Source organism: Salarias fasciatus, chromosome 18, assembly GCF_902148845.1.
Source record: "Salarias fasciatus chromosome 18, fSalaFa1.1, whole genome shotgun sequence".
Lineage (NCBI taxonomy): Eukaryota > Metazoa > Chordata > Actinopteri > Blenniiformes > Blenniidae > Salarias > Salarias fasciatus.
In genome coordinates this window covers 11,390,013-11,461,829 of record NC_043762.1, presented here as the reverse complement: position 1 = coordinate 11,461,829, position 71,817 = coordinate 11,390,013, and the positions used below count along the sequence as shown (strand labels likewise).

General features: G+C 41.8%; 2 protein-coding genes across 6 annotated transcripts; both read left to right on the top strand.

Annotated features, from left to right (window-relative positions):
- Positions 1–10,519: 10,519 nt before the first annotated feature.
- On the top strand, positions 10,520–14,135 carry lactb2 (lactamase, beta 2). Its single transcript, XM_030114946.1, has 7 exons — positions 10,520–10,724; positions 11,612–11,772; positions 11,858–11,978; positions 12,067–12,245; positions 12,433–12,581; positions 12,810–12,897; positions 13,439–14,135. Exons 1-7 carry the CDS (start codon positions 10,603–10,605, stop codon positions 13,480–13,482), a joined length of 864 nt encoding a protein of 287 aa, XP_029970806.1. The 5' UTR covers positions 10,520–10,602; the 3' UTR covers positions 13,483–14,135.
- Positions 14,136–16,783: 2,648 nt separating this feature from the next.
- On the top strand, positions 16,784–71,391 carry LOC115405166 (nuclear receptor coactivator 2-like). Of its 5 annotated transcripts, XM_030114651.1 has the most exons (23): positions 16,794–16,915; positions 29,270–29,332; positions 42,676–42,786; positions 43,985–44,157; positions 49,600–49,703; positions 50,892–51,069; positions 52,359–52,547; positions 53,556–53,657; positions 53,901–54,041; positions 54,362–54,509; positions 55,945–57,166; positions 61,519–61,768; positions 61,867–62,085; positions 62,347–62,532; positions 62,618–62,720; positions 62,795–62,963; positions 63,128–63,448; positions 65,428–65,505; positions 65,627–66,038; positions 67,076–67,325; positions 67,409–67,574; positions 67,668–67,742; positions 67,850–67,914. In XM_030114651.1, exons 3-23 carry the CDS (start codon positions 42,695–42,697, stop codon positions 67,859–67,861), a joined length of 4,590 nt encoding a protein of 1,529 aa, XP_029970511.1. In that variant the 5' UTR covers positions 16,794–16,915; positions 29,270–29,332; positions 42,676–42,694; the 3' UTR covers positions 67,862–67,914. The 5 variants fall into 5 exon arrangements, with proteins under 5 accessions (XP_029970512.1, XP_029970511.1, XP_029970513.1 ...); XM_030114652.1 differs by lacking the exon at positions 29,270–29,332 and having other exon boundaries at positions 16,784–16,915; XM_030114653.1 differs by lacking the exons at positions 16,794–16,915; positions 29,270–29,332 and adding an exon at positions 31,719–32,026 and having other exon boundaries at positions 67,850–71,391.
- The last annotated feature ends 426 nt before the right edge of the window (positions 71,392–71,817 follow it).

Genomic DNA, 71,817 nt, shown 5'->3' with positions numbered 1-71,817 from the left:
TGTTTTCTACCCAGACACAGTGTGTGTGGGCGGCAGGACTGAGGAGAGTAAATCCTGATTCTTTTTTTTTTTTTTTTTTTTTTTAATTGAAGTTGATGTGTTTTCAAAGTAGGTGTTGCTTGGTGGCTGGATGTATGCCGAGACAAGGAGCAGACCTCTCCCATTTTCATCCTCCTCCTTTTTTCTTTATTTGTGTCTCACACTTTTAACCATCAATGCATAATTGACTTTATCTTGGCTGGAGGCTGAAGTCAATCCCAGCTGACGAAGAGTGAGGGCGAGGTATAGTCTGGAGAGGTCAAAGGGCAAGTAGAGACACAACTGTTCACACCAGCAGGGCATTTAGCATCACCTGTTACCTTCAAATGCATGTTTTTTGCTCCAGTTCCCTACTTGTCTCTCTTCAATTCATATATGATTTCTCTTATTTCCACAAATGTTCAAAGAATTGTTGAATCAGTCCCATAAAAGTAGTGAGAAATATCTACATCCCAGCATGAATGGTGGGTTCTCCCTCCGTCTTTCTTCTTTTGTGCCACCTTTTCATATTTCGCTGGCTTCCTTTTCCACTTTCTTGTCCTTCTCCTCTCTCTCGCTCTGCCTCAGAATCCTCCCAGGATTTTTTTTTTTTTTTTCTCCATCACCGCTCAGATTAATCAGCAGCTTCCTGCCAGCGTCTGACAGGTTTCCCCTAGTTGGCCGGCCTCCAAATCAGACACCAGCTCGCTGTCCTGTCTGTCTGGGTCTTTTTCACGTCTGCGTGACGTCCGTCTGCCAAACTCTGCCTGCGTTATTCCAAGCGGCCGTAAGGTGTCACCGCACTTGTTGAGTGCGGTGACACCTTAATGCAGTAATGCGTCATTGGATTTAAATCACATAAAATATCTATTTCAGACTTGATTTTTTTTTAATTATTAAAAACTGTTCTGTGTGTTATGCTTGTCGTGTTCATGAGATGTGAAAAGTTGCTGCACCTTGAGTTGCAGTCCCTGTTACTGTCACAAATAGTTGTGGGCTTTGTACAGTGTGACTGTGGATGGCAGAAATTCTCAATAAATAACATTCATTTTAGGACTGAGCATGTTTCCTTTGTGAATTGTCCATATACAATTGAGAGGTAACCTTGTGCTGTTGTATGTTGAGATTAAATTTAGTATTGCTACTCGGAGAGTTCAGCGTCTTATAAATTCGTACACAGTGTAAGAAGTTTATGTAAACATTTAACCATTTTTTTGTTGGACTTCTACTTGTTGATGCTTTCTCGGATGAATGCATGATCTGTTTCTAGTTAGAAAAAGAAAAAAAAACTGAAATATAGCAGAATATTTGATGTTATGTTTGGCATTTCATTTCACACATGAACATCGTCCCACACCTGCTGAATCGCACTACATTCACCATATCTCAAGGCACCAACTGCAAAAAAAACCCCAACAAAAACTGAAAGATAATATGAAAGCATAATCACATGGCTCAAGATGACACGCTTCTGCTTGTTTTCATACCTCCGCACCCTCTCCTTACCGCTCCGGTCTCATACCACGTCCTTTCTAACTCCTCAGAATTGATATTCCCCTGCTTCTCTCTCCTCCTCACTATCTCCTTCTTCATCTTTCTTTTTCTCTCTCTCTCTCTCTCTCTACTTATTTAATTTGGTATCACATTAAGGCTCTGGAGGAGAAAGTTAATTACACAGCATTTTGAATTATGAATTGCGATACAGTTTAGTAACATATTGCCTCATTTCTCACCGCAGACTGAAGCTGCGATGAGATTTTTCACAGTTACTTTGCAGGTATCAAAGGTGCCATGTTCACTGGGATCTTCTATATTACTTGAATTTTATATTAACTTGATATCATCTTTTGTTAAAGCCCACATGACAGATGAAGAGCTCCATTCCACAATGATATATTAAAGGAATTAAATATGGGGACAAAGCTGCTGTCTGAAATGCACCAAGTGAATACGTTGGGGGAACCCAAAAATGGCAGACGTAGTATAAAATGTCATTAAGAGGAAACACTATTTTTAATTTTATTTTATTAAAAATATGTAGAAAGTTGTATATTTCCACTCTGTTGAAGGAAATATATCTGGCACACTCATGGTGTCCATTAATGCAAATAAGCCTTATTCATCCTGATTTTGTGTTCCACTCCAATACAATTAAAACAAATGGGCTTGTGTTTGTGTTTTGCCACATCACTAAATATGAGTTAAAAAAAAAAGAGCATTTCAGCTGTACATTCATCTCTAAAGAAGCTGTGAAAACTGCAGTGGAGGTGTGTTCCCTCCTGCTCCCTCCGTGTTTTCTAAGTGTTGCTGCTTCACTCCATGTTTATCAGGGTCTCTGCAGAGCTTCATAAAGACTCGGGCTCCATTTAAACAACACATCTGCAGTGAAAACGCATTGGTTTCACATTGTCATTTCAGAAAAATTTTGCGTTCAAACACAAACATTTTGAAATGACGTCCATATACATGGAAACAGCAGAAACGCTGAAAATGATGTAGTTATCATCTCAAGCCACTAGTGGGCACTGTTGGTTGTTTTTGTAATAAAATCATATACAAGCGTGCAGAACATAAGCTTTAAAAATGTCAAGTAGATGGATATTCCTAATAACAAACGACCACCAAGTTAGATTATTATTCAGGGTGACTTTATATAGAACTATAAAACCACCCAGGAGAACATGGGAGTCATGAACCTTGGGAGGAAAGTGCTGTTGTTGTCCGTCTACCTGCGCACCTGCAGAAGAACTCTGTACTATGGTGGTGCTGCACAAGACAAAAAACTGTGAAAAAGCCATTTTTCTAAACCATAACTTTTAAAATTCAGAGTCGAGGCTCATCTTTCAGACTAGTTGTTGGAAAAACTTTACAGAATGATACTGATATTATTTAATCCAATCGTCAGTCAACTCTTGAGCTAAACTATCTTAATATTGTTGCTCCCAGAACTGCTCTGGAAACGTACAAATGTCTATCCTGAGGTGTTTATTTTATAGTTTAACTCTGGAAAGATGAGGAAATAGTAAAATTCATTTAAATGTCTCGCTGAACTGCCTCATGCATACACATACACTTTATTAAATCTCCTTTTGTAAACTAATGTCACATTTGCATACTCTGAAGCTCCCTGGGAAGAGTTTGGAGCTGCATTCACACACCTGATCTGAACCATTTGAAGATGCAAACACTTGTTTGATGGCCGTGATCTTGTGACTCTGCCAACAATGATTGTCCTTACTCAATATTTTTTTTGTATTTGAAGGCCAACACTTCATTGCTATGAGTATACAAACACTGTGAATGTTAAAACACACTCTGGTTTGTGTTGGAACTCAAGTTGTTCTAACTTTTTAAATATCTCTCTTTTTTTCTTTTTTTTTTTTTAATTGCAAATCGAACAATAATCCATACAAGATTTTAAAAAGTAAAAAGGAACAGGTTCTGAAATGTAATGCTGGATACAGGTAAAAAGTATCAGTAACATTTTAGACATGTATTTATATGTGATGCCCTTTTTTCAGAAATATTGTAATACAATGTTTGAATACACCAGTTTAACCCTTTGTGAGACTCTCTAAACACTCTTTCAGGGTGATTCATTTGAGAATTTGAGGATTGATTGAGGTTTAGAGTATAAATAGATTCACTTCTTTGTGCTGAAATCTGTTGAAAATGAACAATCCGGTCCATGATTAATAACACTAAAAACACTTTTCATTTGTTATTTATTTTCTGAGCAAGAAAGCAGTAAAATTCTATTTTATATTTATGAGAAATATAGCCAAGGGAGAGAAGAGACAATGAAGTGGATGGGGCCTAGGACAGAGCCTTGGGGGATACCGGAGGAGAGGGGAGATGGCTGGGATGTAAGAGATTTAAATTGAATGAACTGAGTGTGACCTGAGAGGTCTGACTTGAACCAGTCTAAGGGTTTGTTTAATATTTGGATGGATGCTGATCTGTGGAGGAGGATGGGGTTGGAGTTGATGTGTGGAGCTGCATCCAGATCGAGGAGGAGAGGATGGACAGAAGTCCGATCAGCTGTTACGTTGAGGTTATTGGTGAATGTGATGAGGTGGGGCCTAAAACAGGACTGAAATTGTTCATCGAGGTTATTGTTGGAAAGGTGACACTGAAGTTCAGATGATACTTTTTTTTTTTTTCAAGAATCTTAGAAATGTCAGATCGGAAATGGGATGACGGTTATTGACGCTGTTCGGGTTACAGCTGGGATTTCTTTCGAGCTGGTGTTATAGCAGACGTGAATGAGGATGATAGTTCTTTTCTGAGGTGAGAGGAAGGAGAAGCATGATTTAAACAAACCTATTGGTATTGGGTCAAGCTGGCAAGTAGGTGATTTTGATTTCACTATTTCAACATAATTTAGTACCATTGTGTCATTATACCATCTTATAGAAATATGGAAGTTATAGTCACTTGCCTCATTTCATGATTCAACATGTTTGAAACACTAAATGATTTTCTGAACAAGTTGGACTAAATATAAAAACAACTCTTCAGTGAATTATTATTGTTTAGTGCTTTAAGTCTTGGAATTGTAGCACTAAATCTTATCACATAGAGTTTAAAGCAAGTAATGAGATGCATGTGAAGAATGTTAGATGAAAAATGTAGGGAGGAAAAGCAAGTACTTCCACTAATCTAGTGGTGAGAGGGTTAAATGTTTGCAGTTTTAATTGGGAGTTTTGTCCAGTTTGGTTGCACCAAGCTGCACAAACACACTGTCAATGTACAGAAAACGCACTTTCCATCTGTCTGCTTTCCATCACCGGCACCACGGTGTGGTCCTCTCAGTCCTCGTCCACTTTGTATTATTCTAAATACCACTACTCGTAAATATAAGTGCGGATTTGTGGTGAGATCAGACTCCCACATTCACACTCTATACTGTTCCTGACCCCCCTACTCCCACCCTCTCCCCTCTCTCTCCCAGTCATTTACATTTATATTGAATTAGAAGCCACGGTGAAGAGCGAGTGGAGGCAGCCGAGACTGATTATAATGGGAGATTATGGGCCGACTGCACCACCATTATGTTGTGTAATTACAAAGAGAGAGAGTGAGGGAGAGAGAGGAGGATGGGGCCCTTGGATTCCCAGATGCTAGGATCTATTTCATTTAGGGGAATAATGCCTCTCTGTTTTTTTTTTTCCCTCCACTTATTCCACCTGTAAATATTACACAGAGCTGGGTTTTCCCTTGTTTTACACCTGTTTTTATGGGTCACGATTTATTAGTGACAGGAATCAAACAAGGCGTGAAGGAGGATGCGTGGGTTCCCCCCATCAGGGCCCATCAGGCAGTTCACCGCTGCATCTCGATCGGTTTTATGGCTTCATTCCACTGCATCGATCTTGCGTTATAATGCATGCAGGATCACCGGCCGTGCACTCAGGAAAACATCTAATGGCTTCAGCACAATGTAAAGCCTGTTGAAAAGATCTGCCATTGTGTTTCCTTTTATAAAGCAGTGTCGGTGACAGCCTGTGAGAAGAAATGATTCCTGTGTGAGGGGTTATGTTAATTTGATGAAATGCATTGGTGAGGTAAAAGAAAATTACATGAAGCCTGAATCAATATGTATTTTCTTTGTGTAATAAGTTAATGCCAAATTAAAATAATGTTGTAAAACACGCCAATAAGGGATGTAATTTATGCATGTGGCAATTCTCTTAATGGAAGAAAGTTCTATCTGAACTTTATGGAAGGTTAACTTTGATTTAGTCTTATTTTATATGAAATGTTTCCATGAGATCATATGACATCTAGTTTCTTAGCTGATACCTGATTGGAACATGGTTTTGATTGATAACTCACTGACTGAATTTTCTTAAAAAAAAAAAAAAAAGAAAAACTGTTATACCTAATGTGATGCAACGCTGTCCATAAAGTCGTTTTAACCCTTTATACGCTCAGTAAAAGATTTCAAGCTGAGGCAATTTTTTTTAAAGGGCATTTAAACATTCAATTCTTATTCTCATGACTATGATGTTCCTTTCATTGAGAACTGAAGGTGTGGGGAAAGTTATAAAACTAAAAAAAAAAACTATGAAACTCACATATATAAAAATCACATATTTTATGATTTACAGTTTAAGGAAAATCCAGATTGATTTCTCACTGTATTTCTGCTAGAGGGGGAAAAAAGCATTTTGACACGTCTCATGTAGTATTCGAGTCTGCTTTCTGTGATGTGATGTTTTCTTTCAACACAGGCTACTTAAACCTCCCTCAGATACGGTATGAAGACGTTTGGGCACCCCTGATCATTTTCAAGATTTTCCTTTATAAATCATTGGTTGTTCGGATCAGCAATTTCAGTTAAATACAGCAGACAAACACAGTGATGTTTGAGAAGTGAAATCAAGTTTATTAACAGAAAGTGTGCGATAGTAGACAGGTGCATAAATTTGGGCAACACAACAGAAAAATTTCACCAATATTTAGTAGATCCTCCTTTTGCAGAAATAACAGCCTCTAAATGCTTCCTATAGCTTCCAATGAGGGTCTAGATTCTGGTTGAAGGTATTTTTGGCCGTTCTTCCGCCATGCATATCGCCCCTTGTTATGTCCAAATACCGGTAACTCAATTTTACATTCATCAGTCCCCAGCACCTTATTCCAAAATGAAGCTAGCTTGTCCAAATATTGCTTCAGCATACCGCAGGCGACTCTGTTTGTGGCATGTGCGTAGAAAAGGCTTCCGCCGCATTACTCTCCCATACAGCATCTCCTTGTGAAAAGTGCGTTGAATAGTTGAACGATGCACAGTGACACCATCTGCAGCAAGATCATGTTTGACAAAACGCATGTCAACATGTAAGAAGTGTAAATAAGATATGCGTTCACTTGTTATTCATTAAAGAATTTCTGAATATCACACACAGCCAGAACCTGCTGCAGTGTGTTGCACAATCTCTGGAGTTGTTGTGGACTCCATGCTGTGGATTCGGATGGACTTTCTTACTGAGTCCAATCAGATTTATGTTATAATGCTTTGATGATGATGATGATGATGATGATGATGGTAATTTATTTCAGATGTAAATTCCATGATATTAAAAAAAAAAACAACTTCAATTTGTACATATAGTATATAGGCAAGGCCAGTTGATTTGTATTGCACTATTCAGAAACAAGGCAGCTCACGGTGCTTTACGCAAGAGTGCAATGAAATTATAAAGAACGTTAAATCGAGGTCAATATGAAAAGATAAAAAGGAGAATGAATACAATGAGAGCTTGTATTGTGAGCATATTGAGTGTGTAGGAACTAAAAGCTGCTTCACCCTGATTCTTCTAACTGTGGAACTCTGAGGAAACCTCTTCCTGAGGACTGAGGGGTCTCAGACTGGATATTGATTGAATTTTATTGTGGCATTCTTTGTGCAAATGTAATTTAAAAACTTCGAGGATGCAAGGCCCCCACAAGGATACAAGGACCTCAGTTTGGGAACCACTGATCTATAATTTACAACAACAACAAAGTCTTCAGTTTTCTTTTGAGGAACATTTTTCTGTAATGATTCCATCATTTCTCCCACTTTTGTACTTCTGAGAGACTCTAAAATGTTCTTTTTATGCTCAGTCTGGTTACTAACCTGTTGACATTTGGCCAAACTGACACCTAGTTTTTCTTTTTGGGTCTTATTTGTCCAAACTTCAGATTCAGATTGAGCTCAAATTTTCTTATGAATCAAATAGGAGTTGAAGAGACTCTCTGATTATTGCGTCCTGTAGAATAGAGGTTGTATCATAATACAGCTAAAAATCGTTTTTTTGGTTTTTTTTTTTTTTTTTTTTTTTTTTTGCAAAGCTTCAAAAAAGAAAGATTGATACGACCCACTATTGAGAAGAAGCAGAGGGTTTTGACAAATTTCCACTTGTCATCAAAATGATTGAAAGGAACAAAAGTCTGAAGGTGTCACACTTCAGCGAAGTTTAACCCGCTCAAGTGCATTTCTGTGTTTAATTCTCATCACATCACTTTAAAGTTTAAAGCCAAACTTTTAAAACCACAGGCTGCCATCCATCTTCTGTCCATGTTTTGCAGGGTCCTGGAGATCTGGAGTTTGGCTGGGAAAGCACAGGACTGATCATTTCATAAAACCAGAAAAGTCACACGTTCACTTTATAGCTTAAAGAACCTGTCTTATCATGCAGGGCAAAGTTTCAGAAATCTTCCACAGGGAGAACATTCAAACTCCAAGCCTGGCTGTTCTGGCTGCGCATCAGCAACGCCAACCACTGCTCCACCGTGCCATCACAGGCTGCCGTGCGGTTTTCATTCTCTAATCCGCGTCGGCTGCTACACAGACAGATTGTCAAACAGACCCATCAGACTCTCCGAAATGAATATGCAGACAAAGTAAATGAGCCAATAAACTGATGATCCTCTCAGAGATGGCTCACAGCATGTACTGTATACTAATGAACTTCAGCATCTTTGTAAGCAACGCAAGTCTCAAATACAGATGTTTTTCTGTGGAGATGTTTTAATCAGGCGTATAGGTAATGTTTTACAAACTTTCCTCAAAGTTCTTTTCAAATTGTGTAGTTATATGCATAGTTTAGAGAGGATTCATTAACCCCTCCAAAGCGAGGTCAAAGTTTACAACCAGACACTGTGCAGGAGTCATTCAGCTGATGGTTTTATATGGCCAAATAGCTTTTAATGGTTTTGATATCCCCAGGTTGAGATGTAATTAAAAAAAAAAAAAAGCCATTTAAACTTCCAGGATTGATGAGGGCAATAACAACAGTCATTAAGTCAGATAGCTCTGATATTTGAGGTTAAACTGTAAGGTGTTGGCAAGCATCATTATCATTACTGGGCAGTAAAACACTCACTGTATGAAACATTGATAATCCAGGACCTTCAAATGTGGGGGATTATGGGGTGTGAGGTGGGTCAGGTTAGACAAGGACCCCCTCTAGTGTCTGCTTTGCACTACTGATTGTTAAAAAAAAAAAAAAAAAATCTCACAGTATGATAGCCTGATTTAATTTTACATCTCTGGTATAGTGGTTTGCACTCTCGCCTCACTGTGAGCTCTTCCCTGTTTGAATCTGATTTGACTTGTGTGAGGAGTTTGCATTTTCTGCTTGTGGGTTTTCTCTGTGAACATTAGTTTCAGGATAGTTGGAGATCTTGGTGTAAGGCTATGGTGAAAGTTACAGAGCTTTTCTGCTGACCTCTATATAAGGATTTCCAGCTGGAAAGACATCTACAGTTAGCTGCATCCTATTTCATCGACGGCCATAACTCTCATAGTTTTGTGGTGCTCTGTCACAATTTGGCTCTCTGTTAGAGGACATGACATTTTAGTGGCATTCGCAAAGATGAAGGTTACCCATCACTGCTTTAGCTATGTGTCAAAGTAAATCTCTGCTCTTTATGATGAGGGTAAAATGAGTGGAGCATTTTGATTGAGGGCAAAGCAAGGTAACACCTGTTTCAACATCCATCTGAACAGAGACAGACTGGAAGGGATCATTTTCTATCATTCACTGCTCAGTATTATAATATTGCTGTATAATATATAATTCCATTATAATAAAGGTGCTGCATGAATGCTGACAATCATAGCACCAGAAACATTAGTAACGTTGACTTGCATGTCTCAGTGCAATTGTCTCATACCTCAAAAAAATCATTAATCAACAAAGTAAAAAAAAGTGTAACCTGTCATTCCTACTTTTTTAGAATAACTAAACAGTTTTATTCTGCTTTGACATTTCTAGGTGTTGAAGGGCTGTAAATTCACATAAAAGTCTTTATTCTTTTTTAAGGAACAATTGAACATGTATTTAAATTAACTGTTGCTTTCCACACATGAAATTGTCATGTGGGCAGTTTCATATAATGTCCTTTACATTATTTCAGTAGGAAAAAACAAATCTGACAACATTTAAGACTAGGTTGAACAAAACAGATGTTTTTAAGAACATTTTTTCAACTGCTTTTCATTCATTTCTTCTCAAGTAAATCTTGAAAAAAAGCTCAGATTTTTCATCAGTATTCATTATAATGACTTTTAGTCTACTATTTGCTAGTGATTATTGAAGAGAAGTTTCAGGCTCATGTTGGGGAGCCTCTGAGAAGCTGAATTCATGTATTTGGTTATAGAGATGTATTTTTTTAACCTATTTACATTATAAAAACAATTATAGGGTTGCACACTGGAGCAGTGGTTAACGCTCTCACCTCATAGCAAGAAAGTTTGGGTTATAATACATTTTTAAAGTAAACTTTTAATATAATTTACATGTGTTTATCTTCATTTTTGGAAATGTAAACATGATTACTGTACTTTTACTGAAGTAAAGAAGTAGAAATAGTATTTTGATTTTTAGCATAGTATGTTTTTTTTTTTTTTTACCCAAAAAACACAACAGTGACGTAACAAAACGTTTTCAATTAGAATGCATTACAGTTGTGCATTTATTTTGAAAATCACACCGGAAGTAAACAAGGGATCACGTGGTTTTCCGTGTTTCTTCTTTAAAGAGAGGTTTCCTTGAACCTTTACCCATTTTGAGTGTTTCCAGCCGCCTCGTCGCCATGAGTGTCATCCTCCCCCGGATCGAGCAGCTGTCTGCCCGGGTGGTTCGAGTCCTGGGCTGCAACCCGGGTCCGATGACCCTGCAGGGCACCAACACTTACTTAGTCGGCACCGGGGCAAGGTAAGCCTGGATCCGGCTGTCACTCCCACCGGTGAGAGCCTCCTTCCACTTCACAGCACGACGAATAACTGTTTACAAGCACTGAACTCATGGGGCCCAGGTGTGCTTTTTCTAACGACGTAAAGCCAAGCTCCGTTTAAAAATTCGCAAATTTAAGATTAACCTGCCCGCAGGTTTTAACTTGCTCTTAATATCTGTACAATTAAAGTGTGCGTGTAATTATCATGATTTAGACGCAACATCGGCTTATACAGAATGGAATAATAGCTTCCATATTTCTAGTATTATCATATATTGAATATTTATGGTACCGTAATGGTGTTGATTAAAGTGTTAACAGTGTCAGAGGTTGTTCTCCATCCCTGTGTGGACCCTCTGTTGCTGTTCACGTTCAAGCTGTTAAACTTGTAAAAAGAGAAAGTAAAAGCTTTAATAGTGACAATTAAAAAAAAAAAAGAAAAACTTGACATGAGCTACGACTGAGACTATTTGCTAAACACAATAGCGTAAACAAACTGGCATTTAATGGGTTAAAATCTTGAACTTAAAGATGGAACTGTATTGCTCAAGATTAAAGTTTTTTTTTTAAATTTGTAATAAAATCTATATGCGATACACAAAAATGTGTGATGACGATTTGGAGAGGTGGTCAAATTTGAAGATGCAGTGTTAATTTAAATGTAATTTCACTGTTTGTTTCATCATGCCAGAAATGGAACAAATACAAAAATGTAATGGTGATTTCAGCTGCATTGCTTAATAAAAAAAATTAAATTGATATCAAATTTAGTATCTTGTTATTACGCAGTTTCCACAAAAGTCTGCTGTAAAAGTATATTTGTTAAAGGCACCCTGTTTCTGTTGTGAAATGTGCTTCTCTGTTCCAGACGGGTGCTGATAGACACCGGGGAACCTGCAGTACCCGAGTACATCAGCAACCTGAGACACGCACTGAATCAGTTCAACGCCAGCATCCAGGAGATCATCGTCACGCACTGGCATCACGACCACACCGGCGGGGTGGAGGACATCTGCAGAGACATCACAGGTGGAGGAGGAATGTGTTAGGAACCAAAGGGAACGTTGTGTCGTGATGATAATTCTTATTTTTGCGGTTTCTCTCTTCGTTTCAGGTTCTGAGATCCGAGTCAGCAAGTTGCCTCGCGGCGATCCAGTCAAAGAGGCGACCGGGAACAAGAGCTACACCTACCTGAAAGATGGAGACGTCATCCAGACAGAAGGAGCCACACTCAAGTTAGCTTAAAGCTTTTTGTTAGGCTGTGATGTTTAACCTTCAAGAAATTTAAAGCTAAACCATTCTTTCCTTCCTGGTTTTTCGCAGAGTGCTTTTCACCCCGGGCCACACTGACGACCACATGGCTCTGCTGTTGGAGGAGGAGCAGGCGCTCTTCTCTGGAGATTGCATCTTGGGAGAAGGCACGGCCGTGTTCGAGGATCTCTACGACTACATGAAGTCTCTCAATATTCTGCTGGACTCCCAGGCCGACCTGATCTACCCTGGTGAGTGGTCACAGTTTCACCGTAGATCCTCTTCCTATAGAGCATTTTCCCCATTAGGTGTCCTGTGAGTCAATCATTTTTATGTCGTTTGACTTCGATCCTCTGCAAGTTTGGCCTCTTTCTTGCATCAGTTTTTTGCACAGTGTTTCAGACGATCTGAGAAATCCTCCACGTCCGCTCTGTGCAGGTCATGGACCTGTGGTTCTGGATGCTGGCTCCAAGATCAAGTACTACATCAGCCACCGGGACCAGAGAGAACAACAGATCCTGGCAGCCATAGTGGACGGAGAAGGAAAGGGTTTCACTTCCATGGAGCTGGTCAAAATCGTCTATAAGGTAAAGAAACACAAAAACAGGGCATTTTGTTGCATTTTTAAAAACTGGTGCTAACAAGAATATTTTTTAAATTAAACTTTATCCTCTATGAACACTTTATGAAATAAAACTAAACATGCAAACCTCCATACTTTATACTTTGAGGATGTTTTTGCATGTCTTAAAATGGAACAGAACAGTCTTGATTGTCATTTTGCACAGAACACTGAACATAATTGTTTCTTTCAGGACACTCCTGAACATCTGCACCAAGCTGCTAATGTGAACCTGGTTCATCACTTGAAGAAGTTGCAGAAAGAGGGAAAGATCAGCATTGGTAAGTGGTGTCATAACTGCTGAGGTTTTCTGAGGCGTAGTCAAAAAGTTCTGGGACTACTGCACCTTAGTAAAGATAAAGTTTTGATATTTTGGGCTAAGTATTTTGCTACATTATTAACCACGTATTACATGTTGTTACATTTCTTACATTTTGAGTTTTATGAAATTGTTTTTGGTTACAGTTTGGGCGGTTGTTACATTTCGGGCTCTAGCAGTTCCTTTTTCAGGTGCTGTGCGCTGGTACATCACCGTGACGGAGCCACAGATTGCACCAAATAGATCAAGTACACTTACATAGACAGGATCGCTGTACCGGCAGTTCACTAGTAGACTGTTTGTTGTGGTCAGTGACATGGTAGTCTGACTGTAACTGTCTTAAAGCTGACATACTGAGCACACAGAATCGTGAATTTAACAATGAATGAATGTGATTTGTAATTCAGGCAAAAAGAAGCAGTTTTTGTACATTAAGCTTCAGTCTAGAATGTTACACTTTGTGCCATAAGCTAATGTACTAATGTACATCTTTTTCTCTCCAGTGGACGGATCTTCATCGGCGACCAGATGGAAAAGCAATCTGTGATATTGACTTATTATGGGATTGAATTGACTCAAATTGAGTGTGTGTCCAGCACATTTACATTTCCAGGTCAAACTGGAGCCAAAGCATCAAATCTTTAGTGATTTTTTTTTTGTCTAAGCTGTTGAACATGTACAGTTCACTTTATTCCAGATATTTGAAGGGTGAGATGATCTTAAAGGATGTTAATCTTCCGGTGACTTTTTAAAGGTGGAAGTCACTTGCATGTCTTTATAAGGACACTAAATGGAATAAATGTATAGCAGATGGAAGAAAGAACATCCTCTAACTTGTGCCTTGAAGAGACAGATGCATTTTATTCCCCACCTGACTTTGAGTTAATTTGACAGAAATCCTAAAAATCTCTATAATCATTAAATAAATGAACCTGCAGGAGGATTTTTTTTTGTAACAGCTGTTGTCCTTTTATGCACTAACCAAAGTTTAAAAAAGTGCAAGCTATCAATCTGTCACTAGAGAGCAGTATAAGCTCATTTTACACCAAGGTGACTTGGACCAGTCAAATAGAATTCAGTTCTTCTACAGGAAAGTTATAAAATGAAGAAATGTATGCTGGATGTAAATGTAAATGTTGGAACGGATTATTTGAAAAATTAAATGACCTTTCGTGAGTTTATGTCGTCTCTTTTTTTTTCTTCCAAAACACTTAATACATGAGTGCTGGAGTCCTCACAAACTGCTTCAAATATATTATTACTAATAATAATATATTACTCCAAATAATACAAAACAAAAAAACCTGACAAATAATCAGATCTGTTATGAACTATTTACAAGTGAAGAGTCATCTGCTTTTGTGAGATTTCCTCTCACTGGCTACACCTGCTCAACAGCATGTCAGTCCATTAAACTAATGAGGCTGATCACATGACAGCAACCCGAGGCTTGAAGAAATATTTCAGTTCAAACTCTGCATCGGAATATTTGGTGACTCTGAATGTGGCATGCTTGCTGATTTCAGAAAAGTTTGAGGACGGTCACGCACAATCAAATGTTGAACTTACACAGAATGAGCTGAAATAACAATAATTTAGGCTGAGTTTTGGCTCACAGCAAGACATCAGAAACTCATATACTGTGAATCCACACCACCTCTGAAGCTTCACGTGCATGGCCACACAGGCTGAAACAACTATGAATAAAAGACAGAAATCTGAGATTCAGATCTTTGATCAAAATGTGGTGGAACAGGTGAGAATCATCACAGGAGTATTTACAACAAATCTGCATCAACTGCACATTGTCCAGCGGCAAGAAGAATCCAAAATCCTAGCACCTCACTGAACAGGTCTGAAAAGTGGATTTTAACTTTGGACTGAAAGGATGTGCCTAATGTTGCATTTAAGTGTAATTGTCTTTGGATAATGTTGTTACACTACATCTAAAATGTATTTGATAACCCATGTCCGGTCCTAAAATGTGTTGAAATAAAGAGAAGTTACAACGCTTTACTAAATGCTTTCCTTGTTATGAATTATACCACCTTCATTTGTATAGGTGTTTGAATTATTTTTGTTGACCTTGACTACTAAACCTCTTGTTTTGTCTTGATTAGAAGGCCCCAGAAGACACTCATCAATATGGGATTTGAACAAGTATTTCATCTGAGATTTATGAATAAAAAGCTAATAGATGAGATGGCACTGTTGAGAACTGCTGTCTGATTTTTGATTCTTCTATTTTGGTTGGTATTTACAGTGGTCCAGGCTCTGTCCAGTGAGTAAATGGTGTGAACCTAACATCGAAAACAGTCGTGAGTTTCAACCACCATGTTTGTCTTGATGCTTATTTTAGAGGTTCAATGCACCACCTTTTTGTATAAACTTTCACTGCAAGGCTAAGCAGCTGTAGGCAAGCTGGACTTTAGGAGGACTGTTGATTTATGTCTTTTGGCTTATTTAATTTGATATTTTTTATACTGAATAAAATTTAAAAAATGTATCTATTGTAGCTCTTTAAAACAGAATTATAAAGTAGTTCACATCAAACAATATTTCTTGACTTCTTCATTTCATCTTGCTTTATAACATTGTGAATAAAGCTTTAAAATAAGTTTGAATGTAGTTACTTGATAAAAGCTTATTTATTACACCGGTGTGGCTCATTCCCTCCTTCAGGTCACTGCAGAGTGACCCCGTAGTAGTACAGGTAATTGAACAAGTTAATGGTTAATTTCCTGTAACTCTGTAACTTCTCCAACAGTTAGGTGAGTTTCCTGTCAGTCCTCTTCAAACTCTTCCACCCCTTCCTTCCCGCACGGTATCTGCCACTTCACACTGATTATTACTGCTACTTCATGGTTCATACGTTACAAGAGCAGATCAAATCAAAACAGAGTAAACAGAACATTAGATTAAGAGTGAATGTAGTTGCATCATACAGTATTTTTGCTGTGAGCAAGAACCCCTTACATATATTCCACAAAAATGCATGTTGCCTGCAAATGTGAGAGCATTACAAATAGAAGCAAAGCTTTTCATCTATCTTCCTTCTATAGCTACTGATTTTTTGAAAAAGTGTTGTTGAAGCCGATCACAGAAAAAAGTCACTAAATGACAGTAAATACAGAAACACAGTCACACTCTCATCTTAAAAGTTATAATCAAACACTGAGCTCTGTTTAAGGTATTGTTAAAAACGAAAGGATAACATAAAATTATGTTCTCAAGATCCCTTCTCGGTCAACCAATTATATCTGAGAGTTGTTTTTTTTTTTTTTTTCTTAATGAAGTAATACAAACCATGAATCAGTTGCTTTGAAGAGTTTAACACATTTTTGCCTCCTTTTTGTCCCAAAGGTCACGTTAATTGATCCTCACAGGGAATCAGATCCACATAGCCAGTATTTGAATGGTCTGTAGCAGTCAGTGTTTGAACCCATGGCATCCTTGCTCTGAGTGTGAGTGCTAACCACTGCTCCACAGTACATTTTGACAAATTAACAGATTTTGGAAAGGGAGAAAAAGCACAAAACAGACAGTCTGGAGTGGCTGTGAGGTGGGAGTCCTAACCACTGCACCGTTCCTTGCGTGTGTGGCACAGTTCAGAAAAAGGAAACCGAATTGTGTGAGAGGGGGAAAAAAAAATCCACCAAAGAAACTTTTTTTTTTTTTGTGAAGGGGTTGAGCTTTGGTGTCTTCGTGCGTGCGAGATGAGGAGAAGACAGGCAGTGGCACCCTGCTCTGCATGGTAGTAATAAGAAGGAGGAGGAGGAGGAAGAGGAGGAGGAGGAGGAGGAGGAGGAGGAGGAGGAGGAGGACGTAAAGATAAACAGCCCGGGAGCCTGTGAGCTACATGAACATGGCGGCTCCGGCCCCGGACGCGGCCGCCGCAGCTGCTGCTCCTGCTCCGTCCAACTGACCGAGGACGCGTCCAGGACGGCGGCCAGCCTCCCTGCGGTTTCCCCACCTGTCAGGTAAGTTTCCTCCTCCTTCTCCTCCTCCTCTTCCTCCTCCTCCTCCTCCTCTTTTCCTCCTCCTCACTCCTCTGTCCACCGGTCCCTCCCCCTGAATCCCCCCTCACGCGCAGCTTCAAACTCTTCATGGCGTCGCCTCGATAACCACTGTGACAATTTTATTTCATTTTTAAAAAGGTGTATGTGACAGAAAAGACACGACATGTCTGAGCTATTGACAGTGACATTTTCTCAGCCCCATTGTGTTTGCGGGCTGTTTTATGAAAGTGCTTAATCTCATTTATTGGAATTACCGTGGGAATATTCACACTGACAGCTGTATTTACATGAAAGTCGCGCTTGCGACGCGCACATACACTTCACTTTCCACCTGTTTTGACAGAAATGTGCCGCTGTCAAGCTTTAATATCTGCCTGTCAGCGAGAATCGTCTTTATTTATCGTCCTGACACCTGCTTGAATCTCCCACTTTGGTGTTAAAAGTTAGCTGTCATAAGCTCCTTCCTGGGTTTACGCGAACCGCGTTGGCCGCGTTATTTCGCGTGTTTCTCTTGTCAAAGTTGGATTTTTCGGCCCCGACATTAACGCTTCGGGGAATTTTTTTTTAAGGTGTTTGTGTGATTAATGTAAATATATGATTGTTTTAACGCCGTTTGAAGATAATATTGGGACTTCCTCAACCTGCTGAAACGTCAAGTTAGCTCACTGTCAACAGGCTCTTCCGGTTTGACCTTTCAAATTAAGTTTAGTCACTTTATTTTGTTCTACACTTTGAAACCTGAACCTGATGGAGATTGGTTGTTAGATAACAGAGATGACCCACTTGTGGGCGTTTTCCCTGTGTTGCTAATGTTTTGCTGTCTCAGCTCACACTGAAGATCTCCTTTTTAAAGTCTTTTTTTTTTGTGTGCAGATTTTGCATGTTCTCTCTATGGACTTTGGTTTCCTGTCTCAGTCTGAAAAAAAAATTGCCTGTAAGTGTGAACATGAGAATGTTACTGCTCAGGAAATACCCTATTTTCGCCTGTGGTCCCATGGGGATCAGATCCAGCACATGTAGGGTTCAGCTAAGTTGGATAAACTAACTAAACTCAACATACTTTATTAATTTCTTTCGGGGAAAATACTTCATTTTTCAGCATTTACCCATTCTATTTCTAGGATGCAGCTTGTAGCTACATTAAGGCACCCCAAGAAACTGAAGGAGGGTCAAGGGTCTAGCTCAGAGACACAGTGCTCACTTGTCAGTGGTGGGATTTAAAGATTTAAATCCCCAAAAATTTATTGGTTGAGCACGATGTGTGTGCATGATGAAAATGTCACATCTTTACTGCTGGAAATGAATATAAAGCCCAATTTTAATGATAATACAGTGAAATGTAAAAAAAAAAAACACCTTTAGTTGTTCATGCATGTTTTTAAAAAGTCCTCCTGACATTGAGGCTGGTTTGCTGGTAACAAAAGTTGCTTGCTTTCATGTCAGCATCACCATTGTCTCAACTTTTAATTTTATCATTTGCTTGGTGGTTTGGTGGGCCGGATTGGAGCTTCTGGCAGGCTGGCTTTGGACAATACTCTCAAGACTCATATTTGAAAAAAAAAAAAAAAAAAGCAGCAGAGATTCAAGTCATTTACACCTCGATGAAGGTTTAATCAAACTATATTTGTGAGTCAGGCTTTTCTACCATGAATCAGATTAAAATTCAAAGTACCTAAACCAGTGTTTACATACACCCACTTATTTATTGATTTACTCATGTCACCATCCTTGAATCAGCCGACGTGTTCAGTTTGCAAGATATACAAGAAAAGGTGACTAATTTCTGTTATGAGGTGAATGAAACTGATTTGGTTTTTGGTTTCAAATAGAAGGACTTTTCATGGCCACACAGATGTTTTAATAAGACTCTTTTTCCTTGCATTCCTACAGATTTTTACACTATATTATAGACGTTTACTTAACTTTTTACAACAACACTTAATCTTTGTTTGGAGACTTGCTGCATACAGTTTTTTTTTAATTTCCCTTTAGTAAGTACGTTCAGAATTATATGACAATCAGTCCTTACAACTCATATAAAATTTGACATCGGTTATCTGTGGGCAGTGATGTGCATCATTTACCATTTTAGAGATTGATATTAACTTAAACATTATTTATTCAGCATGTACAATTAGCTGAAAATGGGAATAACAGCAGGTGATGATCAGTGTGTTGCTGGGAAAAGAAAATACGTTACAACCATGTGTTTAGACCACATCTGCAACAAGGTTGGTTGTTCTCAATGAATGCTATCTTAGAACATAGTGTGTCCATAGTGTGTGTGTGTGTGTGTGTGTGTGTGTGTGTGTGTATTGACAGTCTCCTTTGTGAGGGAGCCGCTATATGGTCTTAACATGGATTGAAAGGAGATATATTTGGAAGCCACATCCCATTTATACAATGTTTCTAAACTTTAACAGCATTCAAGTGGCGAGTTTCCCATTTTTTCAACAATTTCAAAGCTTATGTATTGTGAGTGTCCTTACTTGAAGTACCACACACACGTCATCATTCAAGCAGAATACCACTTCCTGTAGCGCGAAGACGATTTGCACGCACGTCTGCAGCGCTGCGTGAGAGGATTGTGATTTAACATGTTCCAGCTTCTGTTTTGTAGAAATACAGTGCAACTATTGCAACAGTCAGTGCAGGTACAATAATCTGACTTTATTTGCTGCTGTGCTGGTATGTTACTACAGGAAACCTCTCAGTTTGCCTACGTGACAGGTGCCGTTAGGCTCCTCTGGTTATCTGTGGCGCCTGGACTCATGATATTCTGGCTCTCTTGAGCTTATTTGCTCTTCCCCGGAACACAAAGTGAACTTTGAAAAGGATTGCAACATGTGCATCAAGTTTCCAACTTCTTTGCTAAACCTCCGCTTTCATGTTATCTTTTACCCAACAGTCGCACTTTTATGATTTTAAGGCTTCTAAATATTGTGCATTATAATAGTCCTGGGACCCAACAGATTTCTTCCATTATCCTCTTTTAACTCTGCAGCAAGGCTTTAAATATTGCTTGTTTTCATTGCCAGAGGTACAGTATAGTGCTGCAGCAAGAGTGCAGGAATGTACCTAAGACTAAGATCTTAACACAAGATTGGCAACTTGCCCAGTGAGGGATCCTTAGTGGCTTGAATTCACTCGACCACGTGAGGGCTCAAATACTGTCCTGACCAATGACGGGAGGAGGAGGAGGAGGCTTGACTGTGCAGTTCTCTCCAGTAGGTTTTCTGCAAGGTCTTATCCCCACAACAAGCAAATCCAGTGTTAGAGAAACACACATGCTCTTTTTTTTTAATCACCCCTATTATTCCTTGCCTCTTACTGTGTTTTGGAAACCATATAAATCAAAATGCTTTTAATTGTATGAAGCACAAGCGAGACCCTGCAGTACCATCTTTCTACATTTCACACCTCCGAGCTTACATGTCTTTTTAAATTGCGGATGTTTCCAGGTGTGTGTTGGTCTGTTCCACATTGTGGGTGCGCCCTCCACGTCTCCTTGCCCATGTTTGTTGTTTATGTCGCCGTCTTTCCGATGCCACCGGCTTATCAGACACACTCTGCCCGTGGCTCTCCGTCACGTAGCAGAGACAGTCGTCTTCCAGGTCTGATCCTCCTGGGACCAAGTGCTCTAATTAACCACGCACACGCACACGCACACACACACGCACACACACACTGAAAGCCTGAAAGCCTCCTCTTGTGTTTGAACGCCATAATCTCTGTAATATGCACTCAACACATTTGCATCGAAGGGATGTTTAAATGAAGGCATCCATACATTTCCATGCATTCTTCACATGTGCAACATAACATACACAGTTATGATGTGCGTTGACACAAAAACTGCTCTTCAATGACCACAGTTTAATAAGCAAACAAAAGCTACTCATCAGAATAAGACATGAGGGTCCACAGACTTCATAGAGCAGAGGTGTTGAACACACGGTCCACAAGTTGAGTTCAGGGGCCGCACACACTTCAGTTTCACCTTGAGTGGGCCGGACTGGTAATATACTGCCACAACAACCATTTAAATATAAACTTTGAAGTTTTTATTTGTTGTGTTTTTCTTTCACGGCAGTATCACTGATATCTCAGTACTGTGTTGTGTCCAATATTCTAAAAAAAAAAAAAAAAAAATGTTTTCTTTGGAATTCTTAAAAAATTACTCAGTGGTTTAGCGGACTGGATTGAGCCCTCTTGTTTGACATCCCTTTTATAAAGAGGGAAGATAGGCTGCTGAAGTCAAATCTCCAGCCCAACATATTCATTAATGCATTTATCAAATCCAGTTTGTGTTTCATCTTCAGATGCATCCCGGTACATCCCTTCTGTTTCCTACTGCTGCTCCTGTCAATTAAAAAAGAAAAAAACAAATTTCTCGTCAAACAAGTGAAACATTGCAAGAGCAAAATCATGTGACATGTTCATCATTTGTCATATGATCTGTGAGTCATGGATCAGAAAGCAGGAACCATAATTTGTTGCCACAATATTCCTAATATGTTTTATTACGGTAGATAATTTCTCTTGAACTATGTCCATGATCAAAACCAGGACGACTGAAAAAAGGTCTTTTTGGATCCCTCATCCATGTTTGGTAAATACATTTTTATTTTTTCCCTTCTTCTTAACATTAACTTTGCAGTTATCTGTAGCTTTTCAAAAATGGCTTCAACACATCTTTGTTATTTCTGCTTTGCAATTTGTTTGCCTACCGGTGCTGAATATACCATCACAATGCATCTCTACAGATCAATTCATTGCTTTCTGTTTGACACATGCCCCAAATCAGTCAACTGAAGTCCCATTTCTGTTTACCTTTGTCTGCAGCAGTAGTTTTCTGTGCAAAGCTTCGACAAAAGGAGCGCATCAGACTGATGTAACGTGAAACACACATCCTGCTTGGTGGTCTGTAATTATTTACAGCTGTAGTAATTTAAAGCTTGTGATGTGTCCACAGCATAGAGATTTCATTTTATCCTTCTTGACAGGCTTGGAAGAATTTCTCAGGAGAAGAATGCTCAACACTTGAAAGAAATTGTGGCAGCAGCACAGATGTCACGCCTGTATACTGGAAAAAAAGTGAAGATTTGTTATGACTTTTCTTGGGCCGGGTTAAAGCCTTTTGTGGACCAGTTTTGGGCCATCGGCCATATGTTTGACATCCCTGCTCTAGGTTATTTGCCTGATGTATGAAAATACTGACATCAACATCTAGTTGTAATGAACTGAAAGAACAGCATCATGATTTTTTCGAAAGATATAAGACAATTATATTCATGCACTTTATTGCTATTGGCCCAAGTCCATACTGAATTCATCTTAGCCTGTTACTTTGATCAGATTGTGGATATTAGGGTTGGCTCAGCTCCAGAAGGTTTTTGGAACTATAATAATCAACAAATCGAGTCCAGTTCATAAAACAGATCCAGAGTGAAACAGTTGCGATGCACTTCAAGACCCCCAGCCCCAACTGGAGGGGGTTCAACATGCAAACCGGGTAAATGGTGCAGGTTCTACTGCACAGCATCTCCTAACATCGTTTTCTGTTGCACCTCACACTGAAGCTTCAAAGTGCTTAAAAAAGCAACCACAAACATAGGCACGGTCAGCTGTGCTGCAGCTTACAGGACCCCCCCTAATGCATGTGCTGCAGAGTCGGATCTCCAGACCTGGGAGCCAAGTGCAGCAGGTTGCATAACAAGTGCTAATTTGGTTAGCTGGAGCTGACGGTGGCTGTAATTCTCCAGCACTATGACAGCAGGGCCGTGTGAGAGGAAGAGGCAGAGAGAGAGAGAGAGAGAGAGAGAGAGAGAGAGAGAGAGAGAGAGAGAGAGAGAGAGAGAGAGAGAGAGAGAGAGAGAGAGAGAGAGAGAGAGAGAGAGAGAGGCTCCACAGGCCACCAGCCGGGTAATGCAAGTTAATAGCATAACAAGCTTGTGCAGAATGAACACGGGCCATGGTCAGGGCTAATTGTGGTGTTCATTGCTGCCTTTTGGTGGCAGCCGGGAGGATAAGCTGCACTGTAGCCAAAAGACAAAAAATAAATAAAAAAAAAAAAAATCAAAGTCATGCTGCCAAGCCAACTGTTATCAGTTGCTCTCATCCTCGTTTCACACTGGAGTGGTTTTTATAATCGTGATCGTTAGTCAGCAGAAAACTTTTTCTCATCCACAGGTGCAGGCGATGACACACCGCGCAGCTTGTTTCAGTGTGTTTTCATTCACTATCACACATGTGGCTGGAGGGTGCATGCAGAGAGGCGTTTGAGGATAAGAGGCAGTTGTGAAAATACAGGCTGTATTTGTTGGCAAGATTAGGAGAAAAACTGAATCGGTCCGAAAAAGATGGAACATGTCCAGATTTATTTTTCTAAAGGAGAACTCTCATTCATATTCTTTGGTAGGAAAAGTCTCCACATTGCTGCTTCATCTATGGATATCAAATGTGTTGTAGAAAGATCCTTTTGAATGAGTGCAGTGTATTTGGTGTATGCCCCTCTATTGAGGCTAAGAATTCAGATTTTTGCCATCTTTTTCTTCTTCTTCTTCTTCTTCTTCTTCTTCTTTTTGTGGTGGTACTGTAAGGCAGCTTCGAGCTCAGTGTGGCTGTGCATGTCTGTGTTACCATAGAGCTGCTTAGTAACTGAAATTAATCACAGTCAGGAAGTAGGCCGTCTCTCAGTGTGTCTCTCATTGACGTTCTGTGGTTCCCTCTTACCCTTCCCACTGTGTGTGTGTGTGTGTGTGTGTGTGTGTGTGTGTGTGTGTTGTTGGGTGGCCTGGCACGTGACTATTGTGCATGCAGAGACAGTTTAGAGAAGGAGAGCCTCACTTCATGTGTTTTCTGTGGCTAAATTTAAAGACATGCACACTTCTCATGCAGTGTGTTTGAGGATGCAACATGTCACTGCTGCTCTCAGAGTACGTCATAGAGGATGTTAGCTGGTATTGCATGTGCAAGCCTCTCCTCTGTTTGGCAGAAAGAGAAAGATTTACGGGGAAAAGACTTGATGGCTGCATTGGCAGGTACAATCAGAATAATGTACTCATGGGGAATATTGCATTCAGTATCTACATTTTATTGTTGGTGACCAAATTAGAACTGCAGCACTAAATTCTGAAATGCACAAGTAAGAATTTATAACAATTTGGTTCCTTAAACTAATATTTGTTCAGATATTGTGAAAATGCTCTTAGAAAAGTGATGCAGTACTATCGAGTGACCCACGATGCACACTGGATGCGGTCCAGCTGTGAAAAGGCTGTGGTCCGGACACCGCAGCTAATCCGTAGTCATTAAAATCAATGCTGTGGTGCACACCGGCTGTGGTCCGGTTGCGGTCCGGCTCCGGTCCGGCTGCGGAGCCCTTGCGGAGCTCCGGTCTCTTTCCGCAAGGATCCTATTTTTCCGCATGCCGGAGCCCTACCGCGTCAATTCAGACAGAAGCAAGTCGGGTGCCGGAAGGAAACGCGATACGTGTTCCAAAATAATTGACTTCAAAATAAAATCTGTGTCGTGTTTTTGCCTTAATACTCAAATTTTTTACTTCTTCTGGTAGAATACAGAACAAACAACGTGATGTAGTCATTATACGCATTAGAAGAATGAACGGTTTTGTACATCGTCACTGCAGGAAAGTGAAATGACACCAAAATGGCACGAAATAGCTCTATCACCGGAGCAGCCCCATGTTGCCAGATTGGGCGGGTTTCTGCCAAATCAAGCGTCTTTTTGAACACGTCGGACGGGTTGATGAAATGATTATGTGTTTATGACGTGTTTTTTATCATACAAATACGTTTTTAAGCACATTTTTAACCGAGATGGCAGTTTGGGCGGCTTTCTATTGAGTAAAGTGGGTTTCATATTGTTTACGGGTGATAACGACAGATCTGGCAACCTTCTCCAGCGGACCGCAGAGACACCACAGGCGGTGTGAATCACAGTGCTGCGGTATACCGGACTGGAGACGGACTGCAGTCGAAACGCAGCCGGACCGCAGCCAGTGTGCATCGGGGGTTACAATGTATGGCAACAAATCTCCCTTTTCTTAAAGGTGCATTAAGGAGTTTGCACGTTTTATGTGAAACAGTGCCCCCTGCAGGCCTTGGGCATAATGCAGCTTAGAGAATCGCTTGTGCATGTGCCTTGCATGCACGGAAGAGGGGAACTCCTTCCTCGCTCTTTTAGTAGCGCTCAAGTAAAATTTAAGTATCTCTTACCTGGTGGAGTCTGCGCTGGAGTTGTGGCAGTGCAAGAAACCAGTCTTTTCTTACCTTCTGAAAGATCCTGCTCAGTTGTTGCTCACTAAGCATCTGGCGGAGTAATGGCGGACAAAACGAAACTTAACTAAATCAGACCAGCCGGAGCGTGCATTACGTCATTCCTTTCAAATTCTCCCCCAAAAAATTCTTGTGCCGCACCGGCACTGCAACTTTCAAGTGACAATTTAGTGCTGTTAGCGGTACTCGCAATGAATATGTCAGGGCACATTGTACACATCATTAAAAATGTGTAACATATTTATGGTGGAAAATAAGTATTTTTAAAGTTGGAAAAACTCCTTAATGCACCTTTAAGGTCAAGGTATAAGTCACTTCATTGCCATGTGGGTTATTCTCAACAATTCTATGTTTTATACTGTTAGCAGTTGAGGGAAAATGTATGTTTCAGTTTGTTTACAATAACAAATTAGATAACGTAATCCTCGCGGTTATGACAGTAGCCATAAAATGCAGTTGAATATCTCAAAAACCTATCCTGTAGCTATTGCATGATGCAGGTTTTTAAAAGCTTGTCCTGACACAATGACTTTGAGACCAGTTCGATAGCAACGAGGTCGGTAGGAAATTTCTTAGGAAATTTGTTAAAAAAAAAAAAAAAAACTGGAAATGTGAAATCCTGTCAGCAGCCACAGGATAGGAATTAATCTGTGTTTTAGTTCTCATACCCTCAAGATTCTTTGAGTCTTTGGAAAAACAGAGCCAAAGACATGGGTTGTCTATTTTAGGATTTCTATCGATCAGAATGTGATCTGACAGAGCCAAAGTGACACCTTCTGACGCTCTGTGCACATGCAGGAGTGCCATTTATGCTTGCGTGTGCGCTCGTGCAAAGCAGTCGGGCTGAGACCAGCTGTCCCTTTACTCCTACACACACACACACACACACATGCACTGACAAATGCACACATATGCAGCCATCGTAGGCTGGCTGGCAGGTGCAGGTTCAAGTGTTTGTCAGTTGGACACAGCCCACTCCAACCTCCAGAGAGGTTGGCTTGCTCTCTCTCTCTCTCTCTCTCTCTCTCTCTCTCTCTCTCTCTCTCTCTCTCTCTCTCTCTCTCTCGCTCACTTGCCGAAACCAGAAGGAAAAAACCAGCAGATGTTACGGATTTGGCCCTAACTTCTTCTTTTCAGTAGTTTTCATTTGATATGTGTAATTACAGTAACACACACACCAAGCACAGTTTTGTAATTACAATGAAGATGCGGTTAGATCTTCTTCTGTTCATAAAACCTCAGTGAGATTTTGAAACTTTGACTCAACAGCACCAGTTTATCACTGTCGAACTGATTTAATCAGTGACACAGCAGACTTTTGGTCACCCCAGTCTCACGACACAGCGTTTCCCATGCTAACCCTTATTGTCGGCTGCATTACGAAGGACAGCACCTCGGTTTTTGTTATGTTCCGTGCAACATTTTGCTGATTTCACAGGGGGGAAAAAAACTATGCCAGCAGGAAGTGAATCTGGTTAAGTCACAGCGTGGGAATCTTTAGCTTTGCTAAAGTTAAGGACACCAGTATTTAGATGTTTAAAAAAAAAACAAAAAAAACAAAACAGGAATTTCCAAAAGATGCTCAAAGTCACAGGTGTGAAGGTTAAAAGGTTAAAGTAAATGACTTTTCATTGCCAGAAAGAAGAGAGGTGGAGGAGGATGTGATTCACAGGAGAGAACATGTGGTGTGTGACATTTCCTGAAAAAACAAGTTTTTTACCAGATTACAAAAGATCAGGTGGTCCACTGTATGTAGAGTTACTGACATCTAGTAGCAGGTACTTTTTTTTTTTTTTTGCTTGAGGGTGCAGCAGCAGGACATGTGATCCAGTTGTTTAGGCTTTCCGGTGGCAGCCCACTTTGTCAGCAGCATTAAACACGAACAAGCACGCTGCAAAAAGAGAAAAAAAAAAAGCTTCTTAAAGACATAAATCTGCAGCGATTGTTGGCGTTTAAGCTGGTTTTTGCATCACTTCAGCTGTTCAAATAAAAGGAAATTGTTTTTACGAAATAGGATGTCTTACAAATGCGAGCCAAGCCCAGTGGGAACTCAGTGAACCTGGAGCCGCACCACACTGGTCCAGGTCAGCCTCATGGTGTGAATGAGGGCCTGGAAGCGCTCTGAATCCTGATCCCAGGCAGGGCCATTGTCTGGGAAAAGCTGCAGGTTTTCTTGTTTTTCTAGAGGAGAGCGACACTTTCAGCAGAACCGGTGGGCGTTGACGAAGGTACAATTCTGCTAAATGATTTCACAGTGAGTAAACGAGTGCACACTCATTCATTTGATCATGGGTGTGGATCCGCGCATGATATGATGTGACGATCTCTGCAGTGAAGACTGATCGAGTGTGTCACTCTTCCATGAAAAAAACGCGCTCAGCATCACTGAGCAATCTTTACCAATTTTGATGTCAGGGTTTGATTTTACAAGTTACGTATGAGAAAACTATGTGAGTCATATCATCAGAGTAACTTCAACTTTTTGAACAAACTTTTGACATTTCTGAGAGTAAGCTAATGGCACTCACATTTCCGTGTGTTGAAATTTTGTGACTCAATAATACGTGCTCTTCAATGTGAATTCAAGAACAAATGGATTGGATGGCTTTTTAGCTTGTCGTTGAGCGCTAAATTCTAAAATCAGTATGAATGTGGTGTGAAACAACATTTTTACCGACATTAAAATGACACAAAAGTGAAGAAAATCTACCGTAGTCATGAAACCTAAATGAGTGTCCCATAAATGGTGAATCTTCTGTAACTGCTTTATGGAGAACATGTAGAGTTTTCCTGTCTTGCACTAGTCTCACACATACTTGTGTAAAGCTGATTGAGTGTCACTACATCACAAAAAAAAACAACATGTTTTTGATGTCACATTGTGGTCACCGTTCTCTTTTCTCACCAGTTCAACGTTCAGTTCCAGTCATGAGGCTTTGGGTTTTCTCCACATACACAGGTTCCCTCCCCACCTTCCCAAAACAAGCGTTTGGTGTGGATTTGTGTAACGTGCGAGTCCTTAATGAGTCTATAAAACTATTCTATCAACTCCTTAGTCATGACTGTTGTTTCTGCTAACTCGCTCACTTGTCAGAAGAGACAAGACAACACGTCACCCTGACTGTTACCCTAAATGCATCAGCCGTGTGAAAAAAAGCAACACTTTTGGTTTCATCAGTCAACTCCTCCTTCCCCCTGTTGCTATGAAGAACAAGTCACTGAGTCCTTCATTTCAGGAATTTAGCCAGGCCGCTGCAAGCTCATTGGTTCACTCTTTCATCGGTGCACTCGCTCAGTGCGTTGTGAACTCAGCTACTGATCTGTTTACTCTGTGATCCATTTACTCTGCGATTCCTTCACTCTGTGATCCATTTACTCTGCTATTCCTTCACGAAGTGAATCATTCATTCAGTTCAGCCAGCATGTTGGAGATTCACAGCTTCTGATCAGTGCACTGTGGCCTGATCAGTCTGCGATCCGGTTGACCTGTGATCGGCTCGCTCTGAGATCCATTTACTCTGTGATCCGTTTTCTCTGTGATTCGGTCACTCTGTGATCTGTTTTTTCCTCCCTGATTCGGTCGTTCCTTGATTAGATCAATGTGTGATTCAATCACTCTGTGATTCGGTCAGTCAGCTGTTTGTTCATTGTCTCACAGATTCACTCCAGTCCTGCAGTGGCACAGGGCACTCCCATATTTCTTCCCTGAATTTCATTCCACTGAGCTCTGGTAGTTTCTAAGTGACGGTCTAGGAATTACTCACATCATATGATTGTGTGGAAAAGGTGACCAGTAGCTCAAGTTGAGAAATGTATTGGTTCCTTAAAGGTAAATGACAACTCTGGATTGCGTTATGGTAGAGTCGACTAAAGGGAATCTTGAATTGTGCCTCAGGGTATTGATCTTGGTATCAAGTGCAACAATGTTTGGTTTCCTCAGAACTTGATTTCTTATGTTTCCTCTGTCTTTATAAATACAGATCTATTAAGTGCTTTCACCTCCATTGTCTTCCAGAGAGGACATCATGTGACATGATATCTGTTCGTGGGTGTTCGCATGGGATGATTCGCATATGAGGTGAGAGAGGTTGTATTTTCTTTAAATAACTGAAAAACTGAGTCAAGCATTTCACAGAGTTATGAGTTGATTATTCAAAATCCAATCAGAGCGTGCAAAGACTGCACAGTGCCATTGTTCTTAAAGTCATGTGACCAGTAAAATGGATTGTCCATCTGTCTTACATTCACACAGGCTAATTACTTTTAACCAATTATCCGTCCCACTGTGAGAGTATACCGGAGTACACAGAGAAAATCCACATAGCCACAGGTGGAATAAGTTAATTTACAAAGAATATTGTGACCCGACTCAAACACGTGACTTTCTCACTGTGAGGCCATGCTAACCACTACACCTCTGTGCGGTTCGAGAACACAGAAGAGCAACAAGCAGGTGTCTTTCATGTTGAAACAATATTGCTTTAGTTAGGAAACTCTCACTTTTCTGTGGGGGAATTACACAATCATTGCTGGTTCACGCTTCAACTCCATCTCAATGGAAATGTTTGAAAACGGAACTTTTCTGAACTGCTACTACTGTGCATGTGCACCACAGTCCTAGAAAATAGTTCTCCTGCACATGCGTGTGTAAATGAACAATGGTGTAGATGAGATTGGAATGACACATTGCAGGTAGTGCAGTTGTTTATCAAATATCCCATCACTTTGGAAGTTTTCTTTTTTTCTGTACTTTTTTTTTTTTTTTCACATATCGTTTGCGGCTCTAAGAAATGTTAACAATTAAAAAGCAGAGTGGGCAGACAACTTGAGAAACATAATGTCAGCACAGTTGAGTGAAATCAGAGAGACAAAGATGCGACTGAAATAAATATATGTATAGGGGACAACCTGACACGAAAACGTGGAACGTGAAAACAGAGGAAAGTGTGTGTGTGTGTGTGTGTGTGTGTGTGTGTGTGTGTGTGTGTGTGTGTGTGTGTGTGTGTGTGTGTGTGTGTGTGTCTAAGTGAAGGACAGGTTCTGTGTGTTGTGTGTGCTTCACTCAGTGCTGTTTACTTGAATGTGTCACTGTCATGTTTGTGAAATACAGTTCCTTCTGCCTGCACTTATGAAGCCATTTGTAAAATTACCTTTCCCTCTCGGTGTGTCTCTTTTGTCCTCATCTCTCTCTCTCTCTCTCTCTCTCTCTCTCTCTCTCTCGCTCTCATTTCACTTGTGTTTTCCGCCACCTCGCTTAGCGTGAACGGCAAGGCTCATTATCAAAGAAAGTGAGAGTACATTAATTACATTTTCCGTAGGTTGCTGGCTTCGTTCCTTCTCACGTGCATCCTTTTTATTTTCTGTTTCACGTCTGTGTGTGTGAACCTGGGAAAATGTGTTGGAAACCAAGTTTATCTGCAGTGGCCCTTTAATTCCATGTTACTGTGGTATATCGGGTTGGCATTCTTGGACTTTTAACCCTTTAGTGGGCGAGTTTGGTAACTCGTGGAACTCTTTATGCTTTCTGCTACCAGTTTTAAAATGAAGAACAGAAAAAATACAATATAGGAGAAATAATTTTGTTGAGTATTGAGAAGTGTGTGTGTGTGTCTGTGTGTTTTAATATTTATTATAACAGCATAAAGTTTGAAATTTTTGGCCCATTTTGCTTTAGCAATTTAATATATTCCATGCATTTCACTGAGCCAGTACAATAGCAATACAGAGGAAATGAAAAACAACTTGAAAATCAGCACTGTACATAAAAAAAACTTCTGCAAGTGTCTATTTTGAAACCAGTACCCAATATGTGTCATAAATGTTATTTAATGTGTTTGTTTTTGTAAATAACTCCTTGCCCTCCATGATGCAGATCAGTCTGCTATAGCAACACTGTGAGGGTTTTAAAGCGAGAATTGACTGAATTAATCTGTTTTTATTATATTTTACAAGGGATTTGATTGTGTGAAAACACACCTTTACATGACAGTCAGAGAAAGTTTAGGATCTTTAAGTGTTGAGAACTCAATCAACAAGTTTTAAGGGTTAACACTTTCAGTTAGCACCCTGTAAAAGGTTAACCTCCACAGGATAGCAACTCGATGCATATCGCTTAACCAGTAACAGTTACTGGTTAAATGTAGTTAGGTATTTAAGCGTCAATGCAAACTCTTTATCAGGGCTAGAAAAGCTTAAAGCCACTGAGAAATCTATCAGTTTTCTCAATATTTTCTGTATGTACGCATCCGGATAGTGATCAGTAAAAATCCAGAATTGAAAAACAACAGGTCATGCAATCAATACCTCGAAAGGCTGTGTGAGAGCGAGAGAGAGAGAGGGCTTTTTTTTTTTTTCTAGACATTGCTAATAGGGGGGAGGAGTGTGAGTGTGTATGTGTGTTGTGGGAGGAGACAGGGAGGAGTGTATGTGTGTCTATGTGATAGGGGGAGGGGAAACAGTGAGAGAGAGAGGAGAGAGAGGATTTGTGGCATGTAGTTTGTCAGCTGTCATTAGACACAGATGACACACACACCGGAATAATCTCAAACCAGAAGAGAGGGAGAGAGAGAGCGAGAGAGAGAGAGAGCGCGAGAGAGAGAGGGGGGGGGAAATACAAAGCCCTGTGTGTGTCTGTGCCGTACGAGTGTGTGTCTGTGCAGTACGTGTGTTTGCTGGCTGCCTGTTTGGTGTTAAAACCAGTGTGGCCGCCCGGCCGGCATGGGATGTTTGGCCGGCTCTGAATTGGTTATGGACTGGTCTAACCACAGCAAAGGTGAGTGGCTATCACTCCACTTTATTATGTCAACACATTTCTGTACTAGAATAATGCCACATCTTCTTGTACATACCCTAAAATGTGATCCTGTCGGGTAAAATTACATGAAAACTGCCTTTTCATTCATTAGTAACTTGGAAGGAGCTGTTGCTGTTGTGTTAAAAAGTAGTTGTGTTTTGATTTCATGTAGCTCAGTCACAGTTTGTCCTGCCTTATAATTACATGTTTATGCTCTGGGAAGCTGTGTTTGTTTCATCTGAATACTTCATCTAACTCCATTACAAGCAGAAACTGTTTACAGCGTAGCTACAGTTGTAACGTCACCGCCGTCTTCTCGTTACACGGTGATGCTCCCAGCAGATGCAACTGTCTTAGTGGGATTCGGACTTTGAGCTGTCATGTATTGTTATTGTGATTTTGACACTCCGTGTGTGTATGCGAGTGTGTTGCAAGGGGAGTGGTTATGAATGACCGGCTGCACGCACACACACACACACACACACACACACGCACGCACGCACGCATGCACAGAGTGCACAGTCAGCAGGCTTGAAGCTGCTCTGTCACCTGAGGTCTAACCAGCCAACTGTTTACCCAGGTCGCTCTGCTTCAATAACAACTGTTGTCAAAAACTCAGCCAGAAAGCGGCAGGTTCACATCTACTTTAAAGGAAACCTGTTCGATCAGCAACAAAAGAACAACTACGTTTGTTTTCAAGTTTCACACAGTGAAAAAAAACCCTTTAAAAGCACGGCCTCTGCTCTGACACCGCAGCACATACTAACAGGTATTTTAGTCACATTCACTTAATTATTGCCAACTCAAATTAATTAGAGGAAACATTTTTTTTTTTTTTTTACGTCGGTTTTTGTGAAAACCTGTCACGGACTCAGCAGAAACAGCAGTGTGTGTGTGTGTGTTGGTTTTCACTCCGACACTGGCTGCCACGGCAGATAAGTCAATCAGTGAACTGAGAGTGGATTTTGACCTCCTGTCCAGTGAAGCAAATGTGACACTCCCGCTGTACCTACACCTATTTTTGCTTTCGTTTCTTGGCATTTCGTTCCTTTCAAGCAGGGCGACTCATCAAATAATTTGTGTCATTATATGAGAAGTGAACTCGGATGTCTTCCAGCTTATCAGTTCATCAAGAAATATGATTTGAATCATTTTGAGCGTCTGCGTGGAGCATATTGCTACAGAGGGCATGACAAGAGAGCAAGTGGCACTGACAATAAACAAAGCCTTTCTCTGCAAGCTTCGCTCTGATCGAGTGTGTGTGTGTGTGTGTGTGTGTGTGTGTGTGTGTGTGTGTGTGTGTGTGTGTGTGTGTGTGTGTGTGTGTGTGTGTGTGTGTGTGTGTGTGTGTGTGTACTCATACAGCTATATGTTGTGAGGACCTTTTGTGAGGACATTGGGTTTTTAACCTTACAAGTGAGGACAATTTTTGGAAAGTGAGGACATTTTTGCCGGTCCTCACTATTCGACAGACCTTTTTTGGCCTTTTTGAGGGTTCAGACTTGATTTTTGGTTTAGGGTTACAATTAGGTTTAGGGTAGGTTTAAGGCATGGGTTAATGTTAGGCATTAATTTTTGATGGTTAGGGTTAGGGTAAGGGGCTAGGAAATGCATTATGTCAATGAATGTCCTCACAACATATAGCTGTACAAACGTGTGTGTGTGTGTGTGTGTGTGTGTGTGTGTGTGTGTATATACACAATAACTTTTCACTCTCTCATGTCGTTATTCTGGTTATTTCACTTAGTTTCTCCTCTGAGAGAACCATGAGTATTTATCTTGTGCGTGTGCGTGTGTGTGTGTGTGAGAGAGAGAGAGAGAGAGAAAGAGAGAGAGACAGCAACAGTAATCAGCAGCCTTGTGTGCAGATTGCTCCACAAATAAAGCATTTTGTATGTGTGCTTTAATCTTCTATGGATTGTGTGTGTGTGTGTGTGTGTGTGTGTGTGTGTGTGTGTGTGTGTGTGTGTGTGTGTGTGTTCATAATTGAGTTAGCATCCGGGCAGGAATGTTCAATGTTATTGATTGGGGTCTATAATCGATCAGCCTCTCACATTACACGACGCTCCACATGCAGTGTAATGAGCAGCTTCTGGCTGAGCAGGCTGTAAACAAGCCATCTGTAAACTCGTTATTTGGAGTCATCCTTTTGATTGTGTGTCTATTTTTTGATGCTATCATTGTTATTTCCGTTCAACATTTGCCTCAGATCACCTTTCCGTCGATTAACTGTTGATGCAGGTAACGTCACGTATGTGGCAGTGTTTACCTTCTTTTTTCCTGGTATAATGGCAAAGGTTTCCAGGCAAAAATTTGCTTATGGTCTGTTACTGAACAAATTGTTTTCTTTGACTAAAAACAACAAAGAATTGTCTTTTGTCATATTTGTAAAGACATTCTAACTCAACACATGTGATTGAGCCATTTAGCTGACGGTAGGCCATCTAACTTCGACTACTGTTTTTTAATTGCAAATCAGTGCCGTTTGTTTAGACAAAGACGGATGCTTCGGTCACAGCTGTTTAGGCAGAAAAACTGCACTTCTTGAAGTGGGTCAATTTGTACAGCTTGGATTTTATGAGGTTCTCTCAGTTTTGAGCATACAGAAAGGCGTTTGCTTTCCATTCCAGCACTCCAGTGTCAGGAGTCTTTGGAAACTTTGACAATTCAATAAAAAAAAAGAAAAAAAAAAAAGGAATAGTTTTGTTCTGCCAGGTGTTGAGGAACAGTGGTTTTCTTTTTTTTTTTTTTTCTTACAAATGACTAAATCACAAATATAATACGGGAGTAGCAGTTGACAGATAATGAAAATGTTGAACTGTAGAATCTTGCAGATAAACACAGTGCGGTGACATTTGCATATTGTTTCGTCTTCATTGTGGGTGTGATGGTTTTGCATGGTGTGTGTAAAGACACAAAACTGTCAAAGCTTTGACTGAAATCAGACTGTGGAGTGACGAGGATCTTGATCAACGGAAGCCATCCATTCATCGATCTTCTATACCAATTTATCTGACTTAGGATTGCGAGGCACTGGATTTGATCTTGGTCAAGTATGTTCAAAGACAGGGTACACCTCGAACAGATTGTAAACATTCCCACAATAGGACCTATGGGTAAATGAGTCATTAGTTACCATCGACTAACAGTAGTTGGTTGGAGAAAATCCACCAACGTGCAGAGGCAACCTCTACACCAGGGGTGGGGAACCCTGGTCCTGGAGGGCCGCAAACCTGCATGTTTTCCATGTCTCCCTGCTTCAACACACCTGAATCGAATCAAGATTCATGGCCAAGTCCAGCAGAAAGCCAGATAACGAGCCTCATTGCAATCAGCTGTGTTGAAGCAGGGAGACATGGAAAACATGCAGGTTTGCGGCCTTCCAGGACCAGGGTTCCCCACCCCTGCTCTACACCATCAGATTCATTGAGTTGGTAAATAGATTGGTGAATGATCAAGACCTGAATTTCAGTGAAACATGACTTTGGCTCTACTCCGAAGGCAAAGATGCAGGTATGTTGCAGGATGACATACTTTGGCTTTAAACTGAACGCTCAACTTGGCTTTCATAAGAACTTTTGTTGTACTGGTATGTGTAATAACACTATCCATAGCGACTTTGAAAATATCATTAGGCTCCGCCCAAAGACTTCAAACAGTAAAGTCATGTGATGACTAACTATTTGAAGCTGGGGTTTTTTTAAGGCTTAATCCAACTTTTATTTCAAATATGTGAGAGATATGGGTGTGAAAACACACATACAGACCTGCTGACGTATCGTGTTGAGCCTTCTCATTGATGTAATGCATTCCGAAGCCTATCACCGTCACTTTAACAATCACCACTGAATGATTAACACTTAACCTTAACACAACGCAACACAAAAACCCACTTTGATCTAATCACAGCCTAAAATCACATCTTAACCCTCAAATACATATAAGCTAAAGGACTTTCTACATTTTGGGATCCACAAGGTAGGTCAGAGTCTAAGCTCCCAGCTGGTAGCTTGTGCACCTTGAATGGTAGCCGTCAGCATTATGAATGTATGAATGGGTGAAAGTGTTAAAGATTGTAAAGTCCTTTGGGGACTGTTGAAGCAGTTGAAAAGCAGCATTTTAAGGGAAATCCATTAACCGGTTAACATGAGATATGATGAACAATATTGTTTAAAAAAAAAAAAAAACATTTGAGGGATGAGCCAAGCATCTTTTCCTGCTTGTCGGTGTTAAAGTGTTAATTGTTTGGCCACTTTTAAGAAGCAGTTGTTTGATAAAGCTATTTCAGGCAAAAATGCACATCAAAATTTTGAATTGAGTAAATATTTGTATTTATTTTGTCTCATAACTTGAAAATATGTAATAAGCATCAACCCTAGTGAGGAGTTTTACTTACATCCAAATACCCACGATCACACTTTTAAATTGTAAGTCTGCAAGCTCAAATACTGAATCAGGCCAACACATAAGCTATAATTAGTCACAATTGCACTTATTGTGGGTCTGGATTTTGATCCTTAATCTCCTGGATGCTTTCAGTCGATTTTTTTTTTTTAAGATTCTGTAAAGCAGAACTTGAGAATTGTTCCACCTATTCAGATATGTTTGAAGGAATGCCCCCTACTTTGTAGACTCACCTTGTTTGTATGCACTTGGTATTAGTTCTGTAAACAACTTCAATAGAAGTCTTGTTCCTGTTAGCATTTCTTTGAATCTCCAACACGGTGTGTGCATGTTTGCTGAGTCAGAACCTAAAGATGTCAGAAAAAGCAGCAAGGCAAGTTTCCTTTCACTGCCCTCAATACATTTGCTCTCTGACACCTCTTTTTGAGTTTTGATAAACGCCTGGTTTTTGTTGTTGTTGTTACCTTGATGTACCATAAATGTTGGCACCAATAGGATCCGGAGACACAGAGCCTCGATCAACAAAATACTTGTTGTCCCCGGAAACAGGCAGTAAGCCAGGGGCCATAAAGCCATCAGCTCAGAGCAGCATCAATGTGGCACCAAACAACCGAGATGCACATAAAGAGATTGGATGTATTGACGTGGACACGCCGACGCACAGATGCATTAGAGCACACACACAAACACTGTGTATACATAGCAGGCCCCTCAGCGCGTGAGATACCAGTGTTCTTAATCCAGCCACAGCAGGGTATTAAATCTACTTTATGTTTGTGTGTGATGGGAGGGTTTGCTGGCTTTTAGACTGTTGCCTGAGCATAAGCTTACGCACCAAAGGGAGGAGGGCGTCTCCTTCCACTCACCACTCTCAAGCCCACTGTTGTCCAAGCATTAAAATGACCAAAGACTGCCTGTAATATGTGCTGGTGATCCATCTTTTAGAAGTTGATTCAATCTACAGGTAGCTTCATCTTGTCTTCTCATTGCTGTAACACAATAACCTTTACAGGCTTGAGAAGGTATGAGAAGTCCATCAAGTGGATGGTAAATTTATTTACCCTGCTCAATAGTGAAATATGCATTGGAAATTTAATGAACAAGAAAATGATCTACACCAACAGAGTATTGACTTAACAGCACAAGACTCAAAGAAGAAGACATTTACAGGATGATTTTAAAGACAAGCTATTACTAACAACTACCTAGGTTGCTCAGAACCGAAACTAATGGTTTTCATTCATTTATGGTCATAAAAAGACTGACATTTACACAGTGAAAGGTGTTATCACATTGAGTGTAAAGAGAGAAGTTTTTTCCACTACTCAGGAGAAGGAAAAAAAACACATTAGCTTTAATTTTTGTGCAGTCAATCATTACATAAGGCTGTGTGGTCAGTGTCTTGTTTTTATGTTGCATGCTCAAAACCTCAATTAGCCTGCAAGCTAGGGCCTGACGATGACTCATCACTTTAATAACAACCCACAGTGCCTTCGACTTCTTTCACAACTATCATTTGGTCGGGGTAGGTCTCGCATGCATATGCTGATGGCTACATCTTCCCAACCACTGGCTCAGCTTCCAAACCCTTTCACATTGTGCAGCACTTCTTGTAAAGATCTTTAACAGTTTAACACCCTCGGCCCGATCTCTGTGTGCTTACCTCTGATTTTTTTTTGTCTTGAAATGATTTTGGAGCCGATAGCATTCACTGATGTTTCCATGACAAGCCTCTTGACCTCCATCTGTGTGTAATCTGACACTTACCTGCTCTCTGTCCTTGGTAACACACCAGGAAATAGAACCCATGGGGATATTTTTTCTTCAGTTTTCAGGCACTTTTTATTATTTGATTTCAGCAAAGTACAGAAGAGTCTTGAAGATGGTCATATTTGTCAAAAACCAGCTCATTTCCCCGTCTTTTTCTTTAAAAATGAAGTGTCAGAAAGGAGCAGATTGAGCAACTGAACATTAAAAACACGTATGTGAAACCTACTCACCGCAGCTTTTTTTTCCCACCCTTCCAAGAAATCCAAAACAAAGCAACTGGGGAGCCATGTTTCCAGTGGAAACAGAGCCCACTTAAGCAGGCAGTGATCAATCCTCAGCTTTAATTCCTTAATGGCTGGTTTGACCCTTTGGCCCTGTCTTTTCTCTTCAGCTCAAATTGTTTTTAAATGGCTTCACTTTGCAGAGCGCTTGGCTCCTCTGATTGCATTAGTATCGGCCCGAGCAGGGCAAAGGCTTTTGTCGCAGGCTACATTAGTGTTAATTCATTGTGTGCTGTGTGTGTGTGTTTGTGCTCCATGCATGTTTTGTCTTCCACATGCACTTCAAATGTTTAAGTGATACCTGTCATGACTCTTCCCATGGTGTTATGTGTGAACCCCCCCAGAGACTAAAACTTTGGATTTCTACTTTTAAAAGATTTCTGCCCTCTTAGGCAAAACTAGCATTGAGTTTATTTAAATTTAATTTCAGGAACAATTCTCCTCCTTTCTCTTGCTCAGTGGCCCTTCAGACAAGCAGAAAAAAATCAAACGGTCCCATTTAGACTTCATTCGTTTTGCTAAATGATCCACAGTAATCTGTTTACACCTCTCCAATGATGACTGACAGATCATGTAATTAACTACCACACTGTAATTATCATATTTATTAGGTTGCTTCCTTATCACATCGAATAAAGAAATAAGAACATTATGACATTTTCTCAAAGATTGTTTTGTACACTGAAGGAGATATACTCCAAACATGTGGTTCCCATGCTGTCAGATTGATAAAGCAGCGGATGCAAATATGTTTGAGCTGTGCTAGCTAAGATAATTCACCAATAGTCAGCAGAAATTTAAATTTTGAAGGATCCAAATCGCCATGGGCCATAACATATTAGAACTGCAGTGTCACTGTTGCATAAAGGCAAAACCCAGTGATCCCTTCAGCAAAATGTGATTTTTTTTCATCTGATATTATGTCTTTTCTTATTAATGTACTGCACATTCCCCTAGTGTGAAATGGTCAGTGTAGTGGTCAAGTGCAGCTGGTAAAGCTTAAATCTTCTTCTATGAGACTGCCGAATGTCCTTTGTACAGAAGATAAGCATCGCTAGCAAAGATGAGGGTGTAATACCGTATGTCTAACACATTCACAAAGCTGTGATGGGTGTTTTGGTCTGCTAGCTGTCAAGTGTTAAAATATGTAGTTGCAATGTCAGATCCCCCAGGAAGAGGAAGAAAAAATACAGAACAGGAGAGTGGTTTGGTTGAATGGCAGATTTGTTTTCTGACGAGTTGAATGTATACAAACGACTCTCCAGTTTCCAGTTTGGTAGTTTCAGAGTTTAGAATCTCCTGCAATAGCAGTCCAGCTTCGACGTCCGTCCACACCAATGTCCATGTGATCTCCATTATTAATGTTTATAGATGATTATTTTCTGCGTGCGTGTGCATGTGTGTGTGTGTGTGTGCGCGCGGTTTCATTACAAAAACAATCAGCAGAGGCAAGTAACTGCCCAACATGAGAACTACGTTGTTTTCAGTGTTTCTTCCGTTTCTGTACTAATGGAAATCATTTTCAAAACATTGCGGTGTAAACGCAACATTTTTTTCTGAAACAGAAATACAAAAACAGTTTTTCACTTGAAACGCTGTTGTGTAAACGGGACCCAGGCGTCAGCATCCATGAGTTTTGCATTTGTGAGGCTTTGCATGCACTCATTGTCCTTATTTGAACATGAACTCATCACCATGACCATAACGGTGCTCATGCACTTAGCAAGTGTAACGGTCACCATGTCCAGTGGTCCCGTGGTGTGCTGCTGGGCCATGAGGAAAAGTCAGGGGATCCCCAAAGTCATTAACTGTTGTTTGAAGTCAATACATAATATTTCCTTCCCTTAAAATGTCAAGCTTCTCACTCCTGCAGACGGAAAGTCATAAGATTTACAGCCATTAGAATGTAACCTCATGGGATCTTGAATGTTGGTATCAGATTTCCTGGCAGCCCATTCATCCAGTTGGTAAGATATTTCTCTCCGAGCTGAAGAGATGGCTCTCTACCAGACAGACATCTTTATCCCTAAAGCCATGCTGCTAGCATGGATAATAAAACGGGTGTCGATGTGGAAGAGGTGTCGATAGCTACCTAACAGCTTATTAACAAGGGTTGTCCTCGCATTGTGGGAGCTATCACCACAACAGGAAAAAAAAACATCTCTTGGCAGAAACTATTGCTGTACTCATCGACTTGTCTCGTTTGAGTTTCAGTATTTTAATCACGTTATTGGCAGTTTTTTTTCTCCTCTTGGCTCTGCTCCTCTCCTCTCATGGTGTAATTAGGCCATATTTCCTCCCGCCTCAGGCTTGATTATTCAGAGCAACAAATGCCCGTCCTCCCCATTTCCCTCCTCCTGTCACCCCATTCACCTCCACTTGTATTATTTTACAACATTTGCACTTGTGTGAGAAAACATTTGTCCTTCGCTTTCTTTCTTTCTTTTTTTTTTTTTCTCTTTCTTGGAACTTTCTCCCTCTTCTGGTTTCTGTACCCTCTCCCATTTCCCTGCCTGTTGTTTTCCCACTCCCTCTTTCCTGCCTTCTTCTGCGCAGTATCAGCCCCACTGACCGGCTGTTATGTAACAGTCAGGTGATGTGCCGGCCTGTTGAAGAGCCTTAAAGGCCTACTGTCCTAATAGATAGTGCTCCTCCCCTGCTTGTTGCAACCGTTCCCACTGTCATTGTGTGATTTGCCCCCCTTTTTGTCATCAGTAGTTTCTGTTTCGGTAGAGCCTTGAAAAATATTGCTCATCTTTTTTAAGTTGATCTCGAATCAAAATGATGACCAGTTTCTTTAAGAACTGTAGCTGAGTTAAAGTCCTGCGTTATGTATTGTCAGTGTAACTTGTAGATCTGGTAAAACATCATATTCCACCGTACCAAACACACTGTCGAGCCAGCAAGACAAGTTTTGTGAAGCAGCGTTTTGAACATCTTGCTGCACGAGTTGACCATATGGTGAAGCTCTCACTCTCAGCCAATGCATAAAATTAACCACTGTCCACCTACCTATTCTTTTTTGTTCCCATAAGAAACAAACAAAAAAAAAATATTTTTTTTTTGGCTTTCAACATCAGGACGCCTATTGAAAACCCTGATCTCCAAAGCCAGAAACGTTCATGTAAAAAACAGAGGCAGTGCCTACATGAATTAGCAATTTCTAACAGAAGCAATTATCAACACCTACTATATTCCCACTTGGGCCTCCCACGTATTGCCTGCGGACACATTACAATGGTACATTGTTTTTGTGAGTCACGAGCACAGCCCCTGTTTGATTAAGCACCATGCAGGTTGTGTACATCTTGGGCACATTAGCACTCGTGTGTTAATCACGTAGCGGTTCATATTGCGGTGAAGCTCACAGAGTGAAGAGAGCAGCACTTTCCACTGTCTGTTTCAGAGGTTTTTAATTTCCATAATGCTCATAACTGCACGGAAAGTGCATTCAGATTAAAAGCGTGCTTGTAATGGTGTGGGGGCTTTTCTCTTTGTTGAGGGCCGTATTTGTTTGTGCTTTTGCATCGTGTTGTGTATAGCGACAAACAATTGGGATTTTTTTTTTTTTTACATTATTTGCATAATTCATGCAAGAGCAACGGGTTCCTTCAGTTTTTGCTGTAGATGTTAGCATGCAAACAGTACAACTGATATCTTCACTAACTCTTATTTGTATTGCTCGAACAGGTCTACTGCTCTATTGTATGATTTCAATACCATAAAAGCTCTGCGTTCATCCATAACGTTATGAGCACTGAAAGGTGAATAACATATGTCTTTATCCAGACTTCAGCGAGTGGGTGGGAAGTATGAGGCAGCATGGGAACGTTTTGTCGAAACCTTCTCAGCTGGGAAAGTGGAAAAACAGAATGATTTGAGCGGAACTTAAATCGGTTTCCTGGTCTGCATTTGTCAGTATTGGTTAAAAAAAAAAAATTGTCTAAGGAAAGAAAAGAGTCGGCAGCGGCTGGAGAAAGGAGTGAAATCTGTCCTGTTTTTCAGTCCAACAAATGAGCTACTGTAGCTTAATCTTGCAAATAAATGAAAGCTGGTTCTCATTGAAAAGTGTAATACTATAGGTGGAAGCTTATTTTATATGAGCAAAAAGACCAACAAAAATAATGTTTCCTACAGGATCCTAATGTAAGGTGACCTCTTTTCTCTCTCCAGGTGCTGATATTTGCTGAAGATGAGTACCGGGGGCGGGGACACCCCGGAGCCCCCCAGAGGGGGAGAGTCTCTGAAGAGGAAGGACTGTCAGGCAGACCTCCTGGGACCCAGGTGAAAACCTTCATCCACAACTCAAAGCCTCACTCATGTCACTGTAGCATCATTGTATGTAGGGGTTCAGCATCATTCATTACTTTGAAAGATACTTTATTGTTTGGAGAAGCGAGATATTGTTATATGATATTTTTTTTTTAAAAAAGTAAAATATTCTCTGAAGAAACTGGACAATAACAAGAAAACAGAAAACAACAAACAGAAAAGGAGTTGCTGCTGCTGCTGCAGACCCTCCAGCTCACTCCCCCACACTGCACCTCGACTTCAAAAGTGCTGCACTTCTCGCACACACACAACAGTTTTCTTTGAGGTGGATAACAATAACCACAAGGGAGGTCATCGTCTCAGTGGCCGAAGGGAAGAAGAGATCATCAAAAAGCCACCGACACTACAGCTGATGATGACTTCCAGAGCAGGCTCCAATAATCTATTCATCCACCAGCAGGAGGGTGGGACAATGCAGCCAGAAGAACATGACGGACAGGTTTTAGCCTTTTAATCCAGCGTGGATGCCTCTTCAATTGCCACGCCTGCAAGCCTTGTTCGTACCGGTTGTGGTGCTTCCTCACACCCATAGTGGATCTTCCAAAGTACACAAAATCCATCCGTCTTCTATCCTGCTTTGTCCCACTTCGGGTGGCAAGGGTGCTGGATCCGGTCCCAGCTCACGATGGGAGAACGTCAGGGAGTTCACCAGTCCGTCACAGTGCAAACACGGGCGATCAAACACGCTCACATTCACACCGACAGGCAATTTAGTGTCACCAATTAACCTCAGGCTCGTGTTTCTGAACTGTGGGACAATTTTCATGCACGCACAGAGAGAACGGGCAAAGCCCGCACAGAAACCGAGTCCAGCTGGAGACGTTATCGTCCCGAGGCCTGAGTGCTAACCACTTCTGCACCAGTGGGATTAAAATGAATGCTAATAACCAGCACCACGTTTGTCAGACAGTCCTGTCAAGAATTCATAACAAGTTGGCAATCAGAACAGTGACATCAAGCTGCTGAGGCTGTCACTGAAGACACAGTGAGAATATTAATTAATTCTCATGTGGTTGAGGGCATCTTTTGTGTCTCTCAGAAGAAAGTAATCATTGTTCAAATAAATATTTTCCAACGCTGATATGGAGTTTTTGTTTTGTTGACATTTCATTGATTTTATGTCTTTATCTTTTCCCTCCCTGCTGTGCAGCCCAAAGAGGAGTACTGAGAGAAGGAACCGGGAGCAGGAGAACAAATACATCGAGGAGCTGGCAGAGCTGATCTTTGCCAACATCAACGACATGGATGACCTCAACGTCAAGCCAGACAAATGTGCCATTCTGAAAGAGACTGTGAAGCAGATCAGGCAGATCAAGGAGCAGGGTGAGGCTCTGTTTTTGTTTGCTTATTCCATCCGTCTTCAATGCCATATCATCTATCTCAGGGGTCGCTGGGTGCCGGGGCTGATTTCAGCTGACTATGAGCAAGGGCAGGGTACACATCTGAGGTCAGCAGGCCGTCATGCAGAGAGCACAACCACACACACTCACACTATTTATTGACAGATGCATGTTTTTGGGCTGTGGGATGATAGCGGAGCATGCAGAGAAAACCTATGCACGCACGCACACACACACACACACACACACACACACACACACACACACACACACACACACACACGCTCAGTCTCGTATTTCTATCCTTGTGGGGACCGTCCATTGACTCCCATTCATGTCTAGCCCCTAACCCTGACCCTTACCTTAACCCTAACCCACACCACAACAAAGCCTAACCCTAAAGAAATGTTTTTGCACTTTTACTTTTTTCAGTAACAACAACATGGTCAAGAAAACACTGTTTCTCCTACTTAGGATCGGAAAAAGGTCCCCACAAGGCACGTCGTTCCACGTTTTGCTATCCTTGTGGGGACATTTGGCCCCAACAAGGATAGAAATACGAGAACGCACACACACGCACACACACACAGACAGGTAGAACATGCAAATTCCACATATCAAGGTCCTGAAGCCTGGACTCGAACTCCCATTCACTGCCGCTGTGAAGTAGTAGTGCAAACCACTACGTCACATGCAAACTTTGATACTCCCACACAAATGAACAACAAGGCTATTTAACTATATTACTGGGTTTTTTGTTTTTTGTTTTGTTTGTTTTTTGGAAAGGAAAAAAAAAACGGTTATGGTCTAAATGATGAACAAGTTGTAAACAAAGTTGAAAGCAACTTCAAACATAGTTTTATAGACTGTAACCGCATAATCAAAGGGAATATATTTGTGCTTTCACATCTATAAACATAAAGAAATCGCCTGAGGAAAGTGTGGTCGCTGTTCAAAGTTATGAATCTTGGGGGAAAAAAAACTCTTTTCTGAGTCAAACAAATTGTTGCATTCACATAAAATAAGATATAGATGGGATGTTTTTCAGTTCCCGGGGTCTTCAGATACTGTTGTGTTCCATATAGGAAGTTGCGTGTGTGCACGCCACCCCAAATTTACCCTGCAAAAGTGTAAGAAATCTGATTTTAATGGTCTCTTAGGCCAATCATATACACATTGTGACTGTTATAGCCGAGGTCTGATTTGTGATCAAAGCAGAGTGATGTGGCATTGGGGGTGAAATGAAAAAAATGAAAGGAAATCAGATAAAAGAACAATAAGTAGCTAAAGCAGGATGGTCGCCATACGGTCACATGTAGGCCCCTGGCTGTCTGTGACCAGTTAGCAGAGGGTGAATGAGAAACTAATTTTACTCTCATTTAAAATTGTAATGTACATAAATTGTAATAAATATCTATATTTTCACAAAACCAAACAATTGCTAAAAAAAAAAATGACTACAGACTCAATATAAAGTCGATTTTTAATGAAACCTCCTGGTGCAAAATATAGTGAAATGTCCAAAAAAAAAAAACTTCTCCTATAACTGTTGCATTATGCATGTTGTAACACGCTCATCCTGACCAATAAGGCTTTTAGGCTGGTGCTAATTTGCTAGCTTTCATGGCAGCATCACCAGTATCTCTGCTCAGGTCTCAAGAGTTGTGTTTTGTCCGCTACTCTAAGGAAAATTGTTTAAATTAGAAAGATCAATGTTTTATTTGGAATTTCTATGGTGTGCTTGGTCACTGAGCGGGCTGGATCGGAGTCCCTTTTGGGCCGGTTTTTGCCCACGAGCCTCACATTTGACACCACTGTTGTAAGTAAAGACTTCAGTGACAGCGGGTACAACACTGGCCGTCATGCTGTAGGATTTCATAGGAAAATGGACAGAGCGGCCCTCGGTCTACTTAATCCCCACTCGTTTGTTTTCATTTACTCACTTCATCTTTCTCACTCGTTCTCCTATCCTTTATCCGTCTCTACTTTTTCTCCTCTCACCTTATGTCTTTTCATCGCTCCTCGTTCCCCTCCTCTTGTAATCCTATCCAGCGTCCATCACTTCTCTCTCTGTTATCTTATCCTTTCTTTCATCCGTCCTCCAGCTTACTTTCCACCTCCTGTCTTTCTCTCTCTTCGTCCTGCTCTTAATCCATCCTCTCTCTCTCTCTCTCTCTCTCTCTCTCTCTCTCGCTCTCTTTTTTTAATTCACGCGGATAGCCAGTCGGTGTCCGTGTGTCGTTGTCGCTGTTTTTTGTCTGAAAACAACAGCTGAATAAGCACACACACACACACACACACACACACACACACACACACACACACACACACACACACACGCACACACACACAGACTCACACAGATAATACATAAGTCACACAGCTGCCTGGTCAATTTCAGCGACCCACTCGTCTTTAACTGACGAGGGGAACTTCACCCGAAGCCCAGAAGGGACATTTGGAGGGGAATCTAAAAGTTCTCATGAGACATGAGCTTCGTGTGTGTGTGTGTGTGTGTGTGTGTGTGTGTCTGTGGTGGTCAAATAGCATCAGGTGACACAGACTGGCCCACACCTCACATTTACAGTAATTACAGGGTCCATTTATGGAGCAGACGATGAGTGTTTGCATGTGCCTGGTGTGCAGTTTACTGTACACTCAGTGGTCCGTTAGTACCTGTGAGCATTTGTTATTCCCTTCTGTTATTCTGTTAGCCAGAATACCGAAGCGCTGGTCAAACAGTGACAGACTAGGAGTTAAAATTTTCTCACAGAAAGAGACATGACCAAGCTAGATAAATAAAGACTGTTAAAGTTTCAAGTGAACTGCAAATAATTAAACGGAAGTGAGTTAATCTGGTGGTCAATGTGATTCAAGCTGGACATTGGTCACTTCATGGAGGGCTGTTTTTCTTTGGTCTCCAGACAGTCTGTTCATTTTTTACCCACACTCTGACATTAAATCTGAAATGAAAGATCGATTCTCATTCCAACATTTGCTTTGCCGAGAGTCCAAACAGCGTGAAACTCGGGGATCTCTTCTGTCTATTTTGAAAGATGGATTTACCAAGGCTTTGTTCACACTTGCAGTGTGGTTTCTTGGTGTGAGCAAGAGCAGAAAAAGACACACTGCAGTTTTAGCACGGTCCGCATTGCTCTCACATTGGCAGTTTGACATCAGACCACAAGTAGTAAGCAGATGGCTGAACATTCATAACTTCTTAACAGAGACGCTGGGCTGAGTGCGCTTTAAAGAAAGACTTGTTGAAAAAATCTGCTGGATGAAGCCTGTGGTTGGAGACTTCCGGATGTGGCCAATGAGTGTGACGTGTGCTTGTGAGCTCTCGGTGGTGAGCCCTAATGTCTTCATCCAGTAATATTTCGTCCTAACTGTAACCATCATGCATCGGTCTGTGACATGTTTGTAGGGAAACCTATAATTTTCAACATAATAAACAATAAACCAGCAACTCCGGCTGTAAAATATATAGCGTATCTAAAAAGACAGAATTTTAAGGTGTACGAAACCTCCAAATTGTCCGTGCGCAGGGGTTGAAATTTGCGTAGTGGTGCACACACTCTTACGTCTAGTTAATTTTTTAAAATCCCGACGCTGGCGTAGGAATTGGCACACTTGTCTTTCAGGCCCCGGTTTGTGCGTAAGCAGTAAGCGGTATTTATAAATGAGGCCCCAGGTCCTCAAGGGGTCACGAGCCACATGTTGGGTACACACCAGTGTTTGACTGGCTTTGTTTAAACTTGCGCAAATGACCTGCTCTAAATGAGAGGCTGGAACACAATTTGTTTTCACCTCATCAAACCTACCAAGTGTGAACACACCACACACCCTCAGTGTATTCACAAAACGATTAAGTCCTTCGTGACATCAGCAGCTGACTTTTTTTTTTTCCCCCCACACTGCTTGGCTAATTCAGAAGATTTCTCATTACTCCAAACTGCTGGTCTCAAGGTATTTGCTCTTCCTTGTTCGCTGAGAGCAACTGATTGTTATTCAGAGGTAATGAGCTGTGCTCATGTCAATTCTGCAGACTGCTCAATATACAGTATTGTGCCGTTAATAAACAAGTTCCAGTGTCTGCTCAGAGGGCCTGCGCTGTGCCGTTTGCTTTGATAAATGGTCATCGTGAAGTCACGGGATCCATCCACAGGAGGCTCATCAATAACCCAGTTTTACGGCCATTCCCACCCTCAACCTGCGCGCTCAAACTGATCAAGTGAAATACAGAGCACAATATTTATTGATCTGAAAAAGATTGCGATTTTATTGTCCTTCGACCTCCACTTGAGCCACTCAAGGCCCTACAGTGACAGGGTTTAAGGGCTGATGACTCTGTACAGCTCTGGTCCCACTACTGGAATGTCAGCTATGTGGCCTAATGGGGCCATGGGAGGCTTAACAGTCCGGTGGTACAGCCGGAGAGGAGAGTGGAGGCTGGACTTTAATATGACTGTAAACGTGTAGAAAATACTCCACATTATGTAGCTTTAGGAGCAGTCTTTCACATCCCGACCACTCAAACCTACACACCATCTTGACAGTGGAAGGCTTTGGCTCCCAGTGTGTACGTAAGCATAGGGTGAACAGTATAGTAAGCCAACGACTTGCCAAAGAATGCAATCTGTGAAAGGTCCTCGTGTACATAAAAACACAAAGTCTGGGAGTGGGTGTGTGTGTGTGTGTGTGTGTGTGTGCCTGAGGGCTTCACCGTCAGAAAAACAACACCGTCAGTGTTTTCATGGAAAAGGAAAATACCCATGAAAAAGGAGATCTGTGGCTAAAGCTTCATTCTGACATGATATTTTTCTGTGAAAACAAACAGACGCAGTGGTGAAAATACAGGGGGTGAATTCATTTGATAACAAGCTTTCCTTTTGATGTCGAGTTCAACTTTTGACACGCCGTTTTACCACATCATCAATGAGTCATGCATTCACGAAATTCCTTTGAGTATACTGTGAAGTACTTTTTCGTCTCTTCTTTTATGGTCACAGATGAATGCATGCACAGAAAATGCGTAGTATTTTAAACAGCGTTTCTCTACATGGGGAAAATTCATCCATATATCTGGAATACTGCTTCACTCAGTCGTTTGAAGCCTCTTCGGGCCACGGCGGTGAGCACACCGGACAGGTTGTCACACACACGTTCACATTCACTGGCGGGAGAATTCAAGATATCTGCTAAGCTCAAGCACGTGTTTTTGAGCTATGTGGATACCTGGATAAAACTCCCACAATGCACGGGAAAAACATGTTAAGTCTCCTCAGAAAGGCCCACACAAGCCCACACTCATGGATTTTCTTAGAGAGAGATGGTCGTGCTAACCGCTACACCATTGTGTAACCTGCAAAACAAAGCAGCCTCAAACCGTCTCTTTTTTTTGTTGTTGTTGTTTGCCTTCCAGAAAAGGCTCCGGTGGCTGATGCAGAGGAGGTGCAGAAGGCCGATGTCTCATCCACTGGGCAGGGGGTCATTGACAAAGACACACTTGGACCCATGATGCTGGAGGTAATTGAAAAAAGAAAAAGTTTAAAGGACAACGCATTGATTATTGCAGCCAACACATGTGACCTGTAACTTTGCCAAAGCTTGCTTGACAGAAAGGTAAAGAGTCGATCAGGTCAAAATGGGTCTTGTCACTGTAATTTTCTGCACTGTGGGAATTACCACGGGAGCGCTTCACGTGCTCCGAATGACGTCCTCAACTCTGAAAAAGAAATGTGCTCACAGCGGAGCTGCACGAGTTTCACGGATGTTGTCTGGCTGCTCCACATTTAGTGTATCTTTCTGCCGTTGCTCTCCACTGTGACACCAGGAGATAACAGTTCCTCTGGCTAGCGACAATGTCGTCATCAAGCCTGTTTAGTGAGAGTGTGTATGTGTGAGCGAGAGGGCACGGGTGTCTGATGACGTATAACATGGGACCCAATGAGGTATAAATACCTTTGTGAAAAGCCAGATTAAAAAAGGAGGGGAGGAGTCTGAGCGCACATACAGTCGCGCTATATATAGTGGTCACCAGCAGCAGCAGCAGCAGGAGCGATGGCCGAGGTGTCTGCTTGGACTCTGAAAGATAAACATCATCGGAGCCAAAGCCCTTTCCATTATACTGTGTTCCGTTCTACGTTTGGATAATAAGCTGGCAGACATACAGGAGGAGGCTTGTGCAGTCGTGGGCTGGCCGAAGGACAAATCACAGTCTGTATATTTAGGAGGAAACTGCTGAGTAGACAGAAGTGAAGCGTCTGAGGAGGGAAAAACACATGCATTCACATACAGTGGCCATTGTAGATGTCCTACAGAACATTGAATCATAACACAAGGCAAGTTTTCTTGACAGAGTTCAATTATTTGGATTTATCTTGTCGGGGTTTCACTTCAAAACACACAGTCGTAGGAGGAACAGGCTTTTCAAGTTTTATGATCCTCACAGATCCCAAGAAATGGCTCTTTCTCTGACTTATAGTCCTCTGAGGTCAATACATGCCTGCCAATTAAAAGTGAATAATTAAATGCTGAGTGCTGGAACTTGTACAAGTGTATCTGTAATTGGTAATTAAACCCAAATTGGGAGAGTGGCAACTGCTACTGTTTCTTTTTCACCTTTGTCCCACTTTTTTCGTTTCTCCTTTTTCCCACCTTGCCTTCCTCTCCTTCCCATGTCTCCGCCATCTTCACTCTCCACCCACCCCTCAGGCCCTGGACGGCTTCTTCTTTGTTGTCAACATGGAGGGGAACATCGTCTTCGTGTCGGAGAACGTCAGCCAGTATCTGCGCTACCAGCAGGAGGAGCTGATGAACACCAGCGTCTACAGCGTGCTGCACGTGGGCGACCACGCCGAGTTCATCAAGAACCTGCTGCCCAAGAGCCTGGGTACGAAGCTCAGCACGATGAATGTCAAGCGCGTTCTGCTCCAGTGTCTTATTCAGACGACCATGAATATGAGGCTGAAACAGGTCACCTCAGTCTACCTGCACACAGGACGAGTTCGGTTTCAAACCAGTAGGTTTGGTTAGCAGAGCAAATACATCATGATAATGCAAACATAACTTTGACATGCTTGTCTTTTAAAAGAACACGGGATACCATCAGAAGTCCTTTTGAGTATAAACATATTAAGTAACAACTGATAAAACATCATAAATTAGAAAAAAAGAGGTGGACTTTTTTTCTTGAAAATGAAATAAAAATCCATAACATTGAGCTAATATTGGTATAAACTGATCAATTAAACAAATTCCACAGCCTTACAATGAATAACTGTTACCATCAGCTGTTTTAATGCTTTTACTGTAATTCTGAATTCTACAATAATAACAGAAGGTAAGAGAAGCCAGTTTGAACAATGTGAAGAAGAGAAAGTCTATAGAGCAGGAGTGTCAAGCATAAGGCCTGTGGGCCCAAACCGGCCTGCGAGAGACTCAAATCGGGCCGAACAACATACCAAACAGCAGAACAGGCAGATATCAGTGATGCTGATGAATTTGTAAAAATATGGATCATACAACAGCTGTAAGAATTTTTTTTAAATTTGCATTTCACTGGATTTTGCAACAAAGTGTCATTTAAATTGGCTTCATGCAGAGTTTGTCATAACTTTCGGAAAGATATGGACATTTTCACACACATACTGTATACCACAGCACAGAGAATCTTAAATGTCTGAAAGTTAAAGGTTATTATGGCTCAATTTAACCATTCTGATCCACTCAAGATGAAACCGGGCTGTATTTAGCCCCTGAATCATGTGTATTAATACATCAGATAACTTTCTCCCGGTGCAGAAAGTTATCTGGAAATGCATGAAGTTAAAATAAAAAGTCCTCAGGAAAGTGAACGCCTTAGTAAAATACGTAGAGATGATTGGCTGTCATGCGGCTCTGTCCCTCTCTCCGTCACGTCCATTCATCCGTCCATGTGTGTGACATCCCATATTTAAGCCTAATAATTAGTCTTCGTCTACTTCACTGAAAGTGTTGATGTTATTTGCAGTGTGTCAGCGCAGGATGCTTTTAGGACCCATTATATGACTGTTAATGTTAAAAAAAAAAAAAAAAAAAAGTCATCAAACAACTTATGATTGATCCGCCACATCTCGATGGGATTTTCATCTGAACATAGGATATTAACCTTAACTTTTCTTGTTTCATTTTGTCTTCCAGTCAATCATCGAAGCAACGATTCCTCCAACAGGAACAGCCACACTTTCAACTGTCGCATGCTGGTGAACCCTCACGCTGACGGCGAAGCCCGGCTGGCCTCCGACCTGCAGGATGCTGCGCAGCAGAAGTACGAAACCATGCAGTGCTTCGCTGTCTCTGAACCAAAGTCTATCAAAGAAGAGGGCGAAGGTACTGTCTCCTCGGTTAAAACTCATTATCTCTGCCTCGCTGTTGTAGTTTCTCTTATTCATATCAATTTATTATCTGCTTTGTCTCCATTGTTTGCCTTATTTGAGTAAAACTTCACTCCTACTTGTATTTTTTTCACCATTTTCTTTATCTAAAGCTCTCCGTCTGTGTCCTGACTTTTTGTCACGTTCCCGTCACTCTCCCCATCCCTGCTCGCTCAATCTCTTGTGTCCTGTCCTCCTTCCATCACCGCTCCTCTCCACTTCTCCCTCCCATATCCACCGAGAGAGCCTAATTAGTGTGTGGCACTTTGTCATCTTCCCATCTAATCTAATCACACACACACGCACGCTGGGGAAAAGAATCTGTCTGGCGCTCTAATTTTAGACGTCTGACAACCAGATATTGTGCCCGTGTCTCCTCTGACAGTTTAGGGGGTGGTGGTGATGGCGGACACGCAGAAGGTGGCTGTAGTTTAGAAGCCGTAGTTTAGGTTGGTGAGTGGATTGAGAGCGGGCTTCCAGTCTCGGTTGTCCTGTTTTCAGGGCTGAGGGTAAGCAGTGGCAGTGCGTGGTGTCGAACCTATAAAAGTCAGCATAGATCAGTCCTCATATATTTCATATATTTATAGAATTGACACTGGTGAGCAGCAATAAATAGACAAAAAATAATAATCGCCATTTCATTCTTGAAATTTAAATGGAATGACTTTCAGTGATCATTGCCATCCTGTGATAATTGTGTTGTTTGTGTGAAAAGTGCAAAATTCACGAGAGTTACTGTTGTTTAAGGAAATGAGACTACGTCATGGACAGATCCAAAGCAGGGGCTGGAAAGTGAACTCACAGTTAAATATCAACACACCTGTGGAAATGATGTGAAAAGCCTGAAGTCAGTGTGGAAATGTGGCCCCTCTTACACATCTTGGAGCCATGTTATGACTTGTTGCGTGCTCGCACAGGATGTACCCGTGACGGTTTCTTTCTTCTTTTTTCTTTAAACATGTAGATTTTCAGTCCTGCCTCATCTGTGTGGCCAGACGAGTCCCGGTCAAAGAGAGGCCCGTCATGCCCACGTACGAGAGCTTCACCACACGGCAGGACCTTCAAGGTACCACTGTTGGGGGGGAGATTTTGCTCCTGATGTGTCAAAAATGGAAGTCAGGGGTTTGGACAATAGTGAGAGCCTTCTGACTTTCCCTCAAGATAGTTTAATCTCACATTAAAACCAGTGTTAAAACTGTTTAATTTTCTAATAATCCAAATAAAACTTAATTTATATTAGCACCTCGTACAGGATGTACCAATGACGGTTTCTTCAGACATGACTTGTGACCATGTCGTTTCCTCTCAGGTAAGATCACGTCTCTGGATACCAGCCTGCTGCGGGCGTCCATGAAGCCGGGCTGGGAGGACCTGGTTCGGCGCTGCATCCAGAGGTTCCACCTGCAGAATGACGGGGAGATGTCCTTTGCCAAGAAACACCAGCAAGATGGTGATCCATATGTTTCCCGCTCTGTACTTTAATTAACAGAACTTGAACAGAGTTCGTTTTTATCTTGTAGACAGGGTATGAACTTTAGCTCAAATGTTTTTTTGCTTAGGATTAAAAACAAAAGAGTTAATGGTGGACAGTTTTTATTAAAAAGTGTTTTATTCTAGTGAGTCTTTAATGATTTTTCAAATATACCATCTTTCAACACAGCCTGAAATGAAATTATGTCTTGTGCTCAGTTGTTTTATTTTATATGCTGTCTTCACAATGACTGTTCTCTTTTGTACTGAGAGTGTTTTCCCACTCTGCTGTCGTTCCAGTGTTGAAGAACGGCCACGCTCTCAGCCCTCTTTACAAATTCTCGCTGGCGGACGGCACCATCGTCTCAGCTCACACTAAGAGTAAACTGGTTCGATCTCCCGCCACCAACGAACCGCAGCTCTACATGTCCCTGCACATCCTGCAGAGGTACCAACCATGCTTAGTTTACCTTTTGTTTCAGGTTTACATGATGTAAAATTCCAGATCTGACCTTGAGAGGCTGAAAATCTAAGACAGAGACAGACGATCACACGGTCATTCGAAACTACAGTCAAGTTAAACACCTGAATACAGCTAGCATGTATGTTTTTGAACTGTAGCAACAAAAGAAAAACCCACACACACTCAGGGAGAGGAAGAAAACAAAGGCATGACCCTCTCAGTCATACTCAAACTGAGAATATTTTCTCTGTCAAGCCCCATAACTTTATCACATCAAAGACTGAGAATATGCACGATCAAAAGTAACAAATGCTTTTGATTCTGAAGCATTAATAAAAACCTTTTTTTTGTGGAATTACTCAGAATGTCATTCTCATGATTATTTTGGAATTACATACCAACTTATTTTCCATGCTTCGTCCTCGCAGTCTACACATTTATCTCATTCTCGCTCTGTGCGTCGGTGGTTTCCCTCCCGATTTGGACAAAGAGTGGACACTGTAATGCAGATTGGGAACAAAGGCCCTGTTATTCCGAACTGTCGCCATATGTATCGGCCAAAACTGACACAAGCACCACCAGCCCGTCCAGTCTACAGTATCTCCATCCCTCCCTCTCAGCACAGGGCAGGGCTGCGACTCCGCCAGCATCCAGCCGGCCGTTGATATGACCGTTCAGAGCCAGGATTTGGACAGCAGTCAGAAAACAATGCCAGGACTGTTACCCAGGGCATTCGGGGATCAATGGCGAGAACTTGGCCTTTTTACTTCCACAAGTTTCACATTCAAAATTATCGCTCCAGCATTTAGCACAATGAGAGCTTTGTGTGTGGGGCTGCAGTCGAGCCGCGTTTAAATCGTCTCTCTGTTACCACTTCAGGCATTCTCACAACTTGGTTTTCTCACTTGTGTATACTCTTTTCAGATGATTTCTCCCTGTGTAAATGAATGACCGGCAGAACAATGAGGTGTTTTCTTTTGACAGATTTGAAATGATATTCAAACCTTTACATGGAAGTTCACAGAAATTAATCTGAATATCATTACAGTGTGTGTGTCGTGAAGTCACATAAAATCAGTGAACAAACAAATTTGCATCCATAATAAAACAACCTTGAGTTGGAATTAAATCAGTAGGAAGAAGAAAAACATATTTGATTATACTCTGATTCTGAAAATGTAAGTGCATACTAGATTAAAAGTACTATATGCTTGAAAATACACATTATAAAGCACAGCTTTCATATAAATATAAGGATAGTTACACACCGTTAACAGTGATCTATTGATGAATACATCAGGTGACTGATGAGCATTTTTCCTCAGTTTACCTCATTAATTCTTTTTTCAACTTGCTTGTGCGTTGTTGTAGCTCCACATTGGTCCACAGAACCTATAAATGCATTTCTTCTTTCCTTCAGGGAAAACGTCAGTGGCGTACCCTCCGACACACCGGGCGGCCAGAGCACAGCCAAACCTATGACCCCCACCAGTGTGAGCGGACTCTCCCCGTCGCCGGACGCCAGCGTCACCAGCAACACCCACCACTCCACGGCGGCCTCCAGCACCCCCGGGCGTATTTACGGTGCCGCGCCGGGACGGGCCCCCACACCTCAGGGAAACTGCCATTCACTCAAGCTGGGCAGCCCCTTGGCCCTGGGGAGCCCGAGCGTCACCTCAGGGGCCCAGGGTGCCATGTTGTCCCCCCGTCATCGCCAGAGCCCCAACCCGGGGGCGAGCAGCAGCAGCTGTAGCAGCCCCCACGTCCCCCAGCATCCCCCCGGTTCTTTCTCCCCTGCAGCCGGTCTCCACTCGCCGGCATCTGTCTGCAGCAGCACAGGAAACAGCCAAGGCTTCAACTCCCTCAGCGCCCTGCAGGCGCTCAGCCAAGGCCACAGGGTTTCCCAGGGACTCTCGGAGGGACAGCATCCAGAGTCGCCCGACAGAAAGCCTGTTTCCCTCCAGAGCCCTCTTCATAGCACCAACACTGGCAGCCAGCAGGCCAAGAACAATCCCAGCCTGGAGGCGGACCTGTTTGGTTCCTTTGAGGAGCAGCAGGACCAGGAGGGCGAGCAGTCCGAGGGCAAAGACGGGGACAGCTTCGGGGGGAGCGGGAGCCTGGGAGACCTCGGTGATGCACCAAACCGCCTTCTGAGCACCAAAGGCCACACCAAGCTGCTCCAGCTCCTCACCACCAAGCTAGAACCCTCCGATCCCTGCTCACCGCCGGGGCCCCTGGGGGACGAGCAGAACTGTAAGGACCAGCTGGGCGGGATGGGCAGTGTCGGGGGCGCGGGACACAACAACCATTCCACCTCACTAAAGGAGAAACACAAAATCCTCCACAGGCTGCTGCAGAACAGCACCTCGCCTGTGGAGCTGGCCAAGCTGACGGCCGAGGCTACGGGCAAAGACCCCATCGGCCCGGAGTCGTCATCGGCCGACAGCATGGCAGCTCTGGGTGAACTCTGCACCAAACAGGAGCCGAAGAAGGAGAAGAAGGATGAATTGCTTCGCTATCTTCTAGACAGGGACGATAACAGCATTCTGGATAAAGCCATCAAGATGGAGCCCGGTGAAGGACTGAAACTGTCCAGCGTGAAGACAGAGAAACCGGACCCAGGTTTCAATATGGCCGAACAGGTGAGTGATCGAACTGCTAAGCAGTGGTGTGATCGTTTTAGCTTTTGTAGCAAGAGGAGTATGTGTTTTATGTACTGAGATTTGAATATTATTTGCTGTTGGACTGTTTGTCAAACAGCAGATCTCATGTGAGATAATCACATAGCATTGGGTCATTGAGGAACGCTTTAAAACTTTAAACACAACTAATTAACAAACGGCTGTGTTCAAATAATTGATGTCTTACATCATTAAATTGTCCAATATCTCATAAAACAGTTTGAAAAAAGGAAGAAATCACACATGAATTCTTAAAACTGAAGCAGGAATGCAGCTCATTTTAATTTGCCGTCAAAGTTAATTTTCAAAAGCAGGGGTGTCCAACTCTTTTTAGTTCAGGACCCAATAGTGCCACAATAATCTTGAAATTTCAACTTTGTTTTTCTTTGTTGTTGTGATGCAGAGTGTACGTGATGAAAAAGTCCATGTCTTCATCACCAAAAATGTCTACAGTCTCAACATGAGGCCAATTTTAATGATGCTTTTCAGTGAAATTCACATTGAAATGTTGAAAAAAAAACTTCATCTAAAGCTCTTGCATTATGCATGTTTTTACAAACTCACCCTAAAAAGTGAAAGATTTTGGGCTGTTGCGAGCGAGAGAAGTGACTGCGTCGGTTACACGTGGAGAGCCATTTTTAATATCGCAGAGCAGAGCTCAGAGATAAGATAAAGATCTGGTGAAGGAGCCGAGAGGAAGAGGAGGAGGAGGAGGACCTCATCATAACTGAGAGAAACAGACTGATCAATAGGACAGCATCACAGAGAGGAGGGTGAGGAGGAGGATAATGAAGCAGCAAAGAGGAGGAGCGATGGATTTATCTGGACGCTGTGCAGGGCTTCAAACTGCACCACATTTAACATGTTTATCGAATATTGCGCAGCCCTGAGAGAAAGTATTTGTCGGTTGAGGTTAACTGTTCGAACAGGTGATGTACCATGTGGGGGGGGGGGGTATTTGAGGCATCTGGAGCTGGTGATTTCCTTTAGGTATCGCACACTGCGGCCGATAATATCTCCGTGCCGAACAGGACAAAACAGTAGCCGGTTCATTGTTGCCATGAAAAGTGCAGGTGCATTAACAAAGCTGACGCTGGCTACAGGAAGGAGCTCAGGGGGGAAGGTGGGGGGGTGGAGGCAAAACCACCGACCAACTGCTGTGCCTCCGGGGCAGAAAAGCTGCTGCCGGGCAGGACGGAGCCGGTTCCAGGGTCTGATCCTTTCAGGCTCCGTTGTGTTGTTTGTGGACAAAGTCGAAGCTTTGTTTTTTTTTTGTTTTTTTTAAATAAAGGTGCTTTTAGTACAGAAGATGTGGTGAAAAAGTTTCCAGCAGGAGTTTTGCTCTTGATTGAGTTTGTAATCAGTTGAATTTTCATCAAACCGTAGCAGACTTTGTTTGGATGAGTCCGCATGTCGACTTCCACAGTTCCACAGATTGATCACACTCACCCAGCGGTCGCACACGAGTTCATTTGAATCGCTTTAAGTTTTTTTAGATGCTTTACTTTCACTGAATATAACTGGTATTCATACGAGTTGCTACTGAATTGAAAGTGAAACCACTGCAGCAGACTGAAACTTACGATCTATCGCGCTGCTTCAAATATCTTCATCCTGCATATCATCAGCGTTCACCACCAAGGCTTTCAGGGAATGAATAAGAGAAGCAAAACAAGTACTGAGAACTTGTGTTATGAGTATTTATGTGCAAGAAAAGAGCTCAGTGTAAAATACATGAACAATATTGATGTTTTGGGGATTCGTAAACTATTGTTTTGGTGCAGGGCTGTTGTTAGTGGAACTGTCAGTTTCTGATGCTTTTTTATAGCAGTAGAACTTGTTGCGGTGCTGATACTACATGGTGTAGTGAGACAGCCCTAAGAAGTGCTTTTGAGCCACGATCAAAGACATTTCCACACGTCTTTTTTGTTTAAAAGAGGCCAAAATGTCACAGTGTGGATTTCCACTTGAACTCAATGATGAACCGATCAGACCTCGAAGTCACAGTCACCTGACAAGTTCCCTCAAACACTCCAGTGGGAATCCTTAAAGTGTGACGCACATCGCCTCCCGCACTCCACGGTGACGTAGCTCGAATTTCTGTTCCCAAAAGATCGGGACGGTTTGCTAAATGTCAGTCGCTGTGACCTCATGTCACGACCTCGGGCAATCTCCACCTAACGGCGACGTTTAGTTTCCGACTCGCGACGTCGACCGAGGGAGATCACCCTGAATAAGAGGCCAGGTCGAACTAATGTTCATTACTCAAAGTGTTAGAAATAAACATAAGGTTCAGAGTCTGTACGAGTGTAATTATGAATTCATGATGCAGATGATTGTGTGCTGTGTTTCTGGGTTACAATGCCCGTGGCGGCGTATGACTCTGGACTATATTAGAGTGTGTGTGAGTGTGTGTGTGTGTGCAGCAGCAGGAGTTTCCATGTGTATCCTAGCAGAACCATCTAATAACAGAATTAGAAATAAACCAAACTATAAAATAAACCTCCAGTATGTCACCGTTATTTGAGGCGAAGTGACCGTTTCAGGAAGAATAAAACGTTTATTCATCAGCATTGAGCACGCTGAATGTTGGGTTCATGGAAAGCTTGTCTTTTGTGCGTCTGTTGTGGTTTTCACCTCTGTGTGTCCGCAGAGCTGCGTTTCGTACTGTACATCACACATGACCTCCTTACTGTGTCACAGTTTATTTTTAGCTCCGCCTCTATTCATCAGCCAAAGGAAACAATTTCTTTCTGTGCTGTGTGTGTGTGTGTGTGTGTGTGTGTGTGTGTGTGTGTGTGTGTGTGTGTGTGTGTGTGTGTGTGTGTGTGTGTGTGTGTGTGTGTGTGTGTGTTCATGTGTGTGTGTGTGTGTGTGTGTGTGTGTGTGTGTGTGTGTGTGTGCGTTAATTTAAATTACACGGTATTTCACTGACTAAGGTGTGTCATTCTGGTAAGACTATCATCATGTGACATGTGAGGCAGTGTTTACATTTGTCTTTTTTGCGTGTACTTATTTTTGTTTACCACTGAACAACAAGAATCATTAATTTTTCAAATGTATATTGTATTTTTAGTCATAATAGACAGATAAATCTTTCATGTTGTACGATGTCACAGCGGAATTTACTTTCTCATCCACACTGGTGCTAGCAAAAAACGAAATGCAATTAGCAGATATGACAAATGGGTTACCAATTGTATAAAGAAAAGACAATGTACATTATAAATATTAGCAAAAAGGAATAAGAACAGATTATGTTCATTATATGTCAACATTAGTAAAAACTGCTGAATCTCTTCAAAAACAAATTAAAAGCCGAAGCACCAACATCATTTTCTGTGAACATTAAATTAAAAAGTTATCTCAAAAGATTTTTTTTTAATAATTATTTAGATTTTTAGTAAATCAGGGAAGCCTGCTTTAGATTGAAGAACACCACAATGAGCACAAAGACAATTAAAATTCAATCATGTGAGATACTCCCATATAGATAATATTTAACATGATCTCACAGTAAAGGTCAAAATCACCTGGATAAGTCATCATATTTAGTCACTTCCTGTCACCACAAAACCAATGTTTGTGAATTGTCAACAACTCCAGATTCACATAAAACACTGAGGTCAGATTGGTTGCTTGTAGCTTTTAAGGAATGTGTGGATTTGAATATTAAAACCATGAAGGCAACAACATACAGTGCAAAGATTTTTCTTTGCACTTTATTTCACAGCCTTTGTGTAATCCATTATAAACAGCACATTTAATTTTGTTTGCTTTTACTTTATCAGTCACATTTTTGTGTGGTATGTGAGCATTACTGTAGTAGCCCAACCTTGTTCCACTGTTTAAAACCCACATATTGATACACAAAAACCACAAAAACTGAATTTAAAAGTCCCCCTCCAGTTACAACCCACTTCCTGATTAATAAGCAATTTCTGTATATTTTCTGGGAATAGCTCTTTTGTTGTCTTACACAATATTTGAGTTGTAAAATAAACATCAGAGGCAGTGAATTTGATCAGTTACAGTGGGTAGTTTACCGTCCAGAGTGTGCTTTACCTTGCTTATCACTGCCATGCCGACCACTCCTGTCCCTATTTTGACAAAGCGATTAAAAAGGAAACAAAAAAATCAACTCATACATTTACTAGTTTTTGCAAAAAGTTTGTCGTAACACGTGTTATACATACATTATTGGAATTTTAGAGTGCAGGTGGAACTTCTAACCTTTTTCAGATTATGCTCTTGAATCATTTTTTTTGTGAAGTACATTACATCTTTTAACCCTGTCTTTGTTCTAATCTCAGACCACTGAGCTGGAGAACCTTCTGGAGGGATTCGAAAGTGGCGCCCAGCAGCAGCAGCAGCAGCAGCAGCAGCTCTTCTCCGGACACCCAGCCTCCAGAGGCGCGGCCTCTTCGTCCGCCTCTCCCTCGGTTCCCCCCAGCTCCTCTGTGGACAAACAGACAATCATCAGTGACATCCTGCAGATGGCCGACAGCGGCAGCCACAGCCCCCCGGGTCAGCACCCTGGCTTCCCCCCCATGGGCCCTGCAGGTACTTGCATCGGGTGCTTCTACGTGCTCAAACTTGTGTCAAAATCTGTGAACGACTCTCAGAATTTGAACTGTATTGTATGAATTGTTGTTCCGCAGCAGGTTTTAATGGTGCCAGGCCAGGCCAGCCGGGCCAAGGCGCTCCTCCCATGAGGAGCATGTCTCTGGACGGCGGCATGGGGCCCAACGCCGGCCGGCCGTTCCCTCCTCAGCACCGGAGCAGCGGGCCCTACTCCTTACTGCAGCAGCAGCAGCAGCACCAAGGCATGATGGGAGCTCACACGGGTATGGTCAACCAGCCCACAATGGCCAACACGGGTGAGGAGAAACGACAGAGACCTTCTCAGTACAAACGCTGTTAGGCTGGTGCTTTTTAAAATGGTTGTTTTATTCTATTCCTGAGAGCCTATTGTCTTCATCCTTGAATTTGTTTTTCAAACTTTTTGACTTTCACCTCAACACAATTGATTTTTTTTTTCAATGATGTCGCAACATTTTCAGTTTCTTCTGTGTCTATTGGCACTGAAAGAAATGCATTGAAATGATTGCTGTGTTTTTTTTTTCCCCCCTCCAAATCAGCCATGCGTGGTTCCATGCAGCAAGGCTGGGGTCCCCAGGGGCCACTGGGGAGCACTGCAGGGCCCATGATGGGGCAGGGGGTGGGCCCCGGTCGCATGGTGCCCAGCATGAATGCCTCCCTCCCCACACGGGGCAGCGGTCACCCCGGTTCCAGAGCCATGGTCAACATGCAGATGATGGGCGGCGGTGAGAAGAAACACATCTGATTCAGAAATCAGGCATCATCCAATCACAGGCTCTGATCTGGTTTTGTGAATTTTCCCGGGAACAGAGATGGAACTGGCCACCCCTCCCTACCCCCACCAGCAAGCTCCACCCAATCAGACCGCTCCGTGGCCCGACCGGATGATGGAGCACTACGGAAACCAAAGCAGGTACGGCGTTCATGTCCGTTTAGAGATAAAGGAGGAGCCTTCAGGTTAGACAGTAACACCACGCTACCTTCCAGGCCACCGTACGGCATCCCCCAGGAGGACGGCCTAGGGTGCTGCGGCTCGGGGCCCGAGGGCCCGCCTGATGAAGGAGCTCTGCTCAACCAGCTGTGCTTGGTGCTCAAAGACTACGAGGGTCTGGAGGAGATCGACAAGATGCTGGGGATCCCCACTCTGGCAGGACAGGTCAGCACGAGTCAGCTGAAGATATGAAGTCTCTTTGAAATCGAGAAGCTTCGCTAAATCAATGAAATGATGTCCTGAACACACTTTACTGTCCTTTTTCATGAGTTTCTGAACAAAAAAAATCAGAACTGAATGTGAAGTGTTCCTCTCCCATAACCATGCAGGGGCCGCTCTCGGACCAGGACCAGTACCTGGGCTCCCCGGACCCCACAGCTGGCATGAAGCCCCCCCTCTACAGTCAACACTACGGGGGCCAGCCGGGTTATGGCGGCATGCCTCCCGACGGCGGCTACCACGGCCCCTCTATGGGGGGCCACATGGGCCCTCAGAGGATGGCTCCTGCGGGCTACCCTCCAATGATGAGGATGCCCGGGGGCGCGGGGCCCCGGCCAGCCGGCATGAGGCCCGGGGGGCCCAACCCCATCGTCCCCACGCAGCCCAACAACCTGAGGCTCCAACTGCAGCACAGACTTCAAGCCCAGCTGGTAGGTGACAGGAAACCCTTTCCTTTCCTTCCCAATAAGGTAAAATGTGTAGAGCTCCCCCTGGTGGCCACTGGCAGTCCCTCCGCTATAGAAATTGATTTTACATCATTCAGTGTGATTCCTTTACATTTTTGTCTTTAGATAGTTGAGACAATGTGAATAACTGGGTCAGTTCTGTTACTGGAAATGACCTGAACGGAGCGAAGTGACCTCAATATATGGCCTGACTTTGAAACTCTACATAGACAGGCCCTGGACAGGCCTATATAGACCTGGATTTAAACCCTGTTTAATCTTTCTGTTCTACATTGTACCGCAGGTGCACTTCATGTCTTTATATAGTGTTGATGCACAGTCACATGAATGCATCTATATAAAAAAAAAAAAATAGCTTCAACATATCCTTAGTTTTACTAATGATGAACTGATATTTATCTAAAGCCCATGTGGTAACAGAGTTTCATGATTACAATAATTAAGGAACAAAAACCAACAATGACATTTCAGAAGAAGTGGATCTTTTTTTTTTCGTTTGAAGAAAATCAAATTTTTGTTTCTCTCATCGTTGCTGTGAAATGAAACTTCACAGTCATAAGTATCAATCTAGCAGTCATTTTTGAGGTGTAGAAACCCAGATCTGTTGGCATTTCGTGGTGGTATATGGTGGGAAATAATTTCATGAAGGTTTCCAAGCAAACGTGTGTTCTTATCATCCAACTGTGTCAAATTGACTAACCAGCCATTTGGGTGAAATGAGAAAACACCGTGACACATTTCGTTTCCAATTTTACAATACATATTTAAAAAAAAAAAAATTGCTTTTAATGGCAGATCATTTGGCAATAAACGTATTTATTATAATCATTTCCAGTAAAAAAAAACTGACGTTGTAAATCGAGGTGTTTTAACGAAATTGATATTATTTCTACATCATTTGTTGCTCTTTGATCTCATATCTGCTGTTTTATATTTGTAATATCATGAATTTATTTCCACGTCTTCCTCAGAGTGCTCCTAATCTACATAATTATTATTATTATTATTGTTGTTGTTGTTATTGTAAGAGAAGCAGCAGAGCCAGCAGACAGACCGACTCGATTTGCTGAGAATCAGCAGTTTCCTGCTACCAAGACACACACACACACACACACACACACACACACACACACACACACACACACACACACACACACACACACACACACACACGCACACGCACGCCCGCACACATACACGCTCTCTAAAATAATTGCACTGACTCTACTTTATGTGGCTGGCTTCGAACACTCCAGACCATCTTTTTATAGAGGCCCCTCTGCCCCTGTCCGTCCTCTTCTTGTTCAATAAATTTTATTCATTTTGTTTAGCCCCATTTATTTTGTGTGCTGGTCCAGACTGCCACCTGCTGGACAGTCACAGGAAAAAAGGGGATACATTTATCCCCCAAAGTTGCTGCAATTAACAGTTCTTCCAGTGTGAAGCACGACTTTTGCGCTTCTGTCTTTTGCGGGAAAACTGTGTGAAAAGTCACACTGTGACAGATGATTAAAAGTCTACAAACCTAATTTAGTCATTTTGAAGGTTTGGAGTCTGAAATAAGCACTTTGCTTGAGGAGCTTACTTCAAAATGTGGGTAAATAGTTAATTAATTGCTAAGAATTCAGAATCATAAGACATGAATATCAGCCATAGAAAAAGGCATTAACCTTTATTAACTCATGTAAATCTGATTATGAAGAAGATTCAGTCCTTGTCTGCACTGGCAAAGGTGTACAGAAAGCTTCAGTACTGTTACCATCATATAACTACCCAAATGTGAATGTAATGATAATAATAAACCCTGAAACCTGGATTCTGATGGGTTTTTTGTATTTTTTTTTCATATTTGTATTTCCTTCATAATCCTGTTGTTGTATATTCAGATGTATTCCAGCAGCTTTAACCACAGCTGCGACTGTTTTCTGCCGTCTCCGCTGTAGAACCGCCAGCCGATGGTGAACCAGATGGGTGGAGTGTCCAACATGAATCTACCTCTAAGGTCGAATGTACCAACCCAGGTCAGTTTGGCTCATCGTTGTGTCTGCGTTACATTTGGAGGAAATTCCCAGCGTCCCTTGTGCTTTGAAACGGATCGTGGTCGTGACCCGCCGCCTCGCCTGTGTCTCCCCGGCCGTGCAGGGAACCCTCAACGCCCAGATGCTGGCCCAGCGCCAGCGAGAGTACCTCAGCAACCACCTCCGGCAGCGCCAGCAGCAGCACGTGCAGCGGGCCATGATGATGCGCGCTCAGGGCATCAACATGCCGCCCAACATGCCCAGCGGGGGCGCCGCGCCCACGCCGATGCCCATGGGCGGCACCAACCCGCGGCTACCCCAGGGCAACCCGCAGCAGTTCCCCTACCCGGCCTCCAGCTACGGTACAGGCCTCCCCTCTCCTCCTCTCCATCCAGGCTCCTCCAGCCCCTTCTCCTCCCCTCTGTCACCCAGCCATCACCTGGCTAGCCAGGGCATGATGGGAAGTGTAGGCGGGCAGTACGGCGGGATAATGAGCCCGCCGCCTCAGCACAGTGCCTTCCAGTTCGGCAGTCCAGGTATATGATGAGGCCACGCCAGCGGCGCCGCCGTGGTCTGTGTGTGCTTCATGGGACGCGCTGTCTCTCTCTCTCTTCTGGCCTGCTGCTCGCCGTCACAGAGCGTCTTTTGTGTGTCTGCAGGTTGCATGATTGAATCGTTGCACTGGGTTCGTCTGTTCTGTGTAAATCAACACTGGTGCGGGGGATTTTCTACTTTTACATTCAAATTAAACAGAATGATTCTGATTCTCGAATCAACCAATCACTAAAGCAATCGATTGATTAAAGAAAATCAGAAAAGAAAAGATGTGAAAATTCAGTAGTTACAGGTTCTTTTACATGTTTTTAAAATGGTAAAAGTTGTAAAACACATTGTGAAAAAAAATTAAAAAGAGCATAAAGTCAAACATGAGGCCTGTGGGCCAAAACCGGCTAGTGAGTTTTTAAGAACATGCATAATGATAATAGCAGCTCTATGAGACATTTTTTTGGACATTTTGTACCAGAATGTACCTTTAAAATGGTCTCTATATTGATATTATAGTAGTTTTCAGAATTAATTGTGAAAATCAATCAACATTTTCATCACATATAATCTGTGCCACAGCAAAGAAAAGCATGAAGATTAAAGTGTAAAGTTTATTACGGCTTCATTTCACTGGTCGGGTCTGAAACTGGGCTGTTTGGCCTTTGAACAAAAATATGTTTGACATATTTGTTTTAGATTATTTCATGCTAATTACTGTACAACATATTCCTTTCTTTTCAACATTATATAATATAGAGGTGAGTTTCTAGTGCCATCGTTTGGCTTTGTTTCCCATGTCTAATTTTTATTGACTTTTTTTGTTCTTCAGTGATTTACCTTCCATCGGATTAAAAATTAGACTTGATTGAAATTCTGAAAACGTGATTGTCGTTTACTCAAATGACTTTTCAAACCAATTTCCAGGAACTGAATCCAGTCTTGTCGTCGGATTGCTGCAGTGTTTCGTTTTCATGTGCTGGTGTGTGTTTCTGCGCCTCTCCTCATGCGTTTTTTTCACCGTCTGCAGGTATGAACCAGCAGCAGCAGCAGCAGCAGCAGCAGCACCAGGATCCGGGGTCCTGCTACCCGTGTGGAGCCGCCACCCCTCAGAGCCCCCTGCTGTCCCCCAGGATGGGCCAGGGTCAGACCGCCATGCTGCAGCAGAACCAGGGCCAGCCTCAGTCCCAGGGTCCCGGCCAGGGAGTCCCCCCTAGCTACCAGCCCGGCGCCGACCTCAACGGCTGGCCGCAGAACGCCAACATCTCCACCAGCAGCAGGTCGTGGCAGAAACAGTCCAGCAGGTTTCGTTTTATTTTAGTTCTCTGCATTCCAGTCCTAACCGTCTGCTGTCCTCCTGCAGTGTGTACCCGCAGCAGGCCCAGTCTCGGTACGCCACGCAACCCAACGGAGGAATGTACAGTGGAAACAACAACATGAACCTTGGCGTCGCCATGGCGACCAACGGCGGCAGCATGAATCCGATGTCGGGTCAGCTGAGCTCTATGGCCTCCATGAACGCTGACCCGGTAAAACAAACACACTGCCCCTTTCCGCCGACGGCCGCATGGCCGCGTTGCCGTGGCGCGTTGAGCTAACAGCGCCGCCGCTCCTCTGTGCAGGTGAGCGACAGCAGCCTGATCCTGGAGCAGCTCGCAGGGATCGACATGTTGACGCAAGAGAGCGAAAACAACTCGGTAAGAAAATCCTGGCTCTCTCAACAAATTTAAGTGTTGTTCTTAGTTTTTTTTTTTTTTTTTTTTTTCTTTCTGGAGTTAGTCTGATGGTTTTCTGTCTCTTCCAGAACTTCTGCTGACCCAAGCTTTGGTTTGAGACGAGCGAACCGCGGAGCCCATCCAACCGATGAATCCAGCTCAGCTCAGAAGCTGGAAGGGCTGGATGGAAACACTGCTCCCTTGTGACAATTCACAGGCACCATAGGACTGTAGAGGACTTCAAAACCATCAGAGATACCAACAGGGAAACATCCTGAGAGCAGACACTAGAAAAACCCTTTCATTAATGTTATTTTTACATTTGGGTGAACAATCAAGTCTGCTGCCCATAAATGAAATTAAAAAAAAACAAAAAAAAAAACAACAGCAATTAACTGAGTTCTGTAAAGTTTTCTGTGAAGGTTTTAACAGAAGAAAGGTGGAAAAGCTGTTGGATTTAAATGATGCCAAGATATTTAAGAAGAGTATTGGAATGGATTGAGATTTGTAACAGAATTTATTGTATTAAAAAAAATAGTGGATGTTTAAGTTGGATGGAAGTTGGGGGCAGAACTGCTAAAAATGTTAAATGGAAGTATATGGAATTCACATATGATGAAAAAATAGCTTCCTCCAAACTATGAAGATCAGCTAAATATATTGAATTCTGTCTAAATATACACAACAAAGTTTTTACCAATTAAAATGTTAAAGTATATTATATCTGAGTATATTTGAAATTCAAACTAAAAACAAATTCTCCATAATTCAAAATCAAGATAGATAAATCCGATAAATCATTCAGATAAATCCTCTCTCTGCTCAGACGAGTGTTTCCCTCTGTCGTCTCCCTACCGTGATGCTCTCGGCTCTCAGAGACGGTCAATCCATGAAGGACATGTTATTTGTGTGTGTGTGTGTGTGTGCGCGCGCGTGTGCGTGTAACTCCAACAGTTTCCGCTACGGTTTGACACTGGAGAGGCGAATTCGACCTCTGCGTTTTATCTTTTACGGTTCTCTTTCAGAGCCCGACTGAAGGCGACAATGAGAAGGTTTATTGATAAAGAAGAAAAAAAAAAACATATTTTACAGGTATTTATAGTTTTGAAGACGTTTTAGAGATTCTTTGTATGATGCATTTACAAAAAAAAAAAAAAAAAAATCAAGGATATCTATCTTTAAGAAAATCTCACTATGGTACATGATGATGTCGATTTTAAAATTAATATATATATTTGAACTACTGTAGTTACGGGCGACCTGCGTCCCTGTTTAATGACTTTTTGAATGAAGGTAATTGTGTATAGCTAGTGTACATAGTTTTTAATACCATTTTCTCCTCTGACTAGTATTTTAAAGCAGCAGTTTGGGAGTCAGTCCCACGCAGAGTGCAGAAATGAGTCGTTGGTTAAATCAGCTGTGAAGTCAGAATGGAAACAGAGTGATAGAAATTGATTCCTTCCGTGAAATCGAGGGGAAGAAAGATCTGCTGGACAATGTTACAAAACGGCTCAAAGGTTTAGTTTACAGCTCAAGTCTTTTGGCATTTTAGTGCAGTTTGGTTCAGATCTGGAGCTGTGGGGACAAAATCTGAACAATTTCCATAAGTTTGTTTTGCAAATGTTGCTTGAAATCTTAGTTTTTGGCTCCAATTATAAGCATTTTGTTTAACTTATTAGCCATTATCGTAGGATATTTTGTCCCAGATGAACAAAATTCTTTCAAAATTTTAGGATTTTGTTAAATGTTTGCATTTGGCTCCAAATTTAATCCTTTTGTTCAAAACATTGGCATTCTTCAACTCATATTCTAATAATTTGGCTCTGAATGTCTCCATTTTGATCAGAATGTTACCATCAAACTCTAAATGTTTGTATTTTGTTTGAAATGCCAGCACTGATTTAAAAATGTTCGCATTCGGCTCAGTACAGCTCGACCTAAATCGCTTTCTCTCTTCACTGATTTTCATTCAACAAGTCAATCTGCACCAGTGTGTTTTTACCTTGCTGAGATTTAACCAATGAGATCATTTCTGCCTCTGAAAACAGCTGATCAAACTGCACAGAGGAACAGTTCGGACTGTTGCTTGGTTTCTACACACTCTGCACCCCAACATTCATTTAAAAAAAAAAAACGAAAAACAACAAAAAAAAAAAAACTGGTTTTCCTGACAGACTGGAGCCTTCAGGAAGGAGTTGTTGCACTGAATCCATTTGAAAGGTGCTCATTCTGGGTGCTGTTTGCTGCACATAAGCTTGAAATTGTGAACAAAACCCGAGTTCGGACGGCGCCGGTGTGCTTCTGAATATCTCCCTCACATCTTCCCCTCTGTGTGGAAACCAAGCGAACATTAATGCACAGTAACTGTGGATGTTGTACAATGAATGATTTCACTTGATTTCCACTTTTTTTTTTTTTTTCTTTCTTGATCCTCAGATGTATATTTTATTAGCTGCAAATGACTGTATTCCATGTACCTTGAAGATGCTGAAGACTTAGCATAATGCCTTAGACGAGTGTTTCTGTGTCCGGTGTGTAACTGTGAGGTTTACAGGTGTGAAGTGTGTGTGTGTCACGTACTGCAGAGTTTCACAAGGTTTCTCACTTTCTCACCCCACCATTAATGCTGGAAAGTTACTTTCACTGTGTTTCGCAAATGCAAAAACAGCACGTTTATTCTTTTTTCTTTTTTTTTTTTTTTATGGGTAGTTTCACTGGAATCCTCCACGAGGCATTGTGTTTAGTTTTAAGGGGGCATTATGTGTGTTTTATTTTCCCCTCTTTTCTATTTTTCACATTTTCTATTCAAGCCACGCCAGACTGCAAATGCATTGAGCAATCCAGCGCAGACGTACGACTCTTTCTGCCAAAACGTGGCACAATATTTAATGTTTGAGGCTCAGAAAGCCACAACAGTGATAGCAAAGTAAATTTGATTTTTGATTCACATCTCAAGTTTCCACACCAATGTCAAATATGAAATGTTGATAAAAGATAAAGATTTTCTGTACAGAAGACAAGCTCAGAGAATGGTTAACATGAAGAGATTAAAACTACAGCAAGTTACAGGGGGAAAAAAGTGACTTATAATATTAATTATTATTCAGATTCAGGGGATTTGCAGCCGTGCTTGAATCTATGATTAATCAGATACAATGGTACCAAATATGAAGGAGTATTTACTCATAAAGAAACACACTTACTGCCCCCTTAAGACATTCTCACAGCGACGAGGCCACTGTGAAAGTTAATCCAGATTATCTCTTCGATCTGCTTCCCACTCACCAAACCGAAGGATTTTGACTTTACGTTGAGATATACATCCAGTGTAGTCGAAGCAGAAGGCCGGTGTCGGGGAGATGAAAGCATTTAATGACTGTTTTTGGATGATTTGAAGGACCCTCTCCTGTTGTGATGTTCATATTAAACATCTCAGCAGTGGCTCAGTCCCAGTTCAGACGCTCTGTTTCTACAGTGTGAGTGTTTTATTATGCAGAAGTCCGGGCGTTCACACACTTTATGCAAGCTGTCAACTCTAATGTTGCTTCTTTTTTTTTTTTTTTTTTTTTTTTTGCCAATGCTGCTTGTTAATTTATGATTCATGCCACTGTAAATAAATTATTTTTATTGAGCCAGGCTGCCTCAGAGCGTTATTTCCCACCCTGGATGAGGATGTGAGGTGAATTAAATGTTCGGTATTCAGTGTTGGAGTTCAGTGTCTGCAGTACTCATGTTTCACCAGCAGGTAGAGACCTGTTCCCTTTTATTCATAACTTCTGAACCTTACTGAAACAACTTGACCCTAAATTATTCTACATTACTTAAGTTTTTAAGAGGAAATATGTTGTGAGTAGTAAATACATGATATAAGTAGCATTTTTATCATTTAAGAAAAAGCTTCAGCGTAACCTCGACACACCTGATTAAAGATTTATTGCAAGTACTGTATCATATAATATTGCTTGCAGGACTTCCTGATTTTTTTCACATCATCACATACGATGAGAAAGCATAAATCTTGTAAGGTTCACTGATGTTTTTTTAAAGTATCTGTTGG

What these genes read in the sequence shown, in the direction of transcription:
- LOC115405166 (XM_030114653.1), top strand. Translation starts at nt 42,695, where the DNA reads ATGAGTACCGGGGGCGGGGACACCCCGGAGCCCCCCAGAGGGGGAGAG. An exon ending in TCCCCACTCTGGCAGGACAG is followed by an intron (nt 62,964 to 63,127) that starts GTCAGCACGAGT and finishes ATAACCATGCAG; the next exon opens with GGGCCGCTCTCGGACCAGGA. An exon ending in CCTCCATGAACGCTGACCCG is followed by an intron (nt 67,575 to 67,667) that starts GTAAAACAAACA and finishes TCCTCTGTGCAG; the next exon opens with GTGAGCGACAGCAGCCTGAT.
- lactb2 (XM_030114946.1), top strand. Translation starts at nt 10,603, where the DNA reads ATGAGTGTCATCCTCCCCCGGATCGAGCAGCTGTCTGCCCGGGTGGTT. An exon ending in CATCTGCAGAGACATCACAG is followed by an intron (nt 11,773 to 11,857) that starts GTGGAGGAGGAA and finishes TCTTCGTTTCAG; the next exon opens with GTTCTGAGATCCGAGTCAGC. An exon ending in AGAGGGAAAGATCAGCATTG is followed by an intron (nt 12,898 to 13,438) that starts GTAAGTGGTGTC and finishes TTTTCTCTCCAG; the next exon opens with TGGACGGATCTTCATCGGCG.